Genomic DNA, 71393 nt, shown 5'->3' with positions numbered 1-71393 from the left:
CTGGTTTTACTCTGATCCTGGTGTTAATCAGATCCTAGTTTTAATCTGATCCTGCGTTACTCTGACCCTGTGTTACTCTGAACCTGGTGTTACTCTGACCCTGGTGTTACTCTGGCCCCAGTGTTTCTCTGATCCTGTGTAACTCTGACCCCGATGTTACTCTGACCCCAGTGTTACTCTGACCCCGGTGTTACACTGATCCCGTGTTACTCTGATCCTATTGTAACTTTGACCCTGATGTTACACTGACTATGATGTTATTCTGATCCTGTGTTACGCTGACCCTGGTGTTACTCTGACCCCATGTTACTCTGACCCTGTATTACTCTGATGCTAGTGTTACTCTGATCCTGTTTTACTTTGATCCTGTGTTACTCTGACCCCGGTGTTACTCTGATTTTGTGTTACTCTGACCCTGGTGTTAGTCTGACCACGGTGTTACTCTGATCCTGTGTTACTCGTACACCGGTGTTACTCTGATCCTGTGTTATTCTGACACTGGTGTTACTCTGATCCTGGTGTTACTCTGATGCTGTATTATTCTGATCCTGTGCTACTCTGACCCTGGTGCTGGTCTGATCCTATGTTACTCTGACACGGATGTTACTCTGACCACAGTGTTACTATGATCCTGTGTTACTCTGACCCCGGTATTACTCTGATCCTAGTGTTACTCCGATCCTGGTGTTACTCTGTCCCTGTGATTCTCTGATCCTGGTGTTAATCTGATCCTAGTGTTACACTGATCCTGTGTTACTCTGACCCGGTGTAACTATGACCCCAGTTTTAAACTGATCCTGTGTTACTCGGACCCCAGAGTTAATCTGATCCTGTGTTACTCTGACCCCTATGTTACACTGACCCCGGTGTTACTCTGACCCCGGTGTTATTCTGATCCTGTGTTTCTCTGATCCTGTGTTACTCTGACCATGGTGTTCCTCTGATCCTGTGTTACTCTAAAAACGATGATACTCTGACCCCAGTTTTACACTGACACCGGTGTTACACTGATCCCGTGTTACTCTGATACTGTTGTAACTTTGACCCTGATGTTACACTGACCCTGTATTACTCTGATCCTGGTGTTACTCTGATCCTGTGTTACTCTGACCCCGGTGTTACACTGATCTTGTGTTACTCTGACCCCGGTGTTAATCTGATCCTGCGTTACTCTGACCCTGGTGTTAATCTGACCCTCCTGTTACTCTGACCTTGGTGTTAATCTGACTCCGTGTTACTCTGATCCTGTGTTACTCTGACCCTGGTGTTACTCTGATCCTGGTGTTACTCTGACCTTTCTTACTCTAATCAAGGTGGTATTCTGACCCCGATGTTACTCTGACCCCACTGTTACTCTGATCATGTGTTACTCTGACCCTGGTGTTACTCTGACCACGATGTTACTCTGACCCTGTAGTACTCTGATCCTGGTGTTAATCTGATCCTGGTATTACTCTGATCCTGTGTTACTCTGATCCTGTGTTACTCTGACCCTGGTGCTACTCTGACCCCGATGTTACTCTGACCCTGTATTACTCTGATCCTGGTGTCACTCTGACCCCGGTGTTACTCTGATCTGGTGTTACTCTGACCCTGCTGTTACTCTGACCCTGGTGTTACTCTGATCCTGTATTACTCTGACCCCGGTGTTACTCTGATCCTGTGTTACTCTGATCCTGTGTTACTCTGACCTTGTGTTACTCTGATCCTCGTGTTAATCTCATCCTGGTGTTACTCTGACCCTGGTGTTAATCTGATCCTGGTTTTAATCTGAACCTGTGTTACTCTTGACCCTGTGTTACTCTGACCCTTGTGTTACTCCGACCCTGTGTTACTCTGGCCCCAGTGTTTCTCTGACACTGTGATACTCTGACCCTGGTGATACTCTGATCTTGTGTTACTCTGACCCCAGTGTTTGTCTGATCCTGTGTTACTCTGACACTTGAGACACTTTGATCCTGTGTTACTCTGACCCCACTGTTACTCTGATCCTCGTGTTACTCTTGTCCCGTGTTACACTTATCCTGGTGTTACTCTAATCCTGTGTTACTCTGACCCCGATGTTACTCTGAACCTGTGTTACTCTGATCCTGTGTTACTCTGACCCTGGTGTTACTCTGACCCCGGTGTTATTCTCATCCTGTGTTACTCTGAACCCGGTGTTACTCTGATCCTGTGTTAATCTGACCCTGCTGTTACTCTGACCCCGTGTTACACTGATCCTGTGTAACTCTGACCCCGGTGTTACTCTGATCCTGTTTTACTCTGACCCTGGTTTACTCTGATCCTGGTGTTACTCTGATCCTGTCTAACTGTATGTAGGTGTTACTCTGACTCTGATGTTACTCTGATCCTGAGTTAACCTGACCCAGATGTTAATCTGATCCTGTGTTACTCTGAAACCGGTGTTAATCATACCCTGGTGTTACTCTGAGCCTGGTGTTACTCTGACCCCTGTGTTACTCTGATACTGGTGTTACTCTGATCCTGTCTTATTCTAATCCAGGTGTTACTCTGACCTCAATGTTACTCTGACCCCGCTGTTACTCTAATACTGTGTTACTCTGATCCTTTGTTACTCTGATCCTTTGTTACTCTTAGCCTGTTTTTACTCTGACGCCGATGTTACTCTGACCCTGTATTACTCTGATCATGGTGTTAAACTGATCCTGGTGTTACTCTGATCCTGTGTTACTCTGATCCTGGTGATACTCTAATCCTGTGTTACTCTGACCCTGGTGTTACTCTGACCTGGTGTTACTCTGATCCTGTGTTACTCTGACCACGATGTTACTCTGATCCTGTGTTACTCTGACCCTGTGTTACTCTGACCCTTTGTTACTCTGACCCCGGTGTTACTCTGACCCTGGAGATACTCTGATCCTGTGTTACTCTGACGCTGATGTTACTCTGATCCTGTGTTGCTCTGACCCCGGTGTAACTCTGATCCTGGTGTTACTCTGATCCTGATGTTAATCTGATCCTGGTTTTTATCTGATCCTGTGTTACTCTGACCCTGGTGTTACTCTGGCCCTGGTGTTACTCTGGCCCCAGTGTTTCTCTGATCCTGTGTTACTCTGATCCTGGTGTTACTCTGACCCTTTGTTACTCTGACCCCGGTGTTACTCTGACTCTGGTGATACACTGATCGTGTGTTACTCTGACCCCTGTGTTAGTCTGATCCTGTGTTACTCTGACCCTGGAGATACTCTGATCCTGTGTTACTCTGATTCTGATGTTACTCTGATCCTGTGTTACTCTGACCCCGGTGTTACTCTGATCCTGTTTTCCTCCGACCCAGTTGATAGTCTGATCCTGTGTTACTCTGACCCTGGAGATACTCTGACCCTGTGTTACTCTGATCCCGTGTTACTCTGACCCTGGTGTTACTCTGATTGTGTGTAACTCTGATCCTGTATTACTCTCATCCTGTGTTACTCTGACTCTGGTGTTACTCTGATCCTGTGTTACTCTGACCCCGATGGTACTCTGACCCCGGTGTTAAACTGACCCCGGTGTTACACTGATCCCATGTTACTCTGATCCTGTTGTAACTTTGACCCTGATGTTACACTGACCCTGTATTACTCTGATCCTGGTGTTACTCTGTTCCTGTGTAAATCTGACCCCGGTGTTACACTGATCCTGTGTTACTCTGACCCTGGTGTTAGTCTGACCCCGGTGTTACTCTGATCCTGTGTTAGTCTGATCCTGGTGTTAATCTGATCCTGGTGTTACTCTGATCCTGTGTTACTCTGATCCTGTGTTACTCTGATCCTGGTGTTAATCTGATCCTGGTGTTACTCTGATCCTGTGTTACTCTGATTCTGGTGTTAATCTGATCCTGGTTTTAATCTGATCCTTTGTTTCTCTGACCCTGGTGTTACTCTGACCCTCGTGTTACTCTCATCCTGTGTTACTCTGACCCTCGTGTTACTCTGACCCCGTGTTACTCGGATCCTGTGTTAGTCTGACCCTGCTGTTACTCTGACCCTGGTGTTACTCTCATCCTGGTGTTACTCAGACCTGTCTTACTCTAATCTAGTTGTTACTCTGACCCCGATGTTACTCTGACCCCTCTGTTACTCTGATCCTGTGTTAATCTGATCCTGGTGTAAATCTGATCCTGTTGTTACTCTGATCCTGTGTTACTCTGATTCTGGTGTTACTCTAATCCTGTGTTACTCTGACCCTGGTGTTGCTCTGATCCTGTGTTACTCCGACCCTAGTGTTACTCTGACCCCGGTGTTACTCTCATCCTGTGTTACTCTGACCACGGTGTTACTCTGATCCTGTGTTACTCTGACCGTGTGTTAATCTGACCTTGTGTTACCCTGATCCTGGTGTTAATCAGATCCTAGTTTAAATCTGATCCTGTGTTACTTTCACCCTGTGTTACTCTGAACCTGCTGTTACTCTGACCCTGTGTTACTCTGGCCCCAGTGTTTCTCTGATCGTGTGTAACTCTGACCCCGATGTTACTCTGACCCCAGTGTTACTCTGACCCCGGTGTTACACTGATCCCGTGTTACTCTGATCCTGTTGTAACTTTGACCCTGATGTTACACTGACTATGATGTTATTCTGATCCTGTGTTACGCTGACCCTGGTGTTACTCTGACCCCATGTTACTCTGACCCTGTATTACTCTGATGCTAGTGTTACTCTGATCCTGTGTTACTCTGATCCTGTGTTACTCTGACCCCGGTGTTACTCTGACCCTGGTGTTAGTCTGACCACGGTGTTACTCTGATCCTGTGTTACTCGTACACCGGTGTTACTCTGATCCTGTGTTACTCTGACCCTGGTGTTACTCTGATCCTGTTGTTACTCTGATCCTGGTGTTACTCTGATCCTGTATTATTCTGATCCTGTGCTACTCTGACCCTGGTGCTAGTCTGATCCTATGTTACTCTGACACGGATGTTACTCTGACCACAGTGTTACTATGATCCTGTGTTACTCTGACCCCGGTGTTACTCTGATCCTAGTGTTACTCCGATCCTGGTGTTACTCTGTCCCTGTGTTACTCAGGTCCTGGTGTTAATCTGATCCTAGTGTTACTTTGATCCTGTGTTACTCTGACCCGGTGTTACTATGACCCCAGTTTTAAACTGATCCTGTGTTACTCTGACCCCAGAGTTAATCTGATCCTGTGTTACTCTGACCCCTATGTTACGCTGTCCCCGGTGTTACTCTGACCCCGGTGTTATTCTGATCCTGTGTTTCTCTGATCCTGTGTTACTCTGACCATGGTGTTCCTCTGATCCTGTGTTACTCTAACCCCGATGATACGCTGAAACCAGTTTTACTCTGACACCGGTGTTACACTGATCCCGTGTTACTCTGATCCTGTTGTAACTTTGACCCTGATGTGACACTGACCCTGTATTACTCTGATCCTGGTGTTACTCTTATCCTGTGTTACTCTGACCCCGGTGTTACTCTGATCCTGTGTTACTCTGACCTGTCTTACTCTAATCTAGGTGGTATTCTGACCCCGATGTTACTCTGACCCCACTGTTACTCTGATCCTGTGTTACTCTGACCCTTGTGTTACTCTGACCCCGATGTTACTCTGACCCTGTAGTACTCTGTTCCTGGTGTTAATCTGATCCTGGTGTTACTCTGATCCTGTGTTACTCTGAACCCGGTGTTATTCTGAACTGGTGTTACTCTGACCCTGGTGTTACTCTGACCCCGGTGTTACTCTGATCCTGTGTTACTCTGACCCCGGTGTTACTCTGATCCTGTGTTACTCTGATCCTGTGTTACTCTGACCTTGTTTTACTCTGATCCTCGTGTTAATCTGATCCTGGTGTTGCTCTGATCCTGATGTTAATCTGATCCTGGTTTTAATCTGAACCTGTGTTACTCTGACCCTGTGTTACTCTGACCCTGTTGTTACACTGTCCCTGGTGTTACTCTGGTCCCAGTGTTTTTCTGACCCTATGTTACTCTGACGCTGTGTTACTCTGACCACAGTGTTACTCTTACCCTGGTGATACTCTGATCTTGTGTTACTCTGACCCCTGTGTTAGACTGATCCTGTGTTACTCTGACCCTGGAGATACTCTGATCCTGTGTTATTCTGACCCCGGTGTTACTCTGATCCTTGTGTTAATCTGATCCTGTGTTACTCTGATCCCATGTTAATCTGACCCTCGTGTTACTCTGATCCCGTGTTACACTGATCCTGGTGTTACACTAATCCTGTGTTACTCTGACCCCGGTGTTACTCCGATCCTGTGTTACTCTGATCCTGTGTTTCTCTGACCCTGGTGTTACTCTGACCCCGGTGTTACTCTCATCCTGTGTTACTCTGAACCCGGTGTCACTCTGATCCTCTGTTATTCTGACCCTGCTGTTACTCTGACCCCGTGTTACGCTGATCCTGTGTTATTCTTACCCCAGTGTTACTCTGATCCTGTTTTAATATGACCCTGGTGTTACTCTGATCCTGGCGTTACTCTGATCCTGTCTTACTGTAATGTAGGTGTTACACTTACCCTGATGTTACTCTGATCCTGTGTTACCCTGACCCAGATGTTAATCTGATCCTGTGTTACTCTGAGCCCGGTGTTAATCAGACCCTGGTGTTACTCTGACCCTGCTGTTACTCCGACCCTGGTGTTACTCTGATTCTGGTGTTACTCTGATCCTGTCTTACTTTAATCTAGGTGTTACTCTGACCTCAATGTTACTCTGACCCCGCTGTTACTCTGATCCCGTGTTACTCTGATCCTGTGTTACTCTTATCCTTTGTTACTCTGACCCTGGCGGTACTCTGTTCCTGTGTAAATCTGACCCCGGTGTTACACTGATCCTGTGTTACTCTGATCCTGGTTTTAATCTGATCCTGGTGTTACTCTGATCCTGTGTTACTCTGATCCTGTGTTACTCTGACACTGGTGTTAATCTGATCCTGGTGTTACTCTGATCCTGTGTTACTCTGATCCTGGTGTTACTCTGATCCTGGTGTTAATCTGATCCTGGTGTTACTCTGATCCTGTGTTACTCTGATCCTGTGTTACTCTGATCCTGGTGTTAATCTGATCCTGGTGTTACTCTGATCCTGTGTTACTCTGATTCTGGTGTTAATCTGATCCTGGTTTTAATCTGATCCTTTGTTTCTCTGACCCTGGTGTTACTCTTACCCTGGTGTTACTCTCATCCTGTCTTACTCTCATCCTGTGTTACTCTGACCCTCGTGTTACTCTGACCCCGTGTTACTCGGATCCTGTGTTAGTCTGACCCTGCTGTTACTCAGACCCTGGTGTTACTCTCATCCTGGTGTTACTCAGACCTGTCTTACTCTAATCTAGTTGTTACTCTGACCCCGATGTTACTCTGACCCCGCTGTTACTCTGATCCTGTGTTACTCTGATCCTGGTGTTAATCTGATCCTGTTGTTACTCTGATCCTGTGTTACTCTGATTCTGGTGTTACTCTAATCCTGTGTTACTCTGACCCTGGTGTCACTCTGACCCCGGTGTTACTCTCATCCTGTGTTACTCTGACCGCGGTGTTACTCTGATCCTGTGTTACTCTGACCGTGTGTTAATCTGACCTTGTGTTACCCTGATCCTGGTGTTAATCTGATCCTGGTTTTACTCTGATCCTGGTGTTAATCAGATCCTAGTTTAAATCTGATCCTGCATTACTCTGACCCTGTGTTACTCTAAACCTGGTGTTACTCTGACCCTGGTGTTACTCTGGCCCCAGTGTTTCTCTGATCGTGTGTAACTCTGACCCCGATGTTACTCTGACCCTGTGTTACTCTGACCCCGGTGTTACTCTTACCCTGGTGATACTCTGATCTTGTGTTACTCTGACCCCTGTGTTAGACTGATCCTGTGTTACTCTGACCCTGGAGATACTCTGATCCTGTGTTACTCTGACGCTGATGTTACTCTGATCCTGTGTTACTCTGACCCCGGTGTTACTCTGATCCTTGTGTTAATCTGATCCTGTGTTACTCTGATCCCATGTTAATCTGACCCTGGTGTTACTCTGATCCCGTGTTACACTGATCCTGGTGTTACTCTAATCCTGTGTTACTCTGACCCCGGTGTTACTCCGATCCTGTGTTACTCTAATCCTGTGTTACTCTGACCCCGGTGTTACTCCGATCCTGTGTTACTCTGATCCTCTGTTATTCTGACCCTGCTGTTAATCTGACCCCGTGTTACGCTGATCCTGTGTTATTCTTACCCCAGTGTTACTCTGATCCTGTTTTACTATGACCCTGATGTTACTCTGATCCTGGTGTTACTCTGATCCTGTCTTACTGTAATGTAGGTGTTACACTTACCCTGATGTTACTCTGATCCTGTGTTACCCTGACCCAGATGTTAATCTGATCCTGTGTTACTCTGAGCCCGGTGTTAATCAGACCCTAGTGTTACTCTGACCCTGGTGTTACTCTGACCCTGGTGTTACTCTGATTCTGGTGTTACTCTGATCCTGTCTTACTTTAATCTAGGTGTTACTCTGACCTCAATGTTATCTGACCCCGCTGTTACTCTGATCCTGTGTTACTCTGATCCTGTGTTACTCTTATCCTTTGTTACTCTGACCCTGGCGTTACTCTGTTCCTGTGTAAATCTGACCCCGGTGTTACACTGATCCTGTGTTACTCTGATCCTGGTGTTAATCTGATCCTGGTGTTACTCTGATCCTGTGTTACTCTGATCCTGTGTTACTCTGACACTGGTGTTAATCTGATCCTGGTGTTACTCTGATCCTGTGTTACTCTGATCCTGGTGTTAATCTGATCCTGGTGTTACTCTGATCCTGTGTTACTCTGATCCTGTGTTACTCTGATCCTGGTGTTAATCTGATCCTGGTGTTACTCTGATCCTGTGTTACTCTGATTCTGGTGTTAATCTGATCCTGGTTTTAATCTGATCCTTTGTTTCTCTGACCCTGGTGTTACTCTGACCCTGGTGTTACTCTCATCCTGTGTTACTCTGACACTCGTGTTACTCTGACCCCGTGTTACTCGGATCCTGTGTTAGTCTGACCCTGCTGTTACTCAGACCCTGGTGTTACTCTCATCCTGGTGTTACTCAGACCTGTCTTACTCTAATCTAGTTGTTACTCTGACCCCGATGTTACTCTGACCCCGCTGTTACTCTGATCCTGTGTTACTCTGATCCTGGTGTTAATCTGATCCTGTTGTTACTCTGATCCTGCATTACTCTGATTCTGGTGTTACTCTAATCCTGTGTTACTCTGACCCTGGTGTCACTCTGACCCCGGTGTTACTCTCATCCTGTGTTACTCTGACCGCGGTGTTACTCTGATCCTGTGTTACTCTGACCGTGTGTTAATCTGACCTTGTGTTACCCTGATCCTGGTTTTACTCTGATCCTGGTGTTAATCAGATCCTAGTTTAAATCTGATCCTGCATTACTCTGACCCCGTGTTACTCTAAACCTGGTGTTACTCTGACCCTGGTGTTACTCTGGCCCCAGTGTTTCTCTGATCGTGTGTAACTCTGACCCCGATGTTACTCTGACCCCAGTGTTACTCTGACCCCGGTGTTACACTGATCCCGTGTTACTCTGATCCTGTTGTAACTTTGACCCTGATGTTACACTGACTATGATGTTATTCTGATCCTGTGTTACGCTGACCCTGGTGTTACTCTGACCCCATGTTACTCTGACCCTGTATTACTCTGATGCTAGTGTTACTCTGATCCTGTGTTACTCTGATCCTGTGTTACTCTGACCCCGGTGTTACTCTGACCCTGGTGTTAATCTGACCACGGTGTTACTCTGATCCTGTGTTACTCGTACACCGGTGTTACTCTGATCCTGTGTTACTCTGACCCTGGTGTTACTCTGATCCTGGTGTTACTCTGATCCTGGTGTTACTCTGATCCTGTATTATTCTGATCCTGTGCTACTCTGACCCTGGTGCTAGTCTGATCCTATGTTACTCTGACACGGATGTTACTCTGACCACAGTGTTACTATGATCCTGTGTTACTCTGACCCCGGTGTTACTCTGATCCTAGTGTTACTCCGATCCTGGTGCTACTCTCTCCCTGTGTTACTCTGATCCTGGTGTTAATCTGATCCTAGTGTTACTTTGATCCTGTGTTACTCTGACCCGGTGTTACTATGACCCCAGTTTTAAACAGATCCTGTGTTACTCTGACCCCAGTGTTAATCTGATCCTGTGTTACTCAGACCCCTATGTTACGTTGACCCCGGTGTTACTCTGACCCTGGTGTTATTCTGATCCTGTGTTACTCTGATCCTGTGTTACTCTGACCATGGTGTTCCTCTGATCCTGTGTTACTCTAACCCCGATGATACGCTGAAACCAGTTTTACTCTGACACCGGTGTTACACTGATCCGGTGTTACTCTGATCCTGTTGTAACTTTGACCCTGATGTTACACTGACTATGATGTTATTCTGATCCTGTGTTACGCTGACCCTGGTGTTACTCTGACCCCATGTTACTCTGACCCTGTATTACTCTGATGCTAGTGTTACTCTGATCCTGTGTTACTCTGATCCTGTGTTACTCTGACCCCGGTGTTACTCTGACCCTGGTGTTAATCTGACCACGGTGTTACTCTGATCCTGTGTTACTCGTACACTGGTGTTACTCTGATCCTGTGTTACTCTGACCCTGGTGTTACTCTGATCTTGGTGTTACTCTGATCCTGGTGTTACTCTGATCCTGTATTATTCTGATCCTGTGCTACTCTGACCCTGGTGCTAGTCTGATCCTATGTTACTCTGACACGGATGTTACTCTGACCACAGTGTTACTATGATCCTGTGTTACTCTGACCCCGGTGTTACTCTGATCCTAGTGTTACTCCGATCCTGGTGCTACTCTCTCCCTGTGTTACTCTGATCCTGGTGTTAATCTGATCCTAGTGTTACTTTGATCCTGTGTTACTCTGACCCGGTGTTACTATGACCCCAGTTTTAAACTGATCCTGTGTTACTCTGACCCCAGTGTTAATCTGATCCTGTGTTACTCTGACCCCTATGTTACGTTGACCCCGGTGTTACTCTGACCCTGGTGTTATTCTGATCCTGTGTTTCTCTGATCCTGTGTTACTCTGACCATGGTATTCCTCTGATCCTGTGTTACTCTAACCCCGATGATACGCTGAAACCAGTTTTACTCTGACACCGGTGTTACACTGATCCCGTGTTACTCTGATCCTGTTGTAACTTTGACCCTGATGTTACACTGACCCTGTATTACTCTGATCCTGGTGTTACTCTGATCCTGTGTTACTCTGACCCCGGTGTTACTCTGATCCTGTGTTACTCTGACCCCGGTGTTAATCTGATCCTGCGTTACTCTGACCCCGGTGTTAATCTGACCCTATGTTACTCTGACTCTGGTGTTAATTGACCCCGTGTTACTCTGATCCTGTGTTACTCTGACCCTGGTGTTACTCTGATCCAGGTGTTACTCTGATCCTGGTGTTACTCTGACCAGTCTTACTCTAATCTAGGTGGTATTCTGACCCCGATGTTACTCTGACCCCACTGTTACTCTGATCCTGTGTTACTCTGACCCTGGTGTTACTCTGACCCCAATGTTACTCTGACCCTGTAGTACTCTGATCCTGGTGTTAATCTGATCCTGGTGTTACTCTGATCCTGTGTTACTCTGACCCCGGTGTTATTCTGATCTGGTGTTACTCTGACCCTGGTGTTACTCTGACCCCGGTGTTACTCTGATCCTGTGTTACTCTGACCCCGGTGTTACTCTGATCCTGTGTTACTCTGATCCTGTGTTACTCTGACCTTGTTTTACTCTGATCCTCGTGTTAATCTGATCCTGGTGTTGCTCTGATCCTGGTGTTAATCTGATCCTGGTTTTAATCTGAACCTGTGTTACTCTGACCCTGTGTTACTCTGACCCTGTTTTTACTCTGTCCCTGGTGTTACTCTGGCCCCAGTGTTTTTCTGACCCTGTGTTACTCTGACCCTGTGTTACTCTGACCCTGTGTTACTCTGACCCCGGTGTTACTCTTACCCTGGTGATACTCTGATCTTGTGTTACTCTGACCCCTGTGTTTGTCTGATCCTGTGTTACTCTGACCCTGGAGATACTCTGATCCTGTGTTACTCTGACGCTGATGTTACTCTGATCCTGTGTTACTCTGACCCCGGTGTTACTCTGATCCTTGTGTTAATCTGATCCTGTGTTACTCTGATCCCATGTTAATCTGACCATGGTGTTACTCTGATCCCGTGTTACACTGATCCTGGTGTTACTCTAATCCTGTGTTACTCTGACCCCGGTGTTACACCGATCCTGTGTTACTCTGATCCTGTGTTACTCTGACCTTGTTTTACTCTGATCCTCGTGTTAATCTGATCCTGGTGTTGCTCTGATCCTGGTGTTAATCTGATCCTGGTTTTAATCTGAACCTGTGTTACTCTGACCCTGTGTTACTCTGACCCTGTGTTACTCTGACCCTGTGTTACTCTGACCCCGGTGTTACTCTTACCCTGGTGATACTCTGATCTTGTGTTACTCTGACCCTTGTGTTAGTCTGATCCTGTGTTACTCTGACCCTGGAGATACTCTGATCCTGTGTTACTCTGACGCTGATGTTACTCTGATCCTGTGTTACTCTGACCCCTGTGTTACTCTGATCCTTGTGTTAATCTGATCCTGTGTTACTCTGATCCCATGTTAATCTGACCCTGGTGTTACTCTGATCCCATGTTACACTGATCCTGGTGTTACTCTAATCCTGTGTTACTCTGACCCCGGTGTTACTCCGATCCTGTGTTACTCTGATCCTGTGTTACTCTGACCCAGGTGTTACTCTGACCCCGGTGTTACTCTGATCCTGTGTTACTCTGAACCCGGTGTCACTCTGATCCTCTGTTATTCTGACCCTGCTGTTACTTTGACCCCGTGTTACGCTGATCCTGTGTTATTCTTACCCCAGTGTTACTCTGATCCTGTTTTACTATGACCCTGGTGTTACTCTGATCCTGGTGTTACTCTGATCCTGTCTTACTGTAATGTAGGTGTTACACTTACCCTGATGTTACTCTGATCCTGTGTTACCCTGACCCAGATGTTAATCTGATCCTGTGTTACTCTGAGCCCTGTGTTAATCAGACCCTTTTGTTACTCTGACCCTGGTGTTACTCTGACCCTGGTGTTACTGATTCTGGTGTTACTCTGATCCTGTCTTACTCTAATCTAGGTGTTACTCTGACCTCAATGTTACTCTGACCCCGCTGTTACTCTGATCCTGTGTTACTCTGATCCTGTGTTACTCTGATCCTTTGTTCCTCTGACCCTGGTGTTCATCTGACCCTGGTGTTACTCTGACCCCGATGTTACTCTGACGCTGCATTACTCTGATCCTGGTGTTAATCTGATCCTGCTGTTACTCTGATCCTGTGTTACTCTGACTCCGATGTTACTCTGATCCTGTGTTACTCTGACCCTGTGTTACTCTGATCCTGGTTTAAATCTGATCCTGGTGTTACTCTGATCCTGGTATTAATCTGATCCTGGTTTTAATCTGATCCTTTGTTTCTCTGACCCTGGTGTTACTCTGACCCTGTTGTTACTCTGACCCTGGTGTTACTCTGGCCCCAGTGTTTCTCTGATCCTGTGTTACTCTGCTCCTGGTGCTACTCTGACCCTTTGTTACTCTGACCCTGTTGTTACTATGACCCTTTTGATACACTGATCGTGTGTTACTCTGACCCCAGTGTTAGTCTGATCCTGTTTTACTCTGACCCAGGTGATACTCTGATCCTGTGTTACTCTGACCCTGATGTTACCCTGATCCTGTGTTAACTCTGACCCCGGTGTTTTTCTGATCCTAGTGTTAATCTGATCCTGTGTTACTCTGATCCCGTGTTACTCTGACCCTGGTGTTACTCTGATCGTGTTTAACTCTGATCCTGTATTACTCTGATCCTGTGTTACTCTGACCCCGATGTTACTCTAACCCCGGTGTTACTCTGACCCCGGTGTTACACTGATCCCGTGTTACTCTGATCCTAGTGTAACTTTGACCCTGATGTTACACTGACCCTGTATTACTCTGATCCTGGTGTTACTCTGATCCTATGTAAATCTGACCCCTGTGTTACACTGATCCTGTGTTCCTCTGACCCTGGTGTTACTCTGACCTGGTGTTACTCTGATCTTTTGTAACTCTGACCCCGGTGTTAATCTGATCCTGTGTTACTCTGACCCCGGTGTTAATCTGACCTGTTGTTACTCTGACCCCGGCGTTACTCTGACCCCATGTTACTGGATCCTGTGTTACTCTGACCCTGGTGTTACTCTGAACCTGGTGTTACTCTGATCCTGTGTTACTCTGACCTCTCTTACTCTAATCTAGGTGTTACTCTGACCCCGATGTTACTCTGACCCCAGTGTTACTCTGATCCTGTGTTACTCTGACCCCGGTGTTACTCTGATCCTGTGTTCCTCTGACCCTGGTGTTACTCTTATCCTGGTGTTACTCTGATCCTGTATTATTCTGATCCTGTGTTACTCTGACCCTGGTGCTAGTCTGATCCTATGTTACTCTGACACTGATGTTACTCTGACCACAGTGTTACTATGATCCTGTGTTACTCTGACCCCGGTGTTACTCTGACCCTGGTGTTACTCTGATCCTGGTGTTACTCTGATCCTGGTTTTACTCTGTCCCTGTGTTACTCTGATCCTGGTGTTAATCTGATCCTAGTGTTACTCTGATCCTATGTTACTCTGACCCTGTGTTACTATGACCCCAGTTTTAAACTGATCCTGTGTTACTCTGACCCCAATATTAATCTTATCCTGTGTTACTCTGATCCCTATGTTACTCTGACCCCGGTGTTACTCTGACTCCGGTGTTACTCTGATCCTGTGTTACTCTGACTCTGGTGTTACTCTGACCCTGGAGTTACTCTGACCCTGGTGTTACTCTGACCCTGGTGATATTCTGACCCCGGTGTTACTCTGATCTTGGTGTTAATCTGATGCTGTGTTACTCTGACCCTGGTGTTACTCTGTCCCCGGTGTTACTCTGATCCTGATGTTACATCGACCCTGTGTTACACTGACACTGGTGTTCCTCTAACCACGGTGTTACTCTGAACCTGTGTTACACTGATCCCGGTGTTATTCTGACCCCGGTGTTACTCTAACCCCAATGTTACTCTGTCCCCGATGTTAGTCTGACCCCGGTGTTCCTCTGATTCTGTGTTACTCTAATTTACGTGTTACTCTGACCCCGCTGTTACTCTGACCCTGCTGTTACTCTAATCCTGTTTTACTCTGATCCTGTGTTACCCTGACTCCGGTGTTACTCTGACCCCGATGTTACTCTGACCCTGTATTACTCTGATCCTAGTGTTAATCTGATCCTGGTGTTACTCTGACCCTGTGTTACTCTGATCCTGGTGTTAATCTGATCCTGTGTTACTCTGATCTGTGTTACTCTGATCCTGTGTTACTCTGATCCCGGTGTTACGCTGATCCTGGTGTTACTCTGATCCTGTGTTACTCTGACCCCAGTGTTAATCTGATCCTGTGTTACTCTGACCCCGGTGTTACTCTGATCCTGTGTTACTATGATCCTGGTGTTACTCTGACCCCGTGTTACTCTGATCCTGTGTTACTCTGACCCCGGTGTTACTCTGATCCTGTGTTACTCTGACCCTGGTGTTACTCTGATCCTGGTGTTACTCTGATCCTGTCTTACTGTAATCTAGGTGTTACTCTGACCCCGCTGTTACTCTGACCCCGCTGTTACTCTGATCCTGTGTTACTCTGACCCTGGCGTTACTCTGACCCCGATGTTACTCTGACCCTGTATTACTCTGATCCTGGTGTTAATCTGATCCTGGTGTTACTCTAATCCCGTGTTACTCTGATGCTGTGTTACTCTGACCCCGGTGTTCCTCTGATTCTGTGTTACTCTGATCCTGTCTTACTCTAATCTAGGTGTTACTCTGACCCCGGTGTTACTCTGACCCCGCTGTTACTCTGATCCTGTGTTACTCTGACCCTGATGTTACTCTAATCCTGTGCTACTCTGACCCTGGTGATACTCTGATCCTGTGTTACTCTGACCCTAGTAATACTCTGACCCTTATGTTACTCTGATCCTGTGATACTCTGACCCTGATGTTACTCTGATCCAGTGTTACTTTGACCCTGAACCCAGGCGAACGATGTGGTACTGGGTCGCTGAGAGGATTTTCATGACACGTGACTAGGCCCCGCCCCGATGCTGTCACGTGCCCGAGGTAGCGTCACGTTGATCACGTGCCCGCCTGAATTTCCGCCCACATCACGTGGCCCGCTGTAGTTCCGGCCCCGCTCCATCACGTGTCCGGCTTCATTTCCGGCCCCGCTCCGTCACGTGTCCTGTTTCCATTTCCAGCCCCTTCCTGTCACGTGTCCGTCTCCATTTCCGGCTCCGCCCCGTTACGTGTTTGTCTCCATTTCCGGCCCCGCCCCGTCACGTGTCCGGCTCCATTTCCGCTCACCTTGCCGCCATGTCTGCTGTGCTCAGAGGGATTCTCGGCCTTTCGGCTCCGCTCCGCCCGGTTCTGCTCGGCCAACGGGCCCGGCTCACCGGCAAAATCTCCGCCCGGGAGATCGGCACCGCGGTGAGTGTCAGACACCCGGTCACCCCGACAGTGCAGCGCTCCCTCAGCACTGACCCTCCGACAGTGCAGCACTCCCTCAGTACTGACCCTCTGACAGTGCAGCGCTCCCTCAGCACTGACCCTCCGACAGTGCGGCACTCCCTCAGTACTGACCCTCCGACAGTGCGGCACTCCCTCAGCACTGACCCTCCGACAGTGCGGCACTCCCTCAGTACTGACCCTCCGACAGTGCGGCGCTCCCTCAGTACTGACCCTCTGACAGTGCGGCACTCCCTCAGCACTGACCCTCCGACAGTGCGGCGCTCCCTCAGCACTCACCCTCCGACAGTGCGGCGCTCCCTCAGTACTGACCCTCCGACAGTGCGGCACTCCCTCAGCACTGACCCTCTGACAGTGCAGCGCTCCCTCAGTACTGACCCTCTGACAGTGCGGCACTCCCTCAGTACTGACCCTCCGACAGTGCAGCACTCCCTCAGTACTGACCCTCTGACAGTGCGGCACTCCCTCAGTACTGACCCTCCGACAGTGCGGCGCTCCCTCAGTACTGACCCTCTGACAGTGCGGCGCCCCCTCAGTGCTGACCCTCTGACAGTGCGGCACTCCCTCAGCACTGACCCTCTGACAGTGCAGCGCTCCCTCAGTACTGACCCTCTGACAGTGCAGCACTCCCTCAGTACTGACCCTCTGACAGTGCAGCACTCCCTCAGTACTGACCCTCTGACAGTGCGGCACTCCCTCAGTACTGACCCTCTGACAGTGCAGCACTCCCTCAGTACTGACCCTCTGACAGTGCAGCACTCCCTCAGTACTGACCCTCTGACAGTGCAGCACTCCCTCAGCACTGACCCTCTGACAGTGCAGCACTCCCTCAGTACTGACCCTCTGACAGTGCGGCACTCCCTCAGTACTGACATTCTGACAGTGTAGCACTCCCTCAGTACTGACATTCTGACAGTGCAGCACTCCCTCAGCACTGACCCTCCGACAGTGCAGCACTCCCTCAGTACTGACCCTCCGACAGTGCAGCACTCCCTCAGTACTGACCCTCTGACAGTGCGGCACTCCCTCAGTACTGACCGTCTGACAGTGCAGCACTCCCTCAGTACTGAGCCTCTGACAGTGCAGCCTTCCCTCTGTACTGACCCTCTGACAGTGCAGCACTCCCTCAGTACTGACCCTCCGACAATGCAGCACTCCCTCAGTACTGACCGTCTGGCAGTGCAGCACTCCCTCAGTACTGACCCTCCGACAATGCAGCACTCCCTCAGTACTGACCCTCCGACAATGCAGCACTCCCTCAGTACTGACCCTCCGACAATGCAGCACTCCCTCAGTACTGACCCTCCGACAGTGCGGTGCTCCCTCAGTACTGACCCTCCGACAGTGCGGCACTCCCTCAGCACTGACCCTCTGACAGTGCGGTGCTCCCTCAGTACTGACCCTCCGACAGTGCGGCACTCCCTCAGCACTGACCCTCCGACAGTGCAGCACTCCTTCAGTACTGACCCTCTGACAGTGCAGCACTCCCTCAGTACTGACCCTCCGACAGTGCAGCACTCCCTCAGTACTGACCCTCCGACAGTGCGGCACTCCCTCAGTACTGACCCTCCGACAGTGCGGCACTCCCTCAGTACTGACTCTCTGACAGTGCGGCACTCCCTCAGTACTGACCCTCCGACAATGCGGCGCTCCCTCAGTATTGTGTGTATCTGCTCCTCAGTGTTCTGTTGGTGCTCTGACTCCTTTGTGCTTTGTGTTTCTGAGAGAATTTCCGGGGAGGGTTGGGCCCCCTTTACTTGCACCTGAAGTGGGACGTTACCGGCAGCTTTGCTGTTTAAAGGGATGAGGGTGTCAGCAGCTCCCTGTGTGCCCTGTTTGCTCTGTTGTTCTGTAAAGGGATTTTCCCGGTGTGACTACCAGCCGGTGGCTCTCAGTGTCACTGTAACCTTACTGTCTGCCCATACGTTATCTTGTCTCTGTCTGTCTCTCTCTCCTATAGGAGTCGGTGATTGGACTCAGTGTAATGTCAGCTGTGATGCTGGTCCCTGCAGGCTGGTTTCTGGCTCACATCGAGAACTACAAGAATCGGGAATGAAGGAGTATCCACAGCCTGACCAAGAAACCAAAAGCTCAAGGTTTAACCCTCCGTTCTCTCTCCCCTTGAGCTCTGTCTGTCAGATCAACATTCCAGCTGTGTCTCTAGGAACCATTCTTCACTGCAATGTTAAACATTTCCTTTGTCAATTGATGCTGTAGCTGATGTCAGTTACAATAAAGTTTATTTAAAATGTCTGCTGTGTATAATGTGTGATGTTGAGGAGGTGGATGGGGAGTCAGTGTACTCACACCCTTGCTTGGTGAGCGTGCTGTGTCAGTACTGTGTATGGTGCTGAGGCTCTCTCAGCAACGGAGTGGTGATGTGGGCTCAGGCTCGGAGTGTGTCGGAAGCTAATCCCGCGTTCATCCCTTGGATTACATTCCCAGTTAGCTGCTCAAATGGATCTCGTGCAACTGGATCTGACCTGTTGACTACCCTGCAATCCAGGATCACAGAGGAGCTGGAGCCTCGAGTCTCGGAGCAGGTTCCTCCTTATAACAAGGACCAGCGCTGGCCGGTGGGTGGGGTGGGGTTGGGGGTGGGGGGGGGGGGGGTGCAGCAGGAGGAAGCTCCCAAGACTGTTCCGCAATTTGATGAGAACATGGCTGATCTGTAACCTTATTCCGCGTACCCACCTTTACCTCGTATCCTTTGGACTTTGGCGGATTTTGTGAACCAATTTAAAATTAATAATGGGCGTATTTTCCCATGTTCCCTTCACAATGTTGTTGAGTACGTCCCTGCTTTTTAAATAGATTTTTGTTTATATAAGTGCGAAGGTTTATGGCCGGGGAAGGCCCACGCGGCGCTTCCGCCTCACGCCTGTGCGGTCGGTGATTGGCTGCGATGCCCAGTGCCCCCTGCTGCTGGTGGGTGAGGTTCCCGTCTTCTAGCAGCTCTCGTGCTGAGAGATTGGGCTCTGATTTTTAACTCTCTTCTCCCCCTCCCCATCCCAGTCCCAGAGCACCCGGGGCAATGTCTCGGGGTGAGGGGCTGGGGTGGGGGGGGGGGGAGGTTTATCCGGCCGTCGTTCCAAACTCCGGCCTCTTTCTCCGTGAGGCCGGATGCTGAGCAGCAGGAGCTGGGTAACTTGGCGACGGAGGGTGAAGAAGGGCTGGGGCTCCTGTGGCCATGAGGAAGTGTGGCCGAGATTGGGAACTCACTCCAACCTGGAGAGTTACAGGTGCTGATGCTCCCTCGCCTCCCATTGGCTGACTGCCCTCCTTGGCCATTGGTTGGGGAGGGGGAGGGGGAGGGGGAGGGAAGAACCGGAAGTGGGTGAAAAAAGGACCGGAAACGGAGTGGTCACAAAAACACCCCGGAAAGTGTGGGGGTAAAAAAAGGACCGGAAGTGGGGCGGAAGCGTGCCGGAAGTGGGTAGGAAGGGACCGGAAGCGTTGCGCCGGAAGTGGCGGCAGAGCTCCCAGCAACCCCCGCGCGTGTGGAAGATGGCGGCCGAACAGCAGGAGCCGGCGATGCTCGATGTGGAAGGTACCAGGGGTGGGGGTGAGCGTGAGGGTCGGGGGCCCGGGCCGGAGGGAAGCCGGCTCAGTGCGGGAGACGGAGCTGGAGATCCGGGGAGGGGGGGAATCGGAATCCGAGGCCCCGCTCCCGGGTTAGTGAGGTGGGGGTGGGGAATGTGGGTAAGGGGGTTTGTGGGGGTGGGGAATGTGGGTAAGGTGGTGTGTGGGGGTAGGGAATGGGGGTAAGGGGGGTGTGTGGGGGTAGGGAATGGGGGTAAGAGGGTTGTGTGGTTGTGGGGAATGGGGTAAGGGGGTTTGTGGGGGTGGGGAATGTAGTAAGGGGGTGTGGGGGTGGGGAATGGGGGTAAGGGGGGTGTGTGGGGGTGGGGAATGGGGTAAGTGGGTGTGTGGGGGTGAGTAATGGGAATAAGGGGTGTGTGTGGGGGTGGGGAATGGGGTAAGGGGTGAGAAATGGGGGTAAGGGGTGTCTGGGTGTCGGAGGGGTGAGGAATAGGGTGGGAGTCCGAGACATGGATTCAGCTTCATCCCCCCCTCCCGCTAATTCCCTGGAGAATGAACATCTCTCTGGCCCTAAGGCATCATTTGGGAATCTGCTGGGGGTGAGTTTCTTTCCTCTGGCTCGCTCTGGTGTCCACCCTGAACTCCCACCAGCTTCCCTCTTCACAAAGACAGCAATCCTGCCTGATCCATGATGCAATAATATGTACAGGTGGTTAATGTTTGTGCCCTCAATCCGTTCGCAGGATCACATTGTCATGGTGGTGTCTGTGTCTCCAAAAATCATTCTGAACAAGCAGTGGTGAGGCTGATAAATCACTGACCTCCAGCTGTGTAACTGCACAAAGAGAGGTTACATTATGAGGACAGGTCACACAGACTGGGCTTGTGTTCCCTCGGGTGTAGAAGGTTAACGTGGGATTGCACAAAGGGGAGTGGAAATCAGGAACCCTCTCCCCCCCGCTGAAAACGGTGTCGAGGCTGGGGGCCAACTGAAAACCTCAAAGCTAAGCCGGGTAGATTTTGGTAAGGGGATTAAGGGTTACCAAACCAGGGCAGGTAGATGGAATGAAGATACAGATCAGCCATGATCTAATTGCACAACGGAACAGCATTGAGGGGCTGAATGGCCTGTTGTTCCTTGTCAGGAGATCTGAGTGAGGTGAAAGCACTTTGTACATTTAGAATGAGACCTGATGGATTGTATTCAGCTGACTGGAATGTTGGGGAAGGTTGTCACTTTGGGACAGGGTGTGACCATGGGAGATGAGTGAGAATTCCTGGGGTTATGGATAATTTAGTGGTCTGGCTCCTGCTCCTGCAGTTCTTTGTAGGTGGGGGCAGAGAGAGGGCAGCTGCTTTCTGATATTAGCGGTGCTCCTGCTCCTGCCTGCTGTACTTGATTCCTGCTGCAAGGTCTCTGGATGTGTGCGGGGATGCAGTCCAAGCTGGTTGGGTCTGAGGTGGCGAATGGGCCTGTTGAATGAGATGTCCGAGGGCAGATTGGAGGTTGCAGAAAATGTTTTTTTTTTATCCATTGTGCTTTTAGCTCCAAGACAACATTTGAGGCAAACAATCTGTCTAGTTGAGTGCTCGATCTCAAAGCACACACGATGAATTCCTTCCAGACCACAATGCCTTGTTATGTGGGCACACACAGCTGGATAGCTGACCACATCTGTCTCGCAAACAGATGGAGGGGGTCAGAGTCACTTGGGGAGAATTTACTGCTCTTTGAATAGTGAGTGCTGTGGCTTATTTTAACCACACCTCCGTTTAAATAAAACCTCCCTCAACATTGTGCCAACCTCTCCCCTCCCCTCTGCCCCCTCAACTTGCACAACATGAATCTGGTCTTGGGGTTGGGGGCATGAACCCACCAGTTTCAAGTTACTGAGGCCTGAGTCCTGGTGACTGGGCCGAGCTGACTCTAGCATCTTGTGTTAAGGCTGATATACTGAGCACACTACATGTGAATTAGGAGCAGGAGGAGGCCATTCAGCCCCATGAGTCTGTTCCAGCATTTGATAAGATCATGGCTGATCTGGTTGTGGTCTCAACTCCCAATTCATCCCCCTCCACTATGACCCTTGACTCTCTTGTTAGTTAAGAACCTATCTAACTCCCCCTTAAAAATATGATGTCAACTTCGTCTCTGCACATGTGTGAACCAGAGCAGAGGTGCAGAGCAGTCCCAGTGACCATCTTTAATGGCAGTGGTGTTGGTGACACACAGTGTAAAAATATTCACTGACTCTGCCTCCACCATTCTCCGGGAAAAGCATTCCACAGACTCTCAACTCTCTGAAGGAACAAGTTTCTCCTCACCTCCGTCTTAAATGGGAGAGCCCGTATTTTTAAACTGTGCCCCCTGGTTCTAGTCTCTCCCACGGGGGGAAACATCCTCTCAGTTTCCAGCCTGTCAAACCTCCCCCCTCAGGATCCTTTATGTTTCAATAAGATCCCTTCTCATTCTTTTAAACTCCAATGGATACAGCTGAAGCCTGTCCAGCCTTTCTCATAAGATAACCCCCACCCCCCCATCCCAGGGGTCAGTGGATTGAATCTTGCCTGAACTGTTTCTAACACATTTATATCCTTCCTTAAATAAGGAGACCAAAACTACCCAGCACTCCAGATGTGGTCTCACCAACACCCTGTACAGCTGTAGCAAAACATCCCTACTTTTATATCCCAATCCCCTCACAATAAACATTCCACTTACCTTCCTAATCACTTGCTGTACCTGCATATTAACTTTACCTGATTCATGTACCAGGACACCCAGATCCCTCTGTACCACCACGTTTTGTGATCTCTCTATTTAAATAATTACTGCTTTTCTATTCTTTCTGCCAAAGTGGATAGGTTCACATTTCCCCACATTATGCTCCCATCTGCCAATTTTTTGCCCACTTGCTTAACCCATCTATGTCCCTTTGCCGACTCCTTACGTCCTCTTCACAACTTACTTTCCTACCTATCTGTGTGTCATCAGCAAATTTAGCAACCATACATTTGGTCCCTTCATCTAAGTCATTGATATAAATTGTAAATAGTTGAGGCTCCAGCACCGGTCCCTGTGACACTCCACTCACCACATCTTGCCAACCTGAAAATGACCCATTTATGCCTACTCTCTGTTTCCTGTTAGCTACCTATTCCTCTAGCTGTGCTAATATGTTACCCCCCTACACCATGAGCTCTTATTTTGCATAGTAACCTTTGATGTGGCACCTTCTCAAATGCCTCCTGGAAATCTAAGGACAGCACATCCAAGGTTCCCCTTTATCCACATTGCTTGTTACTTCCTCAAAGGACTCCAATAAATTAGTCAAACATGATTTCCCTTTCACAAAACCATGTTGACACAGCCTGATTGCATTGAGATTTTCTAAGTGCTCCACCATAACCTCCTTAGTAATAGATTCCACCAGTTTCCCTATGACAGATGTTAAGCTAACTGGCCTGTAGTTTCCTGCTTTCTGTCTCCCTCCCTTCCTGAATAGAGAAGTCACATTTGCTATTTTCCAATCTGGTGGGACCTTTCCAGAATCGAGGGAACTTTGGAAAATTAAAACCAATGCATCTACTATCTCAGAACCACTTCTTTAAAACCCTAGGATGAAGTCCATCAGGTCCTGGGGATTTATCAGCTTTTAGTTCTAATAATTTTCTCTGTACCCATTCCCTGGTGATTGTAATTGTTTTAAGTCCCTCCCTCCCACCTCTCGATTCACAACTATTTCGGGAGAGTTATTTGCATTCTCTCCAGTGAAGACAGATGCAAAATATCTGCTCAATTCATCCGCCATTTCCTTATTTTCCATTATTAATTCCCTAGACCCTGTCTTTAGAGACCAGCACTGAAGTTACTTCATCTTCCTTTTTAAATATCTGTACAAACTCTTCCTATCTGTTTTTATATTTCTAGCTAGCTTTTTCTCATACTCTAATTTCTCCCTCCTTATTAATCTTTTAGTTATTCTTTGCTGTTCTTTATATTCTGTCCAGTCTTGTGACCGTGGGATTATGCACCTTTTCTTTCAATTTGATGTTATCTTTAACTTCTTTAGTTGGCCATGGATGGTCTGTCTTACCCATAGAGTCTTTCTTTCTCTGTGGAATGTATCTTTTCAGAGTATTTTGAAATATCTCCTTAAAAGTCTGCCATTGCATCTCTACTGACCTAGCTTTTCATTTCCCAGTTCACTTTCGTCAGTTTTGTTTTCATACCCTCATAATAGCCTTATTTAAGTTTAAAACACTAGTCTTAGATCCACTCATCTCTCCCTCAAATTGGACCTGAAATTCAATCATGTTATGATCACTGCTACGTAGGGGCGCCTTTATAATGAGCTGTCTCATATCGACATGGCTCACTCTGCAGGCACCTTCTAAAGCTGATTCACAAGATCCACTCATTGTGATGGATTTTCTTCACTTGACAGCCATCCACATGAGTGAAGTGAGTCAGCCCAGCAGCTCAAGTCAACCAGTCTCCACCCACAGAACCTCTGAATCAGCAGGTGAGATACCTGGACCAAGCGGCTGTGTTCGACTTTGCAGTGTCTGCTTTGAGTGGTATGAAGTAGTATGGCTTCGCTCCTTAAAGGCTACAATGAGTTTATGATTGAGGAGTTGTTGTGCAGGGCCCAGACTTGGCTCCCTTTTCTTTGCTGAGGTTACAGGTACTGGTGGGAGTCCAGAAATAAAACCCATACTCCCCAGGTCCACTGAGAGATTCCCCGGTCAGGATTTCTGCATGTGCATTAATATTGAGTGAATCATGCTGCAGTCCCTGCCTGCAGCTCACAACTGGACTCCCGGCAGTTATGATGGATTCTGCAGTAGGTCAGCGCACCTGCACTCTACTTGATGAGGTATTGGATGGTGTCTGGCACCATAACTTTACAAGCCAAATTTCACTGGGGTACAGGCATTCATAGGAGTTTGCTGTCTGTGTGCGCGTGCCGGTGAGAGCGTGTGAGCGCACTTGCCGGTGAGAGCACACGCACCGGTGAGTGTGCGCATGTGTGTGCGCACTTGCCGTTGAGAGTGTGCGCGCACATGCCGGTGAGTGCATGCGTTATGATGTAGGAAACACAGCAGCTAACTTACGCACAGCAAGATCCCACAAACAGCACTGTGATAGTGACCCAGATCTGTTTTTAGTGATGTTTGTTGAGGGATAAATATTGGCCCCAGGACACCGGGGAGAAATCCCCCCTGCTCTTCTTTCAATAGTGGCCGTGGGATCTTTTACACCCACCCGAAAGGGCAGACGAGGTCCCAGTTTAATGTCTCATCCTTAAAGACAGCACCTCCGACAGTGCGGTGGTCCCTCAGTATTTTCTGCTCAAGCCCCGAGTGGGACTTGAACCGGAAACCTTGTGATTCAGAGGTGAGAGGGCTAACCGAGCTGCAGCCAATGTGAAGGATGGATTGGCCATGGAGGGGGTGCAGTGCAGATCCATCAGAATGATACCAGGGCCAAAAGGGGTGCGTTATGGTAGACAGATAGAGTGAGTGTAGAAGGTTAAGGGATGATCTAATCGAGGGGTTTAAAATGGTGAAAGGATTCAATAGTTACTCTCTATCGACCCGATTTCCTCTGGATAGCGGAGGCGGGGGGTGGGGGGGGGGGAAGTCCAGAACAAGGGGGCAGAACCTTAAAATATTTGAGCCAGGCCGTTCAGGGGTGATGTCAGGAAGCATTTCTTCACACAAAGGGGAGTGGGAATTGGGAACTCTCTCCCCTCCAAAAAGCTGTCGAGGTTGGGGGTCAATTGGAAATGTCGAAACTGAGATTGACATACTTTTGTTGGGTGAGGGGATTGAGGGTTACGCAACCAAGGTGGGTAGATAGAGTTAAGATTCAGATCAGCCATGACCTGACTGAACGGCAGTACAGGCTTGAGGGGCTGAGTAGCCTCCTCCTGTTCCATTGTTGTTATAAAATGCATATTTTTCACATTCAGACCTCAGACTTGAGAATGACAATAGCAGCAGACACATGGGAACACCCCCACCTGGAAGTTCCCCTCTGAACCACTCACCATCCTGACTTGGAAATATATCACCGTTCCTTCACTGTCGCTGGGTCAAGATCCTGGAACTCCATCCCTAACAGCACTGTGGGTGTACCTACACCACATGGACTACAGCGGCTCAAGAAGGCAGCTCACCACCACCTTCTCAAGGGCAACTAGGGATGGGAAATAAATGCTGGCCCAGCCAGCGACACCCACATCCTGTGAATGAATAAGTAAAAACTAGGGTTATCTGTTCTGATGTCTCCTCATGTGGCTTGGTGCCTGCTTTATGCTCCTGTGATGCATTTTGGGATGTGTGATGATGTTAAAGGTGCTATCTAAATACAAGCTGCTGTTTGTTCTGAATGTGTGCATGCGCGCACAGTTGGAGTGACACACTGTGATGTGAGTGAAGTAACTCTGTACGCTCGTGACATTTACTCTTCTGCTATTCTACCTGAGAAGGACTCACAGCCGCATCCAGGCTCAAACATTGAATAAAAGCATGTTAGATTGTGGAGCAGGATAAGGGTGTGATTACCTCTACAACCCAGGCAGGCTTAGAGAGGACAAAGCAGCTTGGGGGGGTTAGCAGGAGGGGAGGGGGTGTCTGTATTGTATTAATATTTTTCCCTTGCTTTCCTGTAGCCATTAACTTCCTGGCTTACGATGAAGCGATCATGGCGCAACAGGACCGAATTCAACAGGAGGTGAGCCTCATGGCCAAAGACATGAAAGGCAGTGCCTGAGTAACCATTTCACCTGACAAGGTGCAGCCACACCAACCCCGGGAGACTGGCTGCCTTGGATTGAGCAGGGCGCCAGGACAGACAATTATCATTCCTCTGGACAGCCCGGTCTCCCCCAGATTCCGCCGGACCCTCCGGCCTCCCTGCACTTCCGGTCCCCCCGTGATTCCTCCGGACACTCCGGTCTCTCCGTGATACAGGTGGAGCACCCGGTCTCCCCGCGATACAGGCGGAGCACCCGGTCTCCCCGCGATACAGGCGGAGCACCCGGTCTCCCCGCGATACAGGCGGAGCACCCGGTCTCCCCGCGATACAGGCGGAGCACCCGGTCTCCCCGCGATACAGGCGGAGCACCCGGTCTCCCCGCGATACAGGCGGAGCACCCGGTCTCCCCGCGATACAGGCGGAGCGCCCGGTCTCCCCGCGATACAGGCGGAGCGCCCGGTCTCCCCGCGATTCAGGCCGAGCGCCCGGTCTTCCCGTGATTCAGGCCGAGCGCCCGGTCTCCCTGTGATACAGGCGGAGCGCCCAGTCTCCCCGTGATACAAGCCGAGCGCCCGGTCTCCCCGTGATTCAGGCCGAGCGCCCGGTCTCCCCGTGATACAGGCGGAGCGCCCGGTCTCCCCGTGATACAGGCGGAGCGCCCGGTCTCCCTGTGATACAGGCGGAGCGCCCGGTCTCCCTGTGATACAGGCGGAGCGCCCGGTCCCTCCGTGATACAGGCCGAGCGCCCGGACCCTCCGTGATACAGGCGGAGCGCCCGGTCTCCCTGTGATACAGGCGGTGCGCCCCGTCCCTCCGTGATTCAGGCCGAGCGCCCGGTCTCCCTGTGATACAGGCGGAGCGCCCGGTCTCCCTGTGATTCAGGCCGAGCGCCCGGTCTCCCTGTGATACAGGCGGAGCGCCCGGTCTCCCTGTGATACAGGCGGAGCGCCCGGTCTCCCTGTGATACAGGCGGAGCGCCCGGTCTCCCTGTGATACAGGCCGAGCGCCCAGTCCCTCCGTGATACAGGCCGAGCGCCCGGTCTCCCTGTGATATAGGCGGAGCGCCCGGTCTCCCTGTGATACAGGCGGAGCGCCCGGTCCCTCCATGATTCAGGCCGAGCGCCCGGTCTCCCTGTGATACAGGTGGAGCGCCCGGTCTCCCTGTGATTCAGGCCGAGCGCCCGGTCTCCCGGTGATTCAGGTCGAGCGCCCGGTCTCCCGGTGATTCAGGTCGAGCGCCCGGTCTCCCGGTGATTCAGGCCGAGCGCCCGGTCCCTCCGTGATACAGGCCGAGCGCCCGGACCCTCCGTGATTCAGGCCGAGCGCCCGGTCTCCCCATGATACAGGCTGAGCGCCCGGTCCCTCCGTGATTCAGGCCGAGCGCCCGGTCTCCCTGTGATACAGGCGGAGCGCCCGGTCTCCCTGTGATACAGGCGGAGCGCCCGGTCTCCCTGTGATACAGGCGGAGCGCCCGGTCTCCCTGTGATACAGGCGGAGCGCCCGGTCTCCCTGTGATACAGGCGGAGCGCCCGGTCTCCCTGTGATACAGGCGGAGCGCCCGGTCTCCCTGTGATACAGGCGGAGCGCCCGGTCTCCCTGTGATACAGGCGGAGCGCCCGGTCTCCCTGTGATACAGGCGGAGCGCCCGGTCCCACCCGTGGTACAGGCGGAGTGCCCGTTCTCCCCGGAGATTCCCCTTGGCCCCATTTCCACGTCTGGATTCAGTTTGGGGAGTGCGAGCTGTTGATGTCCCCAGCGTTCTCCCTGTGACCCCACCCTAACTCCCTCTCCCTCTCCCTCCCCGAGCCCCATATCCTGCCCGTTCCCCGCCCCTCTGACCCAGCCTGTATGGTGGGGTGGTTACCCTTGCAGCTGGGCTCAGGGACCACGGCTGAGAGTACAGATCACTCCCCAGTCGCTGGCTCCCTAGGTCTGTGTGACTGACGGGAGTGGGAATTGGGTTGTGATTGTGGGCCCCAGCGGCCGAGTGCAGGTTTGGATTTGTCAGATAGCAGATGACCCGATGTTCCTCTCTCCCTCCCGCAGATTGCTACAACAAATCCACTGGTATCAGAAAAGTTAGACCTGTCAGTGCTTTATAAAGAATATGCAGAGGACGACCAGGTCTATCAGTTAAAAGTCAAGGTAAGTGAATTTACTGCTTCGGTAGGCGAGTTTGGTGGAGGGGTGTTGGGGGTGGGGAAGTGGAGTTTTGAAAATGAATAACTGGGAGGCTGTTTCTGAACCTATTCTGTCCAGAACCTGCTGGGCTTTACATCTGGATGTTCATCTTTCACATGCTAAACTTCATCAAGTCCCTGTGTTCTGTGGGCATAATTCTGTGGCCATGACCATAATTCCCATTGGCTCAATGTGGGAGTTGGTGGGAGGAAGAGTCACAGTTCAGCTGCCCCTCAGCACTGACCCTCCGACAGGGCGGAGCTCCCTCAGTACTGACCCTCTGACAGTGCGGCACTCCCTCAGTACTGACCCTCCGACAGTGCGGCGCTCCCTCAGCACTGACCCTCTGACAGTGCGGCGCTCCCTCAGCACTGACCCTCCGACAGTGCGGCACTCCCTCAGGACTGACCCTCCGACAGTGCGTCACTCCCTCAGTACTGACCCTCCGACAGTGCGGAACTCCCTCAGCACTGACCCTCCGACCGTGCAGCATTCCCTCAACACAGACCCTCCGACAGTGCGGCGCTCTCTCAGCACTGACCCTCCGACAGTGCGGCGCTCCCTCAGCACTGACCCTCCGACAGTGCGGCACTCCCTCAGTACTGACCCTGCGAAAGTGCGATACTCCGTCAGCACTGACCCTCCGAAAGTGCGGCGCTCCCTCAGCACTGACCCTCCGACAGTGCGGCACTCCCTCCCTACTGACCCTCCGACAGTGCTGCACTCCCTCCCTACTGACCCTCCGACAGTGCGGTGTTCCCTCAGTACTGACCCTCTGACAGTGCGGCACTCCCTCAGTACTGACCCTCTGCCAGTGCGGCACTCCCTCAGCACTGACCCTCTGACAGTGCAGCACTCCCTCAGTACTGACTCTCCGACAGTGCGGTGCTCCCTCAGCACTGACTCTCCGACAGTGCGGCACTCCCTCAGTACTGACACTCTGACAGTGCGGCACTCCCTCAGTACTGACCCTCTGCCAGTGCGGCACTCCCTCAGCACTGACCCTCTGACAGTGCAGCACTCCCTCAGTACTGACTCTCCGACAGTGCGGTGCTCCCTCAGCACTGACTCTCCGACAGTGCGGCACTCCCTCATTACTGACCCTCCGACAGTGCGGCGCTCCCTCAGCACTGACCATCTGACAGTGTGGCGCTCCCTCAGCACTGATCCTCTGACAGTGCGGCGCTCCCTCAGGACTGACCCTCTGACAGTGCAGCCCTCCCTCAGTACTGACCCTCCGACAGTGCGGCACTCCCTCAGTACTGACCCTCCGACAGTGCGGTGCTCCCTCAGCACTCACTCTCCGACAGTGCGACACTCCCTCAGTACTGTCCTTCCGACAGTGCGGCACTCCCTCAGCACTGATCCTCCGACAGTGCTGCATTCCCTCAACACTGACCCTCTGACAGTGCGGCGCTCCCTCAGTGCTGACCCTCTGATAGTGCGGCACTCCCTCAGTACTGACCCTCTGATAGTGCGGCGCTCCCTCAGTACTGACCCTCCGACAGTGCAGCACTCCCTCAGCAGACCCTCTGACAGTGCAGCACTCCCTCAGGACTGCCCCTCCGACAGTGCGTCACTCCCTCAGTACTGACCCTCCGACAGTGCGGAACTCCCTCAGCACTGACCCTCCGACCGTGCAGCATTCCCTCAACACAGACCCTCCGACAGTGCGGCGCTCCGTCAGCATTGACCCTCCGAAAGTGCGGCGCTCCCTCAGCACTGACCCTCCGACAGTGCGGCACTCCCTCCCTACTGACCCTCCGACAGTTCTGCACTCCCTCCCTACTGACCCTCCGACAGTGCGGTGTTCCCTCAGTACTGACCCTCTGACAGTGCGGCACTCCCTCAGCACTGACCCTCTGACAGTGCGGCACTCCCTCAGTACTGACCCTCTGCCAGTGCGGCACTCCCTCAGCACTGACCCTCTGACAGTGCAGCACTCCCTCAGTACTGACTCTCCGACAGTGCGGTGCTCCCTCAGCACTGACTCTCCGACAGTGCGGCACTCCCTCATTACTGACCCTCCGACAGTGCGGCGCTCCCTCAGCACTGACCATCTGACAGTGTGGCGCTCCCTCAGCACTGATCCTCTGACAGTGCGGCGCTCCCTCAGGACTGACCCTCTGACAGTGCAGCACTCCCTCAGTACTGACCCTCCGACAGTGCGGCACTCCCTCAGTACTGACCCTCCGACAGTGCGGTGCTCCCTCAGCACTCACTCTCCGACAGTGCGACACTCCCTCAGTACTGTCCTTCCGACAGTGCGGCACTCCCTCAGCACTGACCCTCCGACAGTGCAGCATTCCCTCAACACTGACCCTCTGACATTGCGGCGCTCCCTCAGTGCTGACCCTCTGATAGTGCGGCACTCCCTCAGTACTGACCCTCTGATAGTGCGGCACTCCCTCAGTACTGACCCTCTGATAGTGCGGCGCTCCCTCAGTACTGACCCTCCGACAGTGCGGCGCTCCCTCAGCGCTGACCCTCCGACAGTGCGGCGCTCCCTCAGCGCTGACCCTCCGACAATGCGGCGCTCCCTCAGTACTGACCTTCCGACAGTGCAGCACTCCCTCAGTACTGACCCTCTGACAGCGCGCTACTCCCTCAGTACTGACCCTCTGACAGTGCAGCACTCCCTCACTACTGACCCTCTGACAGTCAAGCACTCCCTCAGCACTGACCCTCTGACAGTGCGGTGCTCCTTCATTACTGACCCTCTGACAGTGCAGCACTCCCTCAGTACTGACCCTCCGACAGTGCGGCACTCCCTCAGTACTGACCCTCTGATAGTGCGGCACTCCCTCAGTACTGACCCTCTGACAGTGAAGCACTCCCTCAGCACTGACCCTCTGACAGTGCGGCGCTCCCTCAGCATGACTGTCCGACAATGCGGCGCTCCCTCAGCACTGACCCTCCGACAGTGCGTCACTCCCTCAGTACTGACCCTCCGACAGTGCGGAACTCCCTCAGCACTGACACTCCGACAGTGCGGCGCTCTCTCAGCACTGACCCTCCGACAGTGCGGCACTCCCTCAGCACTGACCCTGCGAAAGTGCGATACTCCCTCAGCACTGACCCTCCGACTTTGCGGCGCTCCCTCAGCACTGACCCTCCGACAGTGCGGCACTACCTCCCTACTGACCCTCCGACAGTGCTGCACTCCCTCCCTACTGACCCTCCGACAGTGCGGTGTTCCCTCAGTACTGACCCTCTGACAGTGCGGCACTCCCTCAGCACTGATCCTCTGACAGTGCGGCACTCCCTCAGCACTGACCCTTTGACAGTGCAGCACTCCCTCAGTACTGACCCTCTGACTGTGCGGTGCTCCCTCAGCACTGACTCTCCGACAGTGCGGCACTCCCTCAGTACTGACCCTCCGACAGTGCGGCGCTCCCTCAGCACTGACCGTCTGACAGTGTAGCGCTCCCTCAGGACTGACCCTCTGACAGTGCAGCACTCACTCAATACTGACCCTCCGACAGCGCGGCACTCCCTCAGTACTGACCCTCCGACAGTGCGGCACTCCCTCAGCACTGACCCTCCGACAGTGCAGCATTCCCTCAACACTGACCCTCTGACAGTGCGGCACTCCCTCAGTACTGACCCTCTGATAGTGCAGAGCTCCCTCAGCAATGACCCTCTGATAGTGCGGCACTCCCTCAGTACTGACCCTCGGATAGTGCGGCACTCCCTCAGTACTGACCCTCCGACAGTGCAGCACTCCCTCAGTACTGACCCTCGGACAGTGCAGCGCTCCCTCAGCACTGACCCACTGATAGTGTAGCGCTCCCTCAGTCCTGTCCCTCCGACATTGCGGCGCTCCCTCAGTACTGACACTCCGACAGTGCAGCACTCCCTCAGTACTGACCCTCTGACAGTGCAGCACTCCCTCAGTACTGACCCTCCGACAGTGCGGCGCTCCCTCAGCGCTGACCCTCCGACAGTGCGGCGCTCCCTCAGCACTGACCCTCTGGTAGTGCAGCACTCCCTCAGTGCTGACCCTCTGATAGTGCAGCACTCCCTCAGCACTGACCCTCTGACAGTGCGGTTTTCCCTCAGTACTGACCCTCCGACAGTGCAGCACTCCCTCAGTACTGACCCTCTGACATTGCGACACTCCCTCAGTACTGACCCTCTGACAGTGCAGCACTCCCTCAGTACTGACCCTCCGACAGTGCGGCACTCCCTCAGTACTGACCCTCCGACAGTGCGTCACTCCCTCAGTACTGACCCTCCGACAGTGCGGAACTACCTCAGCAGTGACCCTCCGACAGTGCGGCACTCCCTCAGCACTGACCCTCCGACAGTGCGGCACTCCCTCAGCACTGACCCTGCGAAAGTGCGATACTCCCTCAGCACTGACCCTCCGAAAGTGCGGCGCTCCCTCAGCACTGACCCTCCGACAGTGCGGCACTCCCTCCCTACTGACCCTCCGACAGTGCGGTGTTCCCTCAGTACTGACCCTCTGACAGTGCGGCACTCCCTCAGCACTGACCCTCTGACAGTGCGGCGCTCCCTCAGCACTGACCCTCCGACAATGCGGCGCTCCCTCAGTACTGACCCTCTGACCGTGCGGTGCTCCCTCAGTACTGACCCTCTGACAGTGCAGCACTCCCTCAGTACTGACCCTCAGACAGTGCGGTGCTCCCTCAGCACTGACTCTCCGACAGTGCGGCACTCCCTCAGTACTGACCCTCTGACAGTGCGGCGCTCCCTCAGCACTGACCCTCTGACAGTGCAGCACTCCCTCAGTACTGACCCTCCGACAGTGCGGTGCTTCCTCAGCACTGACTCTCCGACAGTGCAGCACTCCCTCAGTACTGACTCTCCGACAGTGCGGCGCTCCCTCAGCACTGACCCTCTGACAGTGTATCGCTCCCTCAGTGCTGACCCTCTGATAGTGCGGCGCTCCCTCAGTACTGACCCTCCGACAGTGCAGCACTCCCTCAGTCCTGACCCTCCGAAATTGCGGCGCTCCCTCAGTACTGACCCTCCGACAGTGCAGCACTCCCTCAGTACTGACACTCTGACAGTGCAGCACTCCCTCAGTACTGACCCTCCGACAGTGCGTCGCTCCCTCAGCGCTGACTCTCCGACAGTGCGGCGCTCCCTCAGTACTGACCCTCCGACAGTGCGGCGCTCCCTCAGTACTGACTCTCGGACAGTGTAGCGCTCCCTCAGTACTGACCCTCTGATAGTGTCGCGCTCCCTCAGTACTGACCCTCTGATAGTGCGGCACTCCCTCAACACTGACCATCCGACAATGCGGCGCTCCCTCAGCACTGACCCTCCGACAGTGCAGCGCTCCCTCAGTACTGACCCTCCGACAGTGCGGCGCTCCCTCAGCACTGACCCTCCGACAGTGCGGCACTCCCTCGACACTGACCCTCTGATAGTGCGGCACTCCCTCAGTAATGACCCTCTGACAGTGCGGCGCTCCCTCAGCACTGACCCTCCGACAGTGCGGCACTCACTCAGCACTGAACCTCCGACAATGCGGCGCTCCCTCAGTACTGACCCTCCGACAGTGCAGCACTCCCTCAGTACTGACCCTCTGACAGTGCAGCACTCCCTCAGTACTGACCCTCTGACAGTGCAGCACTCCCTCAGTACTGACCCTCCGACAGTGCAGCACTCCCTCAGTACTGACCCTCTGACAATGCAGCACTCCCTCAGTACTGACCCTCCAATAGTGCGGCACTCCCTCAGCACTGACTGTCCGACAATGCGGCGCTCCCTCAGCACTGACCCTCCGACAGTGCGTCACTCCCTCAGTACTGACCCTCTGACAGTGCAGCACTCCCTCAGCACTGACCCTCCGAAAGTGCGGCGCTCCCTCAGCACTGACCCTCTGACAGTGCGGCACTCCCTCCATACTGACCCTCCGACAGCGCGGTGTTCCTTCAGTACTGACCCTCTGACAGTGCGGCACTCCCTCAGCACTGACCCTCTGACAGTGCGGCACTCCCTCAGTACTGACCCTCTGACAGTGCGGCACTCCCTCAGCACTGACCCTCTGACAGTGCGGCGCTCCCTCAGCACTGACCCTCCGAAAATGCGGCGCTCCCTCAGTACTGACCCTCTGACAGTGCGGCACTCCATCGGTACTGACCCTCTGACAGTGCAGCACTCCCTCGGTACTGACCCTCCGACAGTGCAGCACTCCCTCTTTACTGACCCACCGACAGTGCGGCGCTCCCTCAGTACTGACCCTCTGACAGTGCGGCGCTCCCTCAGTACTGACCCTCTGACAGTGCGGCGCTCCCTCAGTACTGACCCTCCGACAGTGTGGCACTCCCTCAGTACTGACCCTCCGACAGTGCGGCACTCCCTCAGTACTGACCCTCCGACAGTTCGTCACTCCCTCAGTACTGACCCTCCGACAGTGCGGAACTACCTCAGCACTGACCCTGCGAAAGTGCGATACTCCCTCAGCACTGACCCTCCGAAAGTGCGGCGCTCCCTCAGCACTGACCCTCCGACAGTGCGGCACTCCCTCCCTACTGACCCTCCCACAGTGCGGTGTTCCTTCAGTACTGACCCTCTGACAGTGCGGCACTCCCTCAGCACTGACCCTCCGACAATGCTGCGCTTCCTCAGTACTGACCCTCTGACCGTGCGGTGCTCCCTCAGTACTGACCCTCTGACTGTGCAGCACTCCCTCAGTACTGACCCTCCGACAGTGCGGTGCTCCCTCAGCACTGACTCTCCGACAGTGCGGCACTCCCTCAGTACTGACCCTCTGACAGTGCGGCGCTCCCTCAGCACTGACCCTCTGACAGAGCAGCACTCCCTCAGTACTGACCCTCCGACAGTGCGGTGCTCCCTCAGCACTGACTCTCCGACAGTGCAGCACTCCCTCAGTACTGACTCTCCGACAGTGCGGCGCTCCCTCAGCACTGACCCTCTGACAGTGTATCGTTCCCTCAGTGCTGACCCTCTGATAGTGCGGCGCTCCCTCAGTACTGACCCTCCGACAGTGCAGCACTCCCTCAGTCCTGACCCTCCGACATTGCGGCGCTCCCTCAGTACTGACCCTCCGACAGTGCAGCACTCTCTCAGTACTGACCCTCTGACAGTGCAGCACTCCCTCAGTACTGACCCTCCGACAGTGCGGCGCTCCCTCAGCGCTGACCCTCCGACAGTGCGGCGCTCCCTCAGCACTGACTCTCCGACAGTGCAGCACTCCCTCAGTACTGACTCTCCGACAGTGCGGCGCTCCCTCAGCACTGACCCTCTGACAGTGTATCGCTCCCTCAGTGCTGACCCTCTGATAGTGCGGCTCTCCCTCAGTACTGACCCTCCGACAGTGCAGCACTCCCTCAGTCCTGACCCTCCGACATTGCGGCGCTCCCTCAGTACTGACCCTCCGACAGTGCAGCACTCCCTCAGTACTGACCCTCTGACAGTGCAGCACTCCCTCAGTACTGACCCTCCGACAGTGCGGCGCTCCCTCAGCGCTGACCCTCCGACAGTGCGGCGCTCCCTCAGTACTGACCCTCTGACAGTGCGGCACTCCCTCAGTACTGACCCTCTGACAGTGCAGCACTCCCTCGGTACTGACCCTCCGACAGTGCAGCACTCCCTCAGTACTGACCCTCCGACAGTGTGGCACTCCCTCAGTACTGACCCTCCGACAGTGCGGCACTCCCTCAGTACTGACCCTCCGACAATGCGGCACTCCCTCAGTACTGACCCTCCGACAGTGCGGAACTACCTCAGCACTGTCCCTCCTACAGTGCGGCACTCCCTCAGCACTGACCCTCCGACAGTGCGGCACTCCCTCCCTACTGACCCTCCGACAGTGCGGTGTTCCCTCAGTACTGACCCTCTGACAGTGCGGCACTCCCTCAGCACTGACCCTTTGACAGTGCGGCGCTCCCTCAGCACTGACCCTCCGACAATGCGGCGCTCCCTCAGTACTGACCCTCTGACCGTGCGGTGCTCCCTCAGTACTGACCCTCTGACAGTGCAGCACTCCCTCAGTACTGACCCTCCGACAGTGCGGTGCTCCCTCAGCACTGACTCTCCGACAGTGCGGCACTCCCTCAGTACTGACCCTCTGACAGTGCGGCGCTCCCTCAGCACTGACCCTCTGACAGTGCAGCACTCCCTCAGTACTGACCCTCCGACAGTGCAGTGCTCCCTCAGCACTGACTCACCGACAGTGCAGCACTCCCTCAGTACTGACTCTCCGACAGTGCGGCGCTCCCTCAGCACTGACCCTCTGACAGTGTATCGCTCCCTCAGTGCTGACCCTCTGATAGTGCGTCGCTCCCTCAGTACTGACCCGCCGACAGTGCAGCACTCCCTCAGTACTGACCCTCCGACATTGCGGCGCTCCCTCAGTACTGACCCTCCGACAGTGCAGCACTCCCTCAGTACTGACCCTCTGACACTGCAGCACTCCCTCAGTACTGACCCTCCGACAGTGCGGCGCTCCCTCAGCGCTGACCCTCCGACAGTGCGGCGCTCCCTCAGCACTGACTCTCCGACAGTGCAGCACTCCCTCAGTACTGACTCTCCGACAGTGCGGCGCTCCCTCAGCACTGACCCTCTGACAGTGTATCGCTCCCTCAGTACTGACCCTCTGATAGTGCGGCGCTCCCTCAGTACTGACCCTCCGACAGTGCAGCACTCCCTCAGTCCTGACCCTCCAACATTGCGGCGCTCCCTCAGTACTGACCCTCCGACAGTGCAGCACTCCCTCAGTACTGACCCTCCGACAGTGCGGAACTACCTCAGCACTGACCCTGCGAAAGTGCGATACTCCCTCAGCACTGACCCTCCGAAAGTGCGGCGCTCCCTCAGCACTGACCCTCCGACAGTGCGGCACTCCCTCCCTACTGACCCTCCCACAGTGCGGTGTTCCTTCAGTACTGACCCTCTGACAGTGCGGCACTCCCTCAGCACTGACCCTCCGACAATGCTGCGCTTCCTCAGTACTGACCCTCTGACCGTGCGGTGCTCCCTCAGTACTGACCCTCTGACTGTGCAGCACTCCCTCAGTACTGACCCTCCGACAGTGCGGTGCTCCCTCAGCACTGACTCTCCGACAGTGCGGCACTCCCTCAGTACTGACCCTCTGACAGTGCGGCGCTCCCTCAGCACTGACCCTCTGACAGAGCAGCACTCCCTCAGTACTGACCCTCCGACAGTGCGGTGCTCCCTCAGCACTGACTCTCCGACAGTGCAGCACTCCCTCAGTACTGACTCTCCGACAGTGCGGCGCTCCCTCAGCACTGACCCTCTGACAGTGTATCGTTCCCTCAGTGCTGACCCTCTAATAGTGCGGCGCTCCCTCAGTACTGACCCTCCGACAGTGCAGCACTCCCTCAGTCCTGACCCTCCGACATTGCGGCGCTCCCTCAGTACTGACCCTCCGACAGTGCAGCACTCTCTCAGTACTGACCCTCTGACAGTGCAGCACTCCCTCAGTACTGACCCTCCGACAGTGCGGCGCTCCCTCAGCGCTGACCCTCCTGCAGTGCGGCGCTCCCTCAGCACTGACTCTCCGACAGTGCAGCACTCCCTCAGTACTGACTCTCCGACAGTGCGGCGCTCCCTCAGCACTGACCCTCTGACAGTGTATCGCTCCCTCAGTGCTGACCCTCTGATAGTGCGGCTCTCCCTCAGTACTGACCCTCCGACAGTGCAGCACTCCATCAGTCCTGACCCTCCGACATTGCGGCGCTCCCTCAGTACTGACCCTCCGACAGTGCAGCACTCCCTCAGTACTGACCCTCTGACAGTGCAGCACTCCCTCAGTACTGACCCTCCGACAGTGCGGCGCTCCCTCAGCGCTGACCCTCCGACAGTGCGGCGCTCCCTCAGTACTGACCCTCTGACAGTGCGGCACTCCCTCAGTACTGACCCTCTGACAGTGCAGCACTCCCTCGGTACTGACCCTCCGACAGTGCAGCACTCCCTCAGTACTGACCCTCCGACAGTGTGGCACTCCCTCAGTACTGACCCTCCGACAGTGCGGCACTCCCTCAGTACTGACCCTCCGACAATGCGGCACTCCCTCAGTACTGACCCTCCGACAGTGCGTCACTCCCTCAGTACTGACCCTCCGACAGTGCGGAACTACCTCAGCACTGTCCCTCCTACAGTGCGGCACTCCCTCAGCACTGACCCTCCGACAGTGCGGCACTCCCTCCCTACTGACCCTCCGACAGTGCGGTGTTCCCTCAGTACTGACCCTCTGACAGTGCGGCACTCCCTCAGCACTGACCCTTTGACAGTGCGGCGCTCCCTCAGCACTGACCCTCCGACAATGCGGCGCTCCCTCAGTACTGACCCTCTGACCGTGCGGTGCTCCCTCAGTACTGACCCTCTGACAGTGCAGCACTCCCTCAGTACTGACCCTCCGACAGTGCGGTGCTCCCTCAGCACTGACTCTCCGACAGTGCGGCACTCCCTCAGTACTGACCCTCTGACAGTGCGGCGCTCCCTCAGAACTGACCCTCTGACAGTGCAGCACTCCCTCAGTACTGACCCTCCGACAGTGCAGTGCTCCCTCAGCACTGACTCACCGACAGTGCAGCACTCCCTCAGTACTGACTCTCCGACAGTGCGGCGCTCCCTCAGCACTGACCCTCTGACAGTGTATCGCTCCCTCAGTGCTGACCCTCTGATAGTGCGTCGCTCCCTCAGTACTGACCCGCCGACAGTGCAGCACTCCCTCAGTCCTGACCCTCCGACATTGCGGCGCTCCCTCAGTACTGACCCTCCGACAGTGCAGCACTCCCTCAGTACTGACCCTCTGACACTGCAGCACTCCCTCAGTACTGACCCTCCGACAGTGCGGCGCTCCCTCAGCGCTGACCCTCCGACAGTGCGGCGCTCCCTCAGCACTGACTCTCCGACAGTGCAGCACTCCCTCAGTACTGACTCTCCGACAGTGCGGCGCTCCCTCAGCACTGACCCTCTGACAGTGTATCGCTCCCTCAGTACTGACCCTCTGATAGTGCGGCGCTCCCTCAGTACTGACCCTCCGACAGTGCAGCACTCCCTCAGTCCTGACCCTCCAACATTGCGGCGCTCCCTCAGTACTGACCCTCCGACAGTGCAGCACTCCCTCAGTACTGACCCTCTGACAGTGAAGCACTCCCTCACTACTGACCCTCCGACAGTGCGGCGCTCCCTCAGCGCTGGCCCTCCGACAGTGCGGCGCTCCCTCAGTACTGACCCTCTGACAGTGCGGCGCTCCCTCAGTACTGACTCTCGGACAGTGTAGCGCTCCCTCAGTACTGACCCTCTGATAGTGTCGCGCTCCCTCAGTACTGACCCTCTGACAGTGCGGCACTCCCTCAGCACTGACCATCCGACAATGCGGCGCTCCCTCAGCACTGACCCTCCGACAGTGCAGCACTCCCTCAGTACTGACCCTCCGACAGTGCGGCGCTCCCTCAGTACTGACCCTCCGACAGTGCGGCGCTCCCTCAGCACTGACCCTCCGACAGTGCGGCACTCCCTCGACACTGACCCTCTGATAGTGCGGCACTCCCTCAGTACTGACCCTCTGACAGTGCGGCGCTCCCTCAGCACTGACCCTCCGACAGTGCGGCACTCACTCAGCACTGACCCTCCGACAATGCGGCGCTCCCTCAGTACTGACCCTCCGACAGTGCATCACTCCCTCAGTACTGACCCTCTGACAGTGCAGCACTCCCTCAGTACTGACCCTCTGACAGTGCAGCACTCCCTCAGTACTGACCCTCCGACTGTGCAGCACTCCCTCAGTACTGACCCTCTGACAATGCAGCACTCCCTCAGTACTGACCCTCCGACAGTGCAGCACTCCCTCAGTCCTGACCCTCCGACATTGCGGCGCTCCCTCAGTACTGACCCTCCGACAGTGCAGCACTCCCTCAGTACTGACCCTCTGACAGTGCAGCGCTCCCTCACTACTGACCCTCCGACAGTGCGGCGCTCCCTCAGCGCTGGCCCTCCGACAGTGCGGCGCTCCCTCAGTACTGACTCTCGGACAGTGTAGCGCTCCCTCAGTACTGACCCTCTGATAGTGTCGCGCTCCCTCAGTACTGACCCTCTGACAGTGCGGCAATCCCTCAGCACTGACCATCCGACAATGCGGCGCTCCCTCAGCACTGACCCTCCGACAGTGCAGCACTCCCTCAGTACTGACCCTCCGACAGTGCGGCGCTCCCTCAGTACTGACCATCCGACAGTGCGGCGCTCCCTCAGCACTTACCCTCCGACAGTGCGGCACTCCCTCGACACTGACCCTCTGATAGTGCGGCACTCCCTCAGTACTGACCCTCTGACAGTGCGGCGCTCCCTCAGTACTGACCCTCCGACAGTGCAGCACTCCCTCAGTACTGACCCTCTGACAGTGCAGCACTCCCTCAGTACTGACCCTCCGACAGTGCGGCACTCCCTCAGCACTGACCCTCTGACAGTGCGGCGCTCCCTCAACACAGACCCTCCGACAGTGCGGCGCTCCCTCAGTACTGACCCTCCGACAGAGCGGTGCTCCCTCAGCACTGAATCTCCGACAGTGCGGCACTCCCTCAGTACTGACCCTCCGACAGTGCAGCACTCCCTCAGTCCTGACCCTCCGACATTGCGGCACTCCCTCAGTACTGACCCGCCGACAGTGCAGCACTCCCTCAGTACTGACCCTCTGACAGTGCAGCACTCCCTCAGTACTGACCCTCCGACAGTGCGGCGCTCCCTCAGCGCTGACCCTCCGACAGTGCGGCGCTCCCTCAGCACTGACTCTCCGACAGTGCAGCACTCCCTCAATACTGACTCTCCGACAGTGCGGCGCTCCCTCAGCACTGACCCTCTGACAGTGTATCGCTCCCTCATTACTGACCCTCTGATAGTGCGGCGCTCCCTCAGTACTGACCCTCCGACAGTGCAGCACTCCCTCAGTCCTGACCCTCCGACATTGCGGCGCTCCCTCAGTACTGACCCTCCGACAGTGCAGCACTCCCTCAGTACTGACCCTCTGACAGTGCAGCACTCCCTCAGTACTGACCCTCCGACAGTGCGGCGCTCCCTCAGCACTGGCCCTCCGACAGTGCGGCGCTCCCTCAGTACTGACCCTCTGACAGTGCGGCGCTCCCTCAGTACTGACTCTCGGACAGTGTAGCGCTCCCTCAGTACTGACCCTCTGATAGTGTCGCGCTCCCTCAGTACTGACCCTCTGACAGTGCGGCACTCCCTCAGCACTGACCATCCGACAATGCGGCGCTCCCTCAGCACTGACCCTCCGACAGTGCAGCACTCCCTCAGTTCTGACCCTCCGACAGTGCGGCGCTCCCTCAGTACTGACCCTCCGACAGTGCGGCGCTCCCTCAGCACTGACCCTCCGACAGTGCGGCGCTCCCTCAGCACTGACCCTCCGACAGTGCGGCACTCCCTCGACACTGACCCTCTGACAGTGCGGCACTCCCTCAGTACTGACCCTCTGACAGTGCAGCATTCCCTCAGTACTGACCCTCTGACAGTGAAGCACTCCCTCAGCACTGACCCTCCGACAGTTCGGCACTCCCTCAGTGCTGACCCTCCAACAGTGCGGCACTCCCTCAGCACTGACTGTCCGACAATGCGGCACTCCCTCAGCACTGACCCTCCGACAGTGCGTTTCTCCCTCAGTACTGACCCTCCGACAGTGCGGCTCTCCCTCAGCACTGACCCTGCAAATGTGCGTTACTCCCTCAGCACTTACCCTCCGAAAGTGCGGCGCTCCCTCCCTACTGACCCTCCGACAGTGCTGCACTCCCTCCATACTGACCCTCCGACAGTGCGGTGTTCCTTCAGCACTGACCCTCCGACAATGTGGCGCTCCCTCAGTACTGACCCTCTGACAGTGCGGCGCTCCCTCAGTACTGACCCTCCGACAGTGCAGCACTTCCTCAGTACTGACCCTCTGACAGTGCGGCGCTCCCTCAGTACTGACCCTCCGACAGTGCAGCACTCCCTCAGTCCTGACCCTCTGACAGTGCAGCACTCCCTCAGTACTGACCCTCCAACAGTGCGGCACTCCCTCAGTACTGACCCTCTGACAGTGCGGCGCTCCCTCAGCACTGACCCTCCGACAATGTGGCGCTCCCTCAGTACTGACCCTCTGACAGTGCGGCGCTCCCTCAGTACTGATCCTCTGACAGTGCAGCACTCCCTCAGTACTGACCCTCCGACAGTGCCTTGCTCCCTCAGCACTGACTCTCCGACAGTGCGGCACTCCCTCAGTACTGACCCTCTGACAGTGCGGCGCTCCCTCAGCACTGACCCTCTGACAGTGCGGCGCTCCCTCAGTACTAACCCTCTTGACAGTGCAGCACTCCCTCAGTACTGACCCTCCGACAATGCGGCGCTCCCTCATTACTGACCCTCTGATAGTGCAGCGCTCCCTCAGTACTGACCCTCTGATAGTGCGGCACTCCCTCAGTACTGACTCTCGCACAGTGTAGCGCTCCCTCAGCACTGATCCTCCGACAATGCGGCACTCCCTCAGCACTGACCCTCGGACAGTGCGGCACTCCCTCGGTACTGACCCTCTGACAGTGCGGCACTGCCTCAGCACTGACCCTCCGACTGTGCGGCGCTCCCTCAGTACTGACCCTCCGACAGTGCAGCACTTCCTCAGTACTGACCCTCTGACAGTGCGGCGCTCCCTCAGTACAGACCCTCCGACAGTGCAGCACTCCCTCAGTGCTGACCCTCCGACAGTGCAGCACTCCCTCAGTACTGACCCTCCGACAGTGCAGCACTCCCTCCGTACTGACCCTCTGACAGTGCAGCACTCCCTCAGTACTGACCCTCTGACAGTGCGGCGCTCCCTCAGTACTGACCCTGTGACAGTGCGACACTCCCTCAGTTCTGACCCTCTGACAGTGTGGTATAGAATTGTAATTGGGAGTGCCAGCCATGGTCATGGCCTTTTATTTCTGTTGCAGAGAGTCGATACCCACCACAGAAAGATGAACTCTGGAGTTGTAGCTGAGCTGACTATTATTGGAGGTGGATGTGTCTACAGAGCTATCCCCTGCAGCAGCCTGTGATGGTAGCTGGGCTCTGTAATACCACCTTGCTGCTTTGGAATGACTGACTGCCAGCTCTGTCGCTCTGGGTATGATCCCATTGTGATGCCGTTCTCAGTCAAATTTCTCACCGCCTGCCATGCCCAAGGCTTTACAATACCAGCTGGCCAGTCTTCACCTGGAAATTTGACTAAGGAGGTCATCACATTGGCCTAGAATTGCGTGAGTTTTAAGGAGTGAGAACTCTGGGGGATTCCGTGTCCTGTCTCCATTCCCGGTGCTCCGCTTGGTGTCTGCGTGTAGTGGAGTGGAGCTTTGGCACTGGCTCCATTGGGAAATCCGTTCCAGGAACAGGATTCTAGTTGCGAGGTTCTTGTGCTGCAGATTTATAACTATTACGATGTGTTTTAAAGAATGTTTTGGGGGGGTGCGGAGAGGTACAGATAAAGAGCAGCCTGAGCACCTATTGATTTCGTCCTCCTTGTTTTCTAACCCAGGACTTGCACAACCGATATTGCTGCATTCGGAAGACCAGACCGGATGGGAACTGTTTCTACCGAGCTTTTGGGTTTGCACATCTGGAGGCTCTTCTTGAAGACAGCAAAGAATTACAGAAGTATGAACCCCTCAGAAGCCCAGTCCTGACTGACCACCTACCCCCCAGACAAACTCGTCAGTGATCAGCCATGACCATTCACTGTGTTCACAGCAGCGAGGGTCGGGCAGACTGTTTACCTGTTTACCCATGAAGTGGGGATAGGCACGATTCTGTCCGAGAAAATTTAATGACTCTGTTTCTTAAATTAAAAGCTGAGTAGATTCTTTCCAAACGCTTTTCCCATTTTGTATTTCAGATTTAAAGCCATCGCCTCCAAAAGCAAAGAGGATCTGGTAACCCAGGGCTTCACTGAATTCACAATCGAGGACTTCCACAACACGGTTAGTCTGCCTGTGATCCGCCTTCTTAATATTCAGCCAAGGCAGCTGGTTTGGACAACGTGCTGCATCACCCACCTCCAGGATGGGAATGGAGGCTCATTAAACACAGGAACACAAGAAACAGCAGCAGGAGTGGATCAGACGGCCCATTGAGCCTGCTCCACCATTCAGCACCATTATCGCTGATCTTGGGCTTTAACTCCACTTTCCTGCCCACTCCCCATACCCCTTAATTCCCTAGACACCAAAAATCTATCTGTCTCTCATCCTTAAATGCATTCAACGCTGGAGCATTCACAACCCTCTGGGGCAGAGAATTCCAAAGATTCACAACCCTTTGAAGTAGTTTCTCTGGTCTCAGTCGCAAAGGATCGGCCCCTTACCCTGAGACTGGGCCCCTGTGTTTGAGACTCCCCGAGCAGCGGGAACAATCTCCCAGTGTCCACCCTGTCACAACCCCTTCAGAATCCTGTAGCTTTCAATGAGATTGTCTCTTATTCTTCTAAACTCCAGAGAAGAGAAACCCAGTTCACTCAGCCTCTCATCATAGGACAACCCCCTCACCCCAGGGGCCAATCCAGTGAAACTAGTGCCGAGGGAGTTTTTATCTCTCCCTGCTCTGGGAGTGCCACAAGCTGCTGGAGAGGGGGGGGTGGGGAGAGACTGTGGAGTAACAGCTGGGAAAAGCTGTGCCCGAGCCACACCTACAGCTCAGCTGCAATCTAACTGAATGGAAGAATAGGCTTGATGGGCTGAATGGCCTCCTGTTCCTATATGAAGCTCTTGCTGAGGTATTCCTTCCCAGTAAAAAGGTCTAATGGTTAAACAGATGCAGTCTCAGTTGTTTAACTGTTTATTCAGGAAATGTTTTGCTGTTTTTAATGCGCCTGTTCATTTTAAGTTGTGGTTCAGAATCAGCAACATTAAGTACCCTCAGTTTTAGTTTCTTGGCTGTAAGACAGGAGTAGATTGTGTTACCTTGGATACAGATGGTTACCTGGTTGAAGTTTACAGCCTGTTTTCCTGTTTGATTTGTAGTTTATGGATGTAATTGACCTGGTGGAGAAGCAGGGCTCATTGGCTAACCTGATGACAGCGTTTAATGATCAGAGCACATCGGATTACCTGGTGGTTTACCTGCGGCTTCTCACCTCAGGCTACCTGCAGCGAGAGTCCGCTTTCTTCGAACATTTCATTGAGGGAGGCCGCACAGTTAAGGAATTCTGTCAGCAGGTGAGGTTTGTTCAGTTCATCAACTCCATCCTGTTCTGCTCCAAGTTACTGCCTCTCCCGCTCGCCCCAACGCTTGTATATCCAGAGAGCTGTTTTATAGTCCCAGTGGCTGTGCTCTCCCAGGATCTCTTTGTAGAGTGCTGAGAAGAAACAAATTATTTACAGGCCATTCAGCCCATCTGGTGTTACTGCTCCACATGAGCCTCCTCCCACCCCCCTCTCCATCTTCCCCTATCACCATATCCTTCTATCCCTTTCTCCCTCATGTGTTTATCCAGCTTCCCCCTTAAATGTATCGATGCTATTCACCTCGACCACTCCCTGTGGGAGCGAGTTCCACATTCTCCCCACTCTCTGGGTGAAGACGTTTCTCCTGAATTCTCCATCGGATTTATTAGTGACTGTCTTATATCGATGGCCCCTAGTTCTGGTCTCCCCCACAAATGGAAACATCTCCACATCTACTCCATCAAAGCTTTTATTAATTTTAAAGCCCTCTATCAGGAGGTTACCCTTCTCCCATCTGGGACATTCCAGATGGATATGGATCGGTTGAGTGAGTGGGCAAAGATCTGGCAAATGGAGTTTAATGTGAGAAAATGTGAAGTTGTTCACTTTGGCAGGAAGAACAAAAAAGCAGATATAATTATATGGAGAACGACTGCACAATTCTGAGCTGCAGAGGGATCTGGGTGTTCTAGTACGAGTCACAAGAAGTTAGTATGCAGGTTCAGCAAGTAATTAAGAAAGCTAATGGAACGCTATCTTTAATACGAGAGGGGTTGAAAGTAAGGATGTTATGCTTCAGTTATACAGGATATTGGTGAGACTGCACCTCGAATACTGTGCGCAGTTTTGGTCTCCTTATTTAAGGAAGATGTAAATGGATTGAAGGCGGTTCAAAGGAGGTTTACCTGGAATATACCTGGAATGAGTGGGTTGTCTTATGAGGAAAGTTTGGACAGACTGGGCTTGTTTCCACTGGAGTTTAGAAGAGTAAGGGGTGATTTGATCGATGTATTTAAGATCCTGAACGGCCTAGACAATGTGGACATGGAAAGGATGTTTCCTCTTGTGGGTGAGTCCAGAACTAGGGGGAACTGTTTTAAAATTAGGGGTCACCCTTATAGGGCAGAGATGGGGAGAATTTTTCTCTCTGAGGGTTGTGCGACTTTGGAACTTTGAACCTCAGCAGGAGGTGGAGGCAGGGTCACTGAATATTTTTAAGACAGAGGCAGATAGATTTTTGTTAAACAGGGGAATCAAAGGTTATCAGGGGGTAGATGGGAATGTGGAAATCGAAACATAAACAGATCAGCCATGATCTTATTGAATAGCAGAGCAGGCTCGATGGGCCAAATGGTCTATTCCTGTCCCTACTTCTTATGTTCTTATGTTCTAATGGAGCTCTTGTCTGTTCAATCTTTCCTGGTCAGTATAAACTCTCAGTTTTGGCATCATTTGGATAAATCTTTTTTCTGCACCGTCTCCAGCCCTTTTATATCCTTTAATAATATGGAGCCAGCTCCCGATGTGGTTTAACCAAGGTTCGACATAAAGAACAAAGAAAGGTACAGCACAGGAACAGGCCCTTCGGCCCTCCAAGCCTGCGCTGATCATATTGCCTGTCAACTAAAATATTTTGCACTTCTGGGGTCCTTATCCCTCTATTCCCATCCTATTCATGTATTTGTCAAGCTGCCTCTTAAACACCACTATCGTACCTGCTTCCACCACCACCTCTGGCAGCGAGTTCCAGACACTCACTACCCTCTGCATAAAAAACTTGCCCCGCACATCTCCTTTATAGTTTTCTCCTCTCACCTTAAATCTATGTCCCCTAGTAATTGACTCTTCCACCCTGGGAAAAAGCTTCTGATTATCTACTCTGTCCATGCCACTCATAATTTTGTAAACTTCTATCAAGTCGCCCCTCAATCTCCGTCGCTCTAGTGAGAACAATCCGAGTTTCTCCAACCTCTCCTCATACCTAATAACCTCCAGACCAGGCAGCATCCTGGTAAACCTCCTCTGCACCCTCTCCAATGCCTCCATCTCCTTCTGGTAATGTGGCGACCAGAATTGCATGCAATATTCCAAGTGTGTCCTAACCAAGGTTCTATACAGCTGCAGCATGACTTCCCAGCTTTTATACTCAATACCCCTGCCGATGAAGGCAAGCATGCCATATGCCTTCCTGACTACCTTATCTACCTGTGTTGCCACTTTCAGTGACCTGTGGACCTGTACACCCAGATCCCTCTGCCCGTCAATGCACTTATGGTTCTGCCATTTACTGTATAATTCTTGCCTGTATTAGACCCTCCAAAATGCATTACCTTGCATTTGTCTGGATTAAACTCCATCTGCCATTTCTTCGCCCAAGTCTCCAGCCAATCTATATCCCGTTGTATCCTTTGACAATCCTCTTCACTATCTGCAACTCCTCCAACCTTAGTGTCGTCTGCAAACTTACTAATTAGCCCAGTTACATTTTCCTCCAAATCATTTATGTATACTACAAAAAGCAAAGGTCCCAGCACTGATCCCTGCGGAACTCCACTAGTCACAGCTCTCCATTCAGAAAAACACCCTTCCACTGCTACCCTCTGTCTTCTATGACCAAGCCAATTCTGTATCCATCTTGCCAGCTCACCTCTGATCCCGTGCGACTTTACCTTCTGTACCAGTCTGCCATGAAGGTCCTTGTCAAAGGCCTTACTGAAATCCATGTAGATAACATCCACTGCCCTTCCATCATCGATCATCTTTGGCACTTCCTCGAAAAACTCGATCAAGTTAGTGAGACATGACCTCCTCTTCACAAAACCATGCTGCCTCTCACTAATACGCCCATTTGCTTCCAAATGGTAATAAATTCTGTCACGAAGAATCTTCTCCAATAATTTCCCTTCCACTGATGTAACGTTCACCAGCCTGTAACTTTCTGGATTATCCCTGCTATTCTTCTTAAACAATGGAACAACGTTGGCCATTCTCCAGTCCTCTGGGACCTCACCCGTAGCCAGTGAGGATACAAAGATTTCTGTCAAGGCCCCAGCAATCTCCTCCCTTGCCTCACTCAGTACTCTGGGGTAGATCCCATCTGGCCCTGAGGACTTATCCACCTTAATATTCTTCAGGACGCCTAACATCTCTTTTTTGATCTCAACATGATCCAGGCTATCTACACACTCTTCCCTAGACAAATCGACCGCTAAGTCCTTCTCTTTGGTGAATGCTGATCAGAAGTACTCATTTAGTATCTCTCCTATTTCTTCTGGCTCCACACACAGATTCCCACCTCTGTCCCTGAGTGGGTTTACCCTTTCCCTGGCTACACTCTTGCTTTTTACATATATATAAAAGGCCTTGGGATTTTCCTTAATCCTGGTTGCCAATGACCTTCCATGACGCCTTTTAGCCCTCCTGACTCCTTGCTTAGGTTTCTTCCTACTTTCTTTATATTCTCCACGGGCTTCATCTGTTCCCAGCCTTCTAGCCCTTACGAATGCTTCCCTTTTCTTTTTGACTAATCTCATAATATCCTTCGTTATCCAAGGTTTCTGAAACTTGCCACGCTTATCCTTCATCCTAGCAGGAAAATGCCGGTCCTGAATTCTTATCAACTGACGTTTGAAAGCCCCCCACATATCAGTTGTTGATTTGCCCTCAAACATCTGCCTCCAGTCTCGATTCCTCAGTTTCTGCCTAATATTGTTATAATTAGCCTTCCCCCAATTAAGCACCTTAATCCGAGGACTCCTGTTATCCTTATCCACCAACACCTTGAAACTTACTGAATTATGATCACTTTTCCCGAAATGCTCCCCTACTGAAACTTCGACCACCTGGCCGGGTTCATTCCCTAATACCAGGTCCAGTATTGCCCCTTCCCTAGTTGGATTGTCTACATATTGTCTCAGGAAGCCCTCCTGGATGCACTTCACAAATTCTGCACCATCCAAACCCCTAGCACTAAGGAATGTTTATCTGCCAATCCTGTCCATCCTTCAACCAAGTCTCTGTAACAGCAATAACATCATAGTCCCAAGTACTAATCCAAGCTCTAAGCTCATCTGCCTTGCCTGTTATACTTCTCGCATTGAAACAAATGCATTTCAGACCCCCAGTCCCACTGTGTTCAGTAATAAGTTGAACATGACTTCTTTCAATGAGGGCCTGAGCAGCTGTGTTATAACTCTGGTGCTCACTGATGTTATATCAGCTGCTGTTCACTGACCCACCCACCATTGGGGTAAGGAGGCTGAGGGGAAGAGGGGGCTTTTGAGTTTGAAGCTACTCTTGATATTGCAGCTGATGTGTGCCCTGGTCCTGAATGCAGTGAGAGGCTACTCAGCAGCCATTCCACACTGCTGCTCATTAACTGGTGGAGCCCAGCAGGGGCTCTTTAACATCACCCCCACCCCCATAGAGGCAGACAGGGCTTCAGTATATGGTCTGCCCTTATCAATGGCCCTTTGATAGTGTAGCTGAACATGTGCACCTGGTAGGAAATGACCCACGGCCTGAACCCCAGCACCAAGGTCAGGAGGGATGGGGTGGTGGGGGAGAAGGATGGAGGCGGGGGGAATTGTTTAGAGTTTATTTACCATTCTCTGTCCCTGTCCTCAGGAAGTGGAGCCAATGGCCAAGGAGAGTGACCACATTCACATCATCGCATTAGCCCAGGCACTGGACACCTCAATCCGAGTGGAGTACATGGACCGAGGAGAGGGAAACTCGACTAATCAGCACATCTTCCCTGAGGGCTCAGAGCCCAGAGTCTTCCTCCTGTACAGGCCGGGACATTATGACATTCTCTATAAATAGATGTACAGATCAAAACGTACAGAGAAAAGGAAAAGAAGTTCTTGTACAGAGTTACCTGGTTGTAAATGATGATTGTCATTCAGTTCCCCTTTGTTACATGAGCTGCCATGTTATTAAAGGGAATCAGTCACTGACCCCCTTTCACACTCACGGCCGGCTTCCTTACTCACCCACTCCCACAACCCAACCTCAATGTCCCTGCCTCCCAAACTGGCTCTCCTGGTTCTCAGTCCGTCCGTCTCTCTCTCCTACCCCCCTCACTTCACTCTCTACCCCCCCCTACCCCCCTCCCCTCTCTACCCGCCTGCCCACTCCCCTCTCCTCTCTACCACCACCCCCACTCCCCTCTCTACCCCTCCTATTCCCCTCTCTACTCCACCCACTCCCCTCTCTACCCCTCCTATTCCCCTCTCTACCCCACCCACTCCCCTCTCTACCCCACCCACTCCCCTCTCTACCACCACCCCCACTCCCCTCTCTACCCCTCCTATTCCCCTCTCTACCCCACCCACTCCCCTCTCTACCCCTCCTATTCCCCTCTCTACCCCACCCACTCCCCTCTCTACCCCACCCACTCCCCTCTCTACCCCACCCACTCCCCTCTCTACCCCACCCACTCCCCTCTCTACCACCACCCCCACTCCCCTCTCTACCCCTCCTATTCCCCTCTCTACCCCACCCACTCCCCTCTCTACCCCTCCTATTCCCCTCTCTACCCCACCCACTCCCCTCTCTACCGCACCCACTCCCCTCTCTACCCCACCCACTCCCCTCTCTCTCCCACCCACTCCCCTCTCTCTCCCACCCACTCCCCTCTCTCACCCACCCACTCCCCTCTCTCCCCCACCCACTCCCCTCTCTCTCCCACCCACTCCCCTCTCTACCCCACCCACTCCCCTCTCTACCCCACCCACTCCCCTCTCTACCCCACCCACTCCCCTCTCTACCCCACCCACTCCCCTCTCTACCCCACCCACTCCCCTCTCTACCCCACCCACTCCCCTCTCTACCCCACCCACTCCCCTCTCTACCCCACCCACTCCCCTCTCTACCCCACCCACTCCCCTCTCTACCCCTCCTATTCCCCTCTCTACCCCACCCACTCCCCTCTCTACCCCACCCACTCCCCTCTCTACCCCACCCACTCCCCTCTCTACCCCTCCTATTCCCCTCTCTACCCCACCCACTCCCCTCTCTACCCCACCCACTCCCCTCTCTAACCCCACCCACTCCCCTCTCTACCCCACCCACTCCCCTCTCTACCCCACCCACTCCCCTCTCTACCCCTCCTATTCCCCTCTCTACCCCACCCACTCCCCTCTCTACCCCACCCACTCCCCTCTCTACCCCTCCCACTCCCCTCTCTACCCCTCCCACTCCCCTCTCTACCCCCCCCACTCCCCTCTCTACCCCTCCTATTCCCCTCTCTACCCCACCCACTCCCCTCTCTACCCCCCTCCCCTCTCTACCCCACCCACTCCCCTCTCTACCCCACCCACTCCCCTCTCTACCCCACCCACTCCCCTCTCTACCCCACCCACTCCCCTCTCTACCCCACCCACTCCCCTCTCTACCCCACCCACTCCCCTCTCTACCCCACCCACTCCCCTCTCTACCCCACCCACTCCCCTCTCTACCCCACCCACTCCCCTCTCTACCCCACCCACTCCCCTCTCTACCCCACCCACTCCCCTCTCTACCCCACCCACTCCCCTCTCTACCCCACCCACTCCCCTCTCTACCCCACCCACTCCCCTCTCTACCCCTCCCACTCCCCTCTCTACCCCACCCACTCCCCTCTCTACCCCACCCACTCCCCTCTCTACCCCCCCCACTCCCCTCTCTACCCCTCCTATTCCCCTCTCTACCCCACCCACTCCCCTCTCTACCCCACCCACTCCCCTCTCTACCCCACCCACTCCCCTCTCTACCCCACCCACTCCCCTCTCTACCCCTATTCCCCTCTCTACCCCACCCACTCCCCTCTCTACCCCTCCTATTCCCCTCTCTACCCCACCCACTCCCCTCTCTACCCCCCCCACTCCCCTCTCTACCCCTCCTATTCCCCTCTCTACCCCACCCACTCCCCTCTCTACCCCCCTCCCCTCTCTACCCCACCCACTCCCCTCTCTACCCCACCCACTCCCCTCTCTACCCCACCCACTCCCCTCTCTACCCCTCCTACTCCCCTCTCTCTCCCACCCACTCCCCTCTCTCTCCCACCCACTCCCCTCTCTCTCCCACCCACTCCCCTCTCTCTCCCACCCACTCCCCTCTCTCTCCCACCCACTCCCCTCTCTCTCCCACCCACTCCCCTCTCTCTCCCACCCACTCCCCTCTCTCTCCCCCTCCACTCATCCCCCTCCCTCCCCTCTCTTTCCCCCACTCTCTTCCCCCCTCCCCTCTCTTCCCTCCTCCCCTCACACCCCCCCACTCCCTACACACCCCCCCCACTCCCCTCACACCCCCCCCACTCCCCTCACAACCCCCCCATTCCCCTCTCTCCCGTCCCCCACCCCTTCCTCTCCTGTTCCCCACAACCCCTTTCATCCCCCCACCCCCCACTCTCTGTTCCTTCCTGCTCCCTCCCCCCACCCCCCCTGCTCCCATATTCCGCCTCTATTTAGTAGCTCGGGCACTCTCATTAACACAGGCTGGGACCTGCCAAGGGCCAGTGGCCTGTTCTTTCAGGGTGGGGGTCACTGCCTTGTCTGCCCCCCCCACCATCACCAGCACTCTCCAGTTACACTGGCTGCAGAATCCTCCCTCCTGAAGGTCCCTCTGAGTGCAGCTCAGCACAGGATGAGCCCACAAAGCACTCCTGACAGCCTCTGTCTCCAGTCTGCACCCACACCGGAGAGGGTAATGTTCCCTCCTTCTCCCTCACACCCTGGGTGACATGCCTGAGAGTCCTGCCTTCACCCAGGACTCTACTGGATAACCAGACACTCCACACAGGGTGGCCATTCACTCAGCAGTTTGGAGACCTTTAGAGAGTGATTTGAGTTTAGTGATTTCCAGCCTGTCTCTCTCCATCTGAACCTCTCTCCCTCCCCCTCTTTCCGTCTGTGTCTCTCTCTTTCTGCCTTGCTCTCTCTTTGTCCACCTCTCTCTCTCTCTCCCCCTCTCTCCCTCTTTCTGTCTCTCTCTCTCTCCCCTGCCTCTCACACACACTCCCCCCTCCTGTTTCTATGTCTCTTTCTTTCATTCTGGCTTTTTATCGCTCTTGTTCTCTCTCTCTCTCTCTCTCTGCACCAGCACGCTGTAGGTTTAGTGTTGTATTGTGGGTGTCACACTTTGTTAAGATGCCAGTAGGTGAGTAGAGCTCCTGAGCTGCAGTCTGAAATTTCTAACTTATGCTGGGACTAGCTGTTCAGGCAGGGTGACTCACTGGGTACAAACCCGATTTGCAGCTAAACATCACTTGGAGGGAGGGAAACTCCACTGCCAGGGATCAGATGCAAGAAGAGAGATTGTCTCCACTTCACCCTGGAAACTGAGAGGGGAGAACATGGCCTCAGTGTTGGGGAGTTGAAAGTACTTTTATTGCGAATCAGAGGGAGGTGGAATCAGTAGGAGAAGGCCACACTCTGTACACAAGGTGCTGATGTATTAACCACATCTGGAACTGCGGGAAACGTACAACGTTCTTGTTGCCAGTGGTTATCAGCAGCTCCTGAGTTCAGGTCAGGTTTGATGTAAAGAGCTGATCTTTTTGGCTCCTTTGCACAGGCCTTGACTTTTCCCAGCCCCTGGTTTACTTCCACTCGACAGGATTTTGGTGGATTTGCTTCAAATATGCTCTTGGTTTAATAGGGGCAGAAAGTGACTGTTTCCCCTCAATAAATCTGCTGGGTTCTAACATGGCAGTGATCCTGTGTGTTCTTTTTTGGGGACAGGTTGGGGAACAGGCAGGGTGGGCGAGAGGGCTGGTGATGGGGCAGGAGGGGAGGATGGAGGGATAGGGACATGGGGAAGGCAGACCATGAGGAACTGGGGGGAGTGGGGGGGGGGGCAGGAGGGTGGGGGTATGGCGGGGGGTAAGGGAGACCATGAGGAACAGGGGTTGGGGGGGACAGGAGGGTGGGGGGTGTCAGGAGGGTGAGGGTTTTGGGGGGGGTAAGGGAGACCATGAGGAACAGGGGATTGGGGGGGGGGTCAGGAAGGTGGGGGTATTGGGGTGGTAAGGCAGACCACGAGGTGTTGGGGGGTGGGGGGTCAGGAGGGCGAGGGTTTTGGGGGGAAGGTAAGGCAGACCATGAGGAACAGGGGGGTGAGGGGGTCAGGAGGGTGGGGGTATTGGGGGGGTTAAAGCAGACCATAAGGAACAGAGGGGTGAGGGGTCAGGAGGGTGGGGTTATTGGGTGGGGTAAGACAGACCATGAGGAACAGGGGGTTGGGGGGTGTCAGGAGGGTGGGAGTATTGGGGGTAAGGCAGACCATGAGGAGTTGGGCAGTGGGGGGGTCAGGGGGTAGGGGTATTGGGGGGTGGGGTAAGGCAGACCATGAAGAGTTGGGCGGTGGGGGGTCAGGTTGTGGGGGTATTGGGGGGTGGGTTAAGGCAGACCATGAGGAGTTGGGCGGTTGGGGGATCAGGGTGTGGGGGTATTGGGGGGTGGGGTAAGGCACACTTTGAGGAGTTGGGCGGTGGGGGGATCAGGGTGTGGGGGTATTGGGGGGTGGGGTAAGGCAGACCATGAGGAGTTGGGCGGTTGGGGGGTCAAGGGGTGGGGGTATTGGGGGGTGGGGTAAGGCACACCATGAGGAGTTGGGCGGTGAAGGGGTCAGGGTGTGGGGGTATTGGGGGGTCAGGGGGTGGTGGTATTGGATGGCGTAAGGCAGACCATGAGGAGTTGGGAGGTGAAGGGGTCAGGGTGTGGGGGTATTGGGGGGTCAGGGGATGGGTGTATTGGGGGGTGGGGTAAGGCAGACCATGAGGAGTTGCTCTTAGCTCGACACAAGAGATATTGTAGAAGTCAGGAGGCAGTGATGTGGAAGCCCCACCCCCGCCCAACCTGAGACTTAGACACTCGCTCTATTAACCCTCCTCCAAACCTCATCCCTCCCCAAGATCTGAACATCACCCCACAACCCCACCCCAATTCTGCGGTTACTGACCTCGCTGCAGACTGGTCCCTGCGAGATGTTACCACCTTGAAGTGCATTATGTCGAATGAGTGGATGATGTAGTGGTTACTTGCTGCTGCTTTGGGTTCACCCGCCTGTGCTTCACTCTTTCCAGCTCTGTCACTGGGTCACTGCTTCACTGTTCCCAGCTCTGTCACTGGGTCACTACTTCACTGTTCCCAGCTCTGTCACTGGGTCACTGCTTCACTCTTTCCAGCTCTGTCACTGGGTCACTGCTTCACTCTTCCCAGCTCTGTCACTGGGTCACTGCTTCACTGTTCCCAGCTCTGTCACTGGGTCACTGCTTCACTGTTCCCAGCTCTGTCACTGGGTCACTGCTTCACTGTTCCCAGCTCTGTCATTGGGTCACTGCTTCACTGTCCGCAGCTCTGTCACTGGGTCACTGCTTCACTGTTCCCAGCTCTGTCACTGGGTCACTGCTTCACTGTTCCCAGCTCTGTCACTGGGTCACTGCTTCACTGTTCCTAGCTCTGTCACTGGGCCACTGCTTCACTGTTCCTAGCTCTGCCACTGGGTCAGTGCTTCACTGTTCCCAGCTCTGTCACTGCTTCAAGGTTCCCCACTGTGCCACTGGGTCACTGCTTCACTCTTCCCAGCTCTGTCACTGCTTCACGGTTCCCCACTGTGCCACTGGGTCACTGCTTCACTGTTCCCAGCTCTGTCACTGTGCCACTGCTTCACTGTTCCCAGCTCTGTCACTGGGTCACTGCTTCACTGTTCCCAGCTCTGTCACTGGGCCACTGCTTCACTGTTCCCAGCTCTGTCACAGGGCCACTGCTTCACTGTTCCTAGCTCTGCCACTGGGTCACTGCTTCCCTGTTCCCAGCTCTCCCACTGGGTCAGTGCTTCACTGTTCCCAGCTCTGTCACTGTGTCAGTGCTTCACTGTTCCCAGCTCAGTCACTGGGACCCTGCTTCACTGTTCCCAGCTCTGTCACTGCTTCACTGTCCCCAGCTCTGCCACTGTGTCACTGTTTCACTGTTCCCTTCTCTGTCACTGGGTCACTGCTTCACTGTTCCCAGCTCTGTCACTGGGTCACTGCTTCACTGTTCCCATCTCTGTCACTGGGTCACTGCTTCACTGTTCCCAGCTCTGTCACTGATTCACTGTTCCCCGCTCTGCCACTTGGTCACTGCTTCACTGTTCCCAGCTCTGTCACTGCTTCACTGTTATCCAAAGTGCCACTGGGTCACTGTTTCACTGTTACCTTCTCTGTCACTAGGTCAGTGCTTCACTCTTCCCAGCTCTGTCACGGCTTCACGGTTCCCCACTGTGCCACTGGGTCACTGCTTCACTGTTCCCAGCTCTGTCATGGGGTCACTGCTTCACTGTCCCCAGCTCTGCCACTGGGTCACTGTTTCACTGTTCCCAGCTCTGTCAATGTTTCACTGTTCCCAGCTCTGTCACTGGGTCAGTCCTTCACTGTTCCTAGCTCTGCCACTGGGTCAGTGCTTCACTGTTCCTATCTCTGTCACTGGGTCACTGCTTCACTGTTCCCAGCTCTGTTACTGCTTCACTGTTCCCAGCTCTGTTACTGCTTCACTGTTCCCATCTCTGTCACTGGGTCAGTGATTCACTGTTCCCAGCTCTGCCACGGGGTCACTGTTTTACTGTTCACAGCTCTGTCACTGGGTCAGTGCTTCATAGATCCAGCTGTGTCACTGGGTAACTACTTCACTGTTCCCAGCTCTGTCAATGGGTCAGTGCTTCACTGTTCCCAGATCTGTCACTGTGTCAGTGCTTCACTGTTCCCATCTCTGTCACTGTGTCAGTGCTTCACTGTTCCCAGTTCTGTCACCGTGTCCCTGCTTCACTGTTCCCAGCTCAGTCACTTTTTCACTGTTCCCAGCTCTGTCACTACTTCACCGTTCCCAGCTCTGTCACTGGGTCACTGCTTCACTGTTTCCAGTTCTGCCATTGGGTCACTCTTTCACTGTTCCCAGCTCTGTCACTGGGTCACTGCTTCCAGCTCTGTCATGGGGTCCATGCTTCACTGTCCCCAGCTCTGTCACTGGGTCACTGCTTCACTTTTCCCAGCTCTGTCACTGGGTCACTGCTTCACTGTTGCCAGCTCTGTCACTGTGTCACTGCTTCCAGCTCTGTCATGGGGTCCATGCTTCACTGTCCCCAGCTCTGTCACTGGGCCACTGCTTCACTGTTCCTAGCTCTGCCACTGGGTCAGTGCTTCACTCTTCCCAACTCTGTCACTGCTTCACGGTTCCCCACTGTGCCACTGGGTCACTGCTTCACTCTTCCCAGCTCTGTCACTGCTTCACGGTTCCCCACTGTGCCACTGGGTCACTGCTTCACTGTTCCCAGCTCTGTCACTGGGCCACTGCTTCACTGTTCCCAGTTCTGTCACTGGGCCACTGCTTCACTGTTCCCAGCTCTGTCACTGGGTCACTGCTTCACTGTTCCCAGCTCTGTCACTGGGCCACTGCTTCACTGTTCCTAGCTCTGCCATTGGGTCAGTGCTTCACTGTTCCCAGCTCTGTCACTGGGTCAGTGCCTCACTGTTTCCAGCTCTGTCATTGGGTCACTGCTTCACTGTCCCCAGCTCTGCCACTGGGTCACTGCTTCACTGTTCACATCTCTGTCACTACTTCACTTTTCCCAGCTCTGCCTCCGGGTCACTGCTTCACTGTTTCCAGTGCTGCCATTGGGTCACTGCTTCACTGTCCCCAGCTCTGTCACTGGGTCACTGGTTCACTCTTCACAGCTCTGTCACTGGGTCAGTGCTTCACTGTTCCAAGCTCTGTCACTGGGTCAGTGCTTCATTGTTCCCAGCTCTGCCACTGGGTCACTGCTTCACTGTTTCCAGCTCTGTCATGGGGTCACTGCTTCTCTGTCCCCAGCTCTGTCACTGGGTCACTGCTTCACTGTTCCCCGCTCTGTCAATGGGTCACTGCTTCACTGTTCCCAGCTCTGCCACCGGTTCACTGCTTCACTGTTCCCAGCTCTGCCACTGGGTCACTGCTTCACTGGTCCAAGCTCTGTCACTGGGTGACTGCTTCACTCTTCACAGCTCTGTCACTGGGTCAGTGCTTCACTTTTCCCAGCTCTATCACTGGGTCAGTGCTTCACTGTTCCCTGCTCTGTCATTGAGTCAGTGCTTCACTGTTCCCAGCTCTGTCACTGGGTCATTGCTTAAATGTTCCCAGGTCTGTCACTGATTCTCTGTTCCCCTCTCTTCCACTGGGTTACTGCTTCACTGTTCCCAGCTCTGTCACTGCTTCACTGTTACCCACTGTACAACTGGGTCACTGTTTCACTGTTCCCAGCTCTGTCACTGGGTCACTGCTTCACTGTTTCCAGTTCTGCCATTGAGTCACTGCTTCAATGTCCCCAGCTCTGCCACTGGGTCACTGTTTCCCTGTCCCCAGCACTGTCACTGGGTCAGTGCTTCACTGTTCCCAGCACTGACACTGGGTTAGTGCTTCACTGTTCCCAGCTCTGTCACTGGGTCAGTGCTTCACTGTTCCCAGCTCTGCTACTGCGTCACTGCTTCACTGTTCCCATCCCTGTCACTGTGTCACTGTTTCACTGTTCCCAGCTCAGTCACTTTTTCACTGTTCCCAGCTCTGTCAGTACTTCACTGTTCCCAGCTCTGTCACTGGGTCACTGCTTCACTGTTTCCTGTTCTGCCATTGGGTCACTCTTTCACTGTTCCCAGCTCTGTCACTGGGTCACTGCTTCACTGTTCCCAGCTCTGTCACTGAGACACTGTTCCACTGTTCCCAGCTCTGTCACTGGGTCAGTGCTTCACTGTTCCCAGCTCTGTCTCTGGGTCACTGCTTCACTGTTCGCAGCTCTGTCACTGGGTCAGTGCTTCATAGTTCCCAGCTGTGTCACTGGGTAACTACTTCACTGTTCCCTGCTCTGTCAATGGGTCAGTGCTTCACTGTTCCCAGCTCTGTCACTGGGTCAGTGCTTCACTGTTCCCATCTCTGTCACTGTGTCAGTGCTTCACTATTCCCAGTTCTGTCACTTTTTCACTGTTCCCAGCTCTGTCACTACTTCACCGTTCCCAGCTCTGTCACTGGGTCACTGCTTCACTGTTTCCAGTTCTGCCATTGGGTCAATGCTTCACTGTCCCCAGCTCTGCCACTGGGTCACTGTTTCACTCTTCCCTTCTCTGTCACTGGGTTACTGCTTCACTGTCCCAGCTCTGTCACTGGGTCAGTGCTTCACTGTTTCCAGCTCTGTCACTGTGTCAGTGCTTCACTGTTCCCTGCTCTGTCACTGGGTCAGTGCTTCACTGTGCCCAGCTGTGTCACTGGGTCACTGCTTCACTGTTTCCAGTTCTGCCATTGGGTCAGTGCTTCACTGTCCCCAGCTCTGCCACTGGGTCACTGTTTCACTGTTCCCTTCTCTGTCACTGGGTCAGTGCTTCAGTGTTCCCCCACTGTGCCACTGGGTCACTGCTTCACTGTTCCCAGCTCTGTCACTGGGTCACTGCTTCACGGTTGCCAGCTCTGTCACTGGGTCACTGCTTCACTGTTTCCAGCTCTGTCATGGGGTCCATGCTTCACTGTCCCCAGCTCTGTCACTGGGTCACTGCTTCACTTTTCCCAGCTCTGTCACTGAGTCACTGTTTCACTGTTCCCAGCTCTGTCACTGGGTCACTGCTTCACTGTTTCCAGGTCTGCCATTGGGTCACTGCTTCACTGTTCCCAGCTCTGCCACTGGGTCACTGCTTCACTGTTTCCAGCTCTGTCATGGGGTCCATGCTTCACTGTCCCCAGCTCTGTCACTGTGTCACTACTTCACTGTTCCCAGCTCTGTAACTGAGTCACGGTTCCAGTGTTCCCAGCTCTGTCACTGGGTCCCTGCTTCACTGTTCCCAGCTCTGTCACTGGGTCACTGCTTCACTGTTCCCAGCTCTGTCACTGATTCACTGTTACCCAAAGTGCCACTGGGTCACTGTTTCACTGTTCCCTTCTCTGTCACTGGGTCACTGCTTCTCTGTTCCCAGCTCTGTCACTGGGTCAGTGCTTCACTGTTCCCATGTCTGTCACTGGGCCAGTGCTTCACTGTTCCCATGTCTGTCACTGGGTCAGTGCTTCACTGTTCCCAGGTCTGTCACTGGGTCAGTGCTTCACTGTTCCCAGCTCTGTCACTGGGTCACTGCTTCACTGTTCCCAGCTCTGTCACTGGGTCACTGCTTCACTGTTCCCCGCTCTGCCACTTGGTCACTGCTTTACTGTTCCCAGCTCTGTCACTGCTTCACTGTTATCCAAAGTGCGATTGGGTCACTGTTTCACTGTTCCCTTATCTGTCACTGGGTCACTGCTTCACTGTTCCCTTCTCTGTCACTGGGTCAGTGCTTCACTCTTCCCAGCTCTGTCACTGCTTCACGGTTTCCCACTGTGCCAGTGGGTCACTGCTTCACTGTTTCCAGCTCTGTCATGGGGTCACTGCTTCAACTGTCCCCAGCTCTGCCACTGGGTCACTGTTTCACTGTTCCCAGCTCTGTCATGGGGTCACTGCTTCACTGTCCCCAGCTCTGCCACTGGGTCACTGCTTCACTGTTCCCAGCTCTGCCACTGAATCACTGTTTCACTGTTCCCCGCTCTGTCACTGGGTCACTGCTTCACTGTTCCCAGCTCTGTCTCCGGGTCAGTGCTTCACTGTTCCCAGCTCTGTCACTGGGTCAGTGTTTCACTGTTCCCGGTTCTGTCACTGGGTCACTGCTTCAATGTTCCCATCTCTTCCACTGGGTTACTGCTTCACTGTTCCCTGCTCTGTCACTGGGTCAGTACTTCACTGTTCCCAGCTCTCTCACTGGGTCACTGCTTCAATGTTCCCATCTGTTCCACTGGGTTACTGCTTCACTGTTCCCAGCTCTGTCACTGCTTCACTGTTACCCACTGTGCAACTGGGTCACTGTTTCACTGTTCCCAGCTCTGCCACTGGGTCACTGTTTCACTGTTCCCAGCACTGTCACTGGGTCAGTGCTTCACTGTTCCCAGCACTGTCACTGGGTCAGAGCTTCATTGTTCCCAGCTCTGTCACTGGGTCAGTGCTTCACTGTTCCCAGCTCTGTCACTGGGTCAGTGTTTCACTGTTCCCGGTTCTGTCACTGGGTCATGCTTCACTGTTCCCAGCTCTGTCACTGGGTCAGTGCTTCACTGTTTCCAGCTCTGTCATGGGGTCAATGCTTCACTGTCCCCAGCTCTGCCACTGGGTCACTGCTTCACTGTTCCCATCTCTGTCTTTGTGTCAATGTTTCACTGTTCCCTGCTCAGTCACTTTTTCACTGTTCCCAGCTCTGTCACTACTTCACTTTTCCCAGCTCTGCCACCGGGTCACTGCTTCACTGTTTCCAGTGCTGCCATTGGGTCACTGTTTCACTGTCCCCAGCTCTGTCACTGGGTCACTGCTTCACTCTTCTCAGCTCTGTCACTGGGTCAGTGCTTCACTGTTCCCTGCTCTGTCACTGAGTCAGTGCTTCACTGTTCCTAGCTCTGTCACTGGGTCAGTGCTTCACTGTTCCCAGCTCTGCCACTGGGTCACTGCTTCACTGTTTCCAGCTCTGTCATGGGGTCACTGCTTCTCGTCCCCAGCTCTGTCACTGGGTCACTGCTTCACTGTTCCCCGCTCTGTCAGTGGGTCACTGCTTCACTGTTCCCAGCTCTGCCACCGGTTCACTGCTACACTGTTCCCAGCTCTGCCACTGGGTCACTGCTTCACTGGTCCAAGCTCTGTCACTGGGTGACTGCTTCACTCTTCACAGCTCTGTCACTGAGTCAGTGCTTCACTTTTCCCAGCTCTATCACTGGGTCAGTGCTTCACTGTACCCTGCTCTGTCACTGAGTCAGTGCTTCACTGTTCCCAGCTCTGTCACTGGGTCACTGCTTCAATGTTCCCATCTCTGTCACTGGGTCATTGCTTAAATGTTCCCAGGTCTGTCACTGATTCTCTGTTCCCCTCTCTTCCACTGGGTTACTGCTTCACTGTTCCCATCTCTGTCTTTGTGTCAATGTTTCACTGTTCCCTGCTCAGTCACTTTTTCACTGTTCCCAGCTCTGTCACTACTTCACTTTTCCCAGCTCTGCCACCGGGTCACTGCTTCACTGTTTCCAGTGCTGCCATTGGGTCACTGTTTCACTGTCCCCAGCTCTGTCACTGGGTCACTGCTTCACTCTTCTCAGCTCTGTCACTGGGTCAGTGCTTCACTGTTCCCTGCTCTGTCACTGAGTCAGTGCTTCACTGTTCCCAGCTCTGTCACTGGGTCAGTGCTTCACTGTTCCCAGCTCTGCCACTGGGTCACTGCTTCACTGTTTCCAGCTCTGTCATGGGGTCACTGCTTCTCTGTCCCCAGCTCTGTCACTGGGTCACTGCTTCACTGTTCCCAGCTCTGCCACTGGGTCACTGCTTCACTGGTCCAAGCTCTGTCACTGGGTGACTGCTTCACTCTTCACAGCTCTGTCACTGGGTCAGTGCTTCACTTTTCCCAGCTCTATCACTGGGTCAGTGCTTCACTGTTCCCTGCTCTGTCACTGAGTCAGTGCTTCACTGTTCCCAGCTCTGTCACTGGGTCACTGCTTCAATGTTCCCAGCTCTGTCACTGCTTCACTGTTATCCAAAGTGCGATTGGGTCACTGTTTCACTGTTCCCTTATCTGTCACTGGGTCACTGCTTCACTGTTCCCTTCTCTGTCACTGGGTCAGTGCTTCACTCTTCCCAGCTCTGTCACTGCTTCACGGTTTCCCACTGTGCCAGTGGGTCACTGCTTCACTGTTTCCAGCTCTGTCATGGGGTCACTGCTTCAACTGTCCCCAGCTCTGCCACTGGGTCACTGTTTCACTGTTCCCAGCTCTGTCATGGGGTCACTGCTTCACTGTCCCCAGCTCTGCCACTGGGTCACTGCTTCACTGTTCCCAGCTCTGCCACTGAATCACTGTTTCACTGTTCCCCGCTCTGTCACTGGGTCACTGCTTCACTGTTCCCAGCTCTGTCTCTGGGTCAGTGCTTCACTGTTCCCAGCTCTGTCACTGGGTCAGTGTTTCACTGTTCCCGGTTCTGTCACTGGGTCACTGCTTCAATGTTCCCATCTCTTCCACTGGGTTACTGCTTCACTGTTCCCTGCTCTGTCACTGGGTCAGTACTTCACTGTTCCCAGCTCTCTCACTGGGTCACTGCTTCAATGTTCCCATCTGTTCCACTGGGTTACTGCTTCACTGTTCCCAGCTCTGTCACTGCTTCACTGTTACCCACTGTGCAACTGGGTCACTGTTTCACTGTTCCCAGCTCTGCCACTGGGTCACTGTTTCACTGTTCCCAGCACTGTCACTGGGTCAGTGCTTCACTGTTCCCAGCACTGTCACTGGGTCAGAGCGTCATTGTTCCCAGCTCTGTCACTGGGTCAGTGCTTCACTGTTCCCAGCTCTGTCACTGGGTCAGTGTTTCACTGTTCCCGGTTCTGTCACTGGGTCATGCTTCACTGTTCCCAGCTCTGTCACTGGGTCAGTGCTTCACTGTTCCCAGCTCTGTCATGGGGTCAATGCTTCACTGTCCCCAGCTCTGCCACTGGGTCACTGCTTCACTGTTCCCATCTCTGTCTTTGTGTCAATGTTTCACTGTTCCCTGCTCAGTCACTTTTTCACTGTTCCCAGCTCTGTCACTACTTCACTTTTCCCAGCTCTGCCACCGGGTCACTGCTTCACTGTTTCCAGTGCTGCCATTGGGTCACTGTTTCACTGTCCCCAGCTCTGTCACTGGGTCACTGCTTCACTCTTCTCAGCTCTGTCACTGGGTCAGTGCTTCACTGTTCCCTGCTCTGTCACTGAGTCAGTGCTTCACTGTTCCCAGCTCTGTCACTGGGTCAGTGCTTCACTGTTCCCAGCTCTGCCACTGGGTCACTGCTTCACTGTTTCCAGCTCTGTCATGGGGTCACTGCTTCTCGTCCCCAGCTCTGTCACTGGGTCACTGCTTCACTGTTCCCCGCTCTGTCAGTGGGTCACTGCTTCACTGTTCCCAGCTCTGCCACCGGTTCACTGCTACACTGTTCCCAGCTCTGCCACTGGGTCACTGCTTCACTGGTCCAAGCTCTGTCACTGGGTGACTGCTTCACTCTTCACAGCTCTGTCACTGAGTCAGTGCTTCACTTTTCCCAGCTCTATCACTGGGTCAGTGCTTCACTGTTCCCTGCTCTGTCACTGAGTCAGTGCTTCACTGTTCCCAGCTCTGTCACTGGGTCACTGCTTCAATGTTCCCATCTCTGTCACTGGGTCATTGCTTAAATGTTCCCAGGTCTGTCACTGATTCTCTGTTCCCCTCTCTTCCACTGGGTTACTGCTTCACTGTTCCCAGCTCTGTCACTGCTTCACTGTTACCCACTGTGCAACTGGGTCACTGTTTCACTGTTCCCTTCTCTGTCACTGGGTCACTGCTTCACTGTTCCCAGCTCTGTCACTGGGTCAGTGCTTCACTGTTCCCATGTCTGTCACTGGGCCAGTGCTTCACTGTTCCCATGTCTGTCACTGGGTCAGTGCTTCACTGTTCCCAGGTCTGTCACTGGGTCAGTGCTTCACTGTTCCCAGCTCTGTCACTGGGTCACTGCTTCACTGTTCCATGCTCTGTCACTGGGTCACTGCTTCACTGTTCCCCGCTCTGCCACTTGGTCTCTGCTTTACTGTTCCCAGCTCTGTCACTGCTTCACTGTTATCCAAAGTGCGATTGGGTCACTGTTTCACTGTTCCCTTATCTGTCACTGGGTCACTGCTTCACTGTTCCCTTCTCTGTCACTGGGTCAGTGCTTCACTCTTCCCAGCTCTGTCACTGCTTCACGGTTTCCCACTGTGCCAGTGGGTCACTGCTTCACTGTTTCCAGCTCTGTCATGGGGTCACTGCTTCAACTGTCCCCAGCTCTGCCACTGGGTCACTGTTTCACTGTTCCCAGCTCTGTCATGGGGTCACTGCTTCACTGTCCCCAGCTCTGCCACTGGGTCACTGCTTCACTGTTCCCAGCTCTGCCACTGAATCACTGTTTCACTGTTCCCCGCTCTGTCACTGGGTCACTGCTTCACTGTTCCCAGCTCTGTCTCTGGGTCAGTGCTTCACTGTTCCCAGCTCTGTCACTGGGTCAGTGTTTCACTGTTCCCGGTTCTGTCACTGGGTCACTGCTTCAATGTTCCCATCTCTTCCACTGGGTTACTGCTTCACTGTTCCCTGCTCTGTCACTGGGTCAGTACTTCACTGTTCCCAGCTCTCTCACTGGGTCACTGCTTCAATGTTCCCATCTGTTCCACTGGGTTACTGCTTCACTGTTCCCAGCTCTGTCACTGCTTCACTGTTACCCACTGTGCAACTGGGTCACTGTTTCACTGTTCCCAGCTCTGTCACTGGGTCACTGTTTCACTGTTCCCAGCACTGTCACTGGGTCAGTGCTTCACTGTTCCCAGCACTGTCACTGGGTCAGAGCTTCATTGTTCCCAGCTCTGTCACTGGGTCAGTGCTTCACTGTTCCCAGCTCTGTCACTGGGTCAGTGTTTCACTGTTCCCGGTTCTGTCACTGGGTCATGCTTCACTGTTCCCAGCTCTGTCACTGGGTCAGTGCTTCACTGTTTCCAGCTCTGTCATGGGGTCAATGCTTCACTGTCCCCAGCTCTGCCACTGGGTCACTGCTTCACTGTTCCCATCTCTGTCTTTGTGTCAATGTTTCACTGTTCCCTGCTCAGTCACTTTTTCACTGTTCCCAGCTCTGTCACTACTTCACTTTTCCCAGCTCTGCCACCGGGTCACTGCTTCACTGTTTCCAGTGCTGCCATTGGGTCACTGTTTCACTGTCCCCAGCTCTGTCACTGGGTCACTGCTTCACTCTTCTCAGCTCTGTCACTGGGTCAGTGCTTCACTGTTCCCTGCTCTGTCACTGAGTCAGTGCTTCACTGTTCCCAGCTCTGTCACTGGGTCAGTGCTTCACTGTTCCCAGCTCTGCCACTGGGTCACTGCTTCACTGTTTCCAGCTCTGTCATGGGGTCACTGCTTCTCTGTCCCCAGCTCTGTCACTGGGTCACTGCTTCACTGTTCCCAGCTCTGCCACTGGGTCACTGCTTCACTGGTCCAAGCTCTGTCACTGGGTGACTGCTTCACTCTTCACAGCTCTGTCACTGGGTCAGTGCTTCACTTTTCCCAGCTCTATCACTGGGTCAGTGCTTCACTGTTCCCTGCTCTGTCACTGAGTCAGTGCTTCACTGTTCCCAGCTCTGTCACTGGGTCACTGCTTCAATGTTCCTATCTCTGTCACTGGGTCATTGCTTAAATGTTCCCAGGTCTGTCACTGATTCTCTGTTCCCCTCTCTTCCACTGGGTTACTGCTTCACTGTTCCCAGCTCTGTCACTGCTTCACTGTTACCCACTGTGCAACTGGGTCACTGTTTCACTGTTCCCAGCTCTGTCACTGGGTCACTGCTTCACTGTTTCCAGTTCTGCCATTGAGTCACTGCTTCAATGTCCCCAGCTCTGCCACTGGGTCACTGTTTCCCTGTCCCCAGCACTGTCACTGGGTCAGTGCTTCACTGTTCCCAGCACTGACACTGGGTCAGTGCTTCACTGTTCCCAGCTCTGTCACTGGGTCAGTGCTTCACTGTTCCCAGCTCTGCTACTGCGTCACTGCTTCACTGTTCCCATCCCTGTCACTGTGTCACTGTTTCACTGTTCCCAGCTCAGTCACTTTTTCACTGTTCCCAGCTCTGTCAGTACTTCACTGTTCCCAGCTCTGTCACTGGGTCACTGCTTCACTGTTTCCTGTTCTGCCATTGGGTCACTCTTTCACTGTTCCCAGCTCTGTCACTGGGTCACTGCTTCACTGTTCCCAGCTCTGTCACTGAGACACTGTTCCACTGTTCCCAGCTCTGTCACTGGGTCAGTGCTTCACTGTTCCCAGCTCTGTCTCTGGGTCACTGCTTCACTGTTCGCAGCTCTGTCACTGGGTCAGTGCTTCACTGTTCCCAGCTCTGTCTCTGGGTCACTGCTTCACTGTTCGCAGCTCTGTCACTGGGTCAGTGCTTCATAGTTCCCAGCTGTGTCACTGGGTAACTACTTCACTGTTCCCTGCTCTGTCAATGGGTCAGTGCTTCACTGTTCCCAGCTCTGTCACTGGGTCAGTGCTTAACTGTTCCCATCTCTGTCACTGTGTCAGTGCTTCACTATTCCCAGTTCTGTCACTTTTTCACTGTTACCAGCTCTGTCACTACTTCACCGTTCCCAGCTCTGTCACTGGGTCACTGCTTCACTGTTTCCAGTTCTGCCATTGGGTCACTCTTTCACTGTCCCCAGCACTGTCACTGGGTCAGTGCTTCACTGTTCCCAGCACTGACACTGGGTCAGTGCTTCACTGTTCCCAGCTCTGTCACTGGGTCAGTGCTTCACTGTTCCCAGCTCTGCTACTGCGTCACTGCTTCACTGTTCCCATCCCTGTCACTGTGTCACTGTTTCACTGTTCCCAGCTCAGTCACTTTTTCACTGTTCCCAGCTCTGTCAGTACTTCACTGTTCCCAGCTCTGTCACTGGGTCACTGCTTCACTGTTTCCAGTTCTGCCATTGAGTCACTGCTTCAATGTCCCCAGCTCTGCCACTGGGTCACTGTTTCCCTGTCCCCAGCACTGTCACTGGGTCAGTGCTTCACTGTTCCCAGCACTGACACTGGGTCAGTGCTTCACTGTTCCCAGCTCTGTCACTGGGTCAGTGCTTCACTGTTCCCAGCTCTGCTACTGCGTCACTGCTTCACTGTTCCCATCCCTGTCACTGTGTCACTGTTTCACTGTTCCCAGCTCAGTCACTTTTTCACTGTTCCCAGCTCTGTCAGTACTTCACTGTTCCCAGCTCTGTCACTGGGTCACTGCTTCACTGTTTCCTGTTCTGCCATTGGGTCACTCTTTCACTGTTCCCAGCTCTGTCACTGGGTCACTGCTTCACTGTTCCCAGCTCTGTCACTGAGACACTGTTCCACTGTTCCCAGCTCTGTCACTGGGTCAGTGCTTCACTGTTCCCAGCTCTGTCTCTGGGTCACTGCTTCACTGTTCGCAGCTCTGTCACTGGGTCAGTGCTTCACTGTTCCCAGCTCTGTCTCTGGGTCACTGCTTCACTGTTCGCAGCTCTGTCACTGGGTCAGTGCTTCATAGTTCCCAGCTGTGTCACTGGGTAACTACTTCACTGTTCCCTGCTCTGTCAATGGGTCAGTGCTTCACTGTTCCCAGCTCTGTCACTGGGTCAGTGCTTCACTGTTCCCATCTCTGTCACTGTGTCAGTGCTTCACTATTCCCAGTTCTGTCACTTTTTCACTGTTACCAGCTCTGTCACTACTTCACCGTTCCCAGCTCTGTCACTGGGTCACTGCTTCACTGTTTCCAGTTCTGCCATTGGGTCACTCTTTCACTGTCCCCAGCACTGTCACTGGGTCAGTGCTTCACTGTTCCCAGCACTGACACTGGGTCAGTGCTTCACTGTTCCCAGCTCTGTCACTGGGTCAGTGCTTCACTGTTCCCAGCTCTGCTACTGCGTCACTGCTTCACTGTTCCCATCCCTGTCACTGTGTCACTGTTTCACTGTTCCCAGCTCAGTCACTTTTTCACTGTTCCCAGCTCTGTCAGTACTTCACTGTTCCCAGCTCTGTCACTGGGTCACTGCTTCACTGTTTCCTGTTCTGCCATTGGGTCACTCTTTCACTGTTCCCAGCTCTGTCACTGGGTCACTGCTTCACTGTTCCCAGCTCTGTCACTGAGACACTGTTCCACTGTTCCCAGCTCTGTCACTGGGTCAGTGCTTCACTGTTCCCAGCTCTGTCTCTGGGTCACTGCTTCACTGTTCGCAGCTCTGTCACTGGGTCAGTGCTTCATAGTTCCCAGCTGTGTCACTGGGTAACTACTTCACTGTTCCCTGCTCTGTCAATGGGTCAGTGCTTCACTGTTCCCAGCTCTGTCACTGGGTCAGTGCTTCACTGTTCCCATCTCTGTCACTGTGTCAGTGCTTCACTATTCCCAGTTCTGTCACTTTTTCACTGTTCCCAGCTCTGTCACTACTTCACCGTTCCCAGCTCTGTCACTGGGTCACTGCTTCACTGTTTCCAGTTCTGCCATTGAGTCACTGCTTCAATGTCCCCAGCTCTGCCACTGGGTCACTGTTTCCCTGTCCCCAGCACTGTCACTGGGTCAGTGCTTCACTGTTCCCAGCACTGACACTGGGTCAGTGCTTCACTGTTCCCAGCTCTGTCACTGGGTCAGTGCTTCACTGTTCCCAGCTCTGCTACTGCGTCACTGCTTCACTGTTCCCATCCCTGTCACTGTGTCACTGTTTCACTGTTCCCAGCTCAGTCACTTTTTCACTGTTCCCAGCTCTGTCAGTACTTCACTGTTCCCAGCTCTGTCACTGGGTCACTGCTTCACTGTTTCCTGTTCTGCCATTGGGTCACTCTTTCACTGTTCCCAGCTCTGTCACTGGGTCACTGCTTCACTGTTCCCAGCTCTGTCACTGAGACACTGTTCCACTGTTCCCAGCTCTGTCATTGGGTCACTGCTTCACTGTTTCCAGGTCTGCCATTGGGTCACTGCTTCACTGTTCCCAGCTCTGCCACTGGGTCACTGCTTCACTGTTTCCAGCTCTGTCATGGGGTCCATGCTTCACTGTCCCCAGCTCTGTCACTGTGTCACTACTTCACTGTTCCCAGCTCTGTAACTGAGTCACGGTTCCAGTGTTCCCAGCTCTGTTACTGGGTCACTGCTTCACTGTTCCCAGCTCTGTCACTGGATCACTGCTTCACTGTTCCCAGCTCTGTCACTGATTCACTGTTACCCAAAGTGCCACTGGGTCACTGTTTCACTGTTCCCTTCTCTGTCACTGGGTCACTGCTTCACTGTTCCCAGCTCTGTCACTGGGTCAGTGCTTCACTGTTCCCATGTCTGTCACTGGGCCAGTGCTTCACTGTTCCCATGTCTGTCACTGGGTCAGTGCTTCACTGTTCCCAGGTCTGTCACTGGGTCAGTGCTTCACTGTTCCCAGCTCTGTCACTGGGTCACTGCTTCACTGTTCCCAGCTCTGTCACTGGGTCACTGC

The 71393-nt window shown here is 53.7% G+C and overlaps 1 protein-coding gene across 2 annotated transcripts; it reads left to right on the top strand.

Annotated features, from left to right (window-relative positions):
* The first annotated feature begins 20169 nt into the window (after positions 1 to 20169).
* On the top strand, positions 20170 to 51546 carry otub1b (OTU deubiquitinase, ubiquitin aldehyde binding 1b). 2 transcript variants are annotated; one of them, XM_041182086.1, is made up of 8 exons: positions 20170 to 20232; positions 24674 to 24751; positions 26906 to 26967; positions 29038 to 29136; positions 44687 to 44805; positions 45044 to 45128; positions 46167 to 46361; positions 50997 to 51546. In XM_041182086.1, the coding sequence occupies exons 1-8, from the start codon at positions 20190 to 20192 to the stop codon at positions 51192 to 51194; spliced, it is 879 nt and encodes a 292-aa protein (XP_041038020.1). In that variant the 5' UTR covers positions 20170 to 20189; the 3' UTR covers positions 51195 to 51546. The 2 variants fall into 2 exon arrangements, with proteins under 2 accessions (XP_041038020.1, XP_041038021.1); XM_041182087.1 differs by lacking the exon at positions 24674 to 24751 and having other exon boundaries at positions 20171 to 20232; positions 50997 to 51544.
* Positions 51547 to 71393: the final 19847 nt, after the last annotated feature.

Source organism: Carcharodon carcharias (genome assembly GCF_017639515.1).
Source record: "Carcharodon carcharias isolate sCarCar2 chromosome 37 unlocalized genomic scaffold, sCarCar2.pri SUPER_37_unloc_4, whole genome shotgun sequence".
Lineage (NCBI taxonomy): Eukaryota > Metazoa > Chordata > Chondrichthyes > Lamniformes > Lamnidae > Carcharodon > Carcharodon carcharias.
The sequence above is the reverse complement of the archived record's forward strand: the minus strand, read 5'-3'. Positions and strand labels throughout refer to the sequence as shown.

Bases quoted from the DNA above. Each gene is read 5' to 3' on its own strand.
- otub1b (XM_041182086.1), top strand. From the start codon at position 20,190: ATGGCGGCCGAACAGCAGGAGCCGGCGATGCTCGATGTGGAAG. The intron at 20,233-24,673 runs GTACCAGGGGTG...TTCACTTGACAG, and splicing joins GGCGATGCTCGATGTGGAAG to CCATCCACATGAGTGAAGTG. The intron at 29,137-44,686 runs GTAAGTGAATTT...TTTCTAACCCAG, and splicing joins TCTATCAGTTAAAAGTCAAG to GACTTGCACAACCGATATTG.